At 41.8% G+C, this 71,265-nt stretch overlaps 4 protein-coding genes and 1 long non-coding RNA gene across 7 annotated transcripts in view; 2 read left to right on the plus strand and 3 right to left on the minus strand.

Annotated features, from left to right (window-relative positions):
* Window positions 1–2,870, plus strand: part of acp2 (acid phosphatase 2, lysosomal) — an 11,900-nt gene extending 9,030 nt beyond the window's left edge. The window contains exons 10-13 of the mRNA XM_084921189.1: window positions 420–508; window positions 684–790; window positions 900–1,075; window positions 1,185–2,870. Coding sequence (XP_084777315.1) covers window positions 420–508; window positions 684–790; window positions 900–1,075; window positions 1,185–1,330 — 518 coding nt within the window. The 3' untranslated portion in view covers window positions 1,331–2,870. The remainder of the gene's footprint in view (window positions 1–419; window positions 509–683; window positions 791–899; window positions 1,076–1,184) is intronic.
* Window positions 2,871–4,840: 1,970 nt separating this feature from the next.
* gpr137c (G protein-coupled receptor 137c) lies at window positions 4,841–19,646 on the minus strand. Its single transcript, XM_084921188.1, has 8 exons — window positions 18,922–19,646; window positions 12,122–12,171; window positions 11,709–11,816; window positions 11,418–11,556; window positions 10,596–10,745; window positions 9,003–9,128; window positions 8,787–8,911; window positions 4,841–8,698 (listed from the first exon to the last, which is right to left on the minus strand). Exons 1-8 carry the CDS (start codon window positions 19,294–19,296, stop codon window positions 8,416–8,418), a joined length of 1,356 nt encoding a protein of 451 aa, XP_084777314.1. The 5' UTR covers window positions 19,297–19,646; the 3' UTR covers window positions 4,841–8,415.
* A 1,301-nt stretch (window positions 19,647–20,947) lies between these two features.
* On the plus strand, window positions 20,948–37,865 carry txndc16 (thioredoxin domain containing 16). Of its 2 annotated transcripts, none has more exons than XM_084921722.1 (20): window positions 20,948–21,391; window positions 21,652–21,822; window positions 23,015–23,097; window positions 23,180–23,253; window positions 24,268–24,342; window positions 24,564–24,685; window positions 25,177–25,267; window positions 27,394–27,562; window positions 29,216–29,385; window positions 29,469–29,529; window positions 29,620–29,767; window positions 29,856–30,002; window positions 30,342–30,401; window positions 30,766–30,964; window positions 31,197–31,333; window positions 32,355–32,433; window positions 32,877–33,018; window positions 34,924–35,111; window positions 35,237–35,427; window positions 37,240–37,865. In XM_084921722.1, exons 2-20 carry the CDS (start codon window positions 21,666–21,668, stop codon window positions 37,434–37,436), a joined length of 2,490 nt encoding a protein of 829 aa, XP_084777848.1. In that variant the 5' UTR covers window positions 20,948–21,391; window positions 21,652–21,665; the 3' UTR covers window positions 37,437–37,865. The 2 variants fall into 2 exon arrangements, with proteins under 2 accessions (XP_084777848.1, XP_084777849.1); XM_084921723.1 differs by having other exon boundaries at window positions 29,620–29,734.
* A 14,006-nt stretch (window positions 37,866–51,871) lies between these two features.
* Window positions 51,872–58,106, minus strand: LOC146361000 (uncharacterized). The gene is made up of 3 exons (XR_014799484.1): window positions 57,889–58,106; window positions 57,737–57,801; window positions 51,872–57,655 (listed from the first exon to the last, which is right to left on the minus strand). It is a non-coding gene; the product is annotated as an uncharacterized LOC146361000 (long non-coding RNA).
* Window positions 58,107–58,334: 228 nt separating this feature from the next.
* LOC146361001 (F-BAR and double SH3 domains protein 2-like) lies at window positions 58,335–63,967 on the minus strand. 2 transcript variants are annotated; one of them, XM_084922279.1, is made up of 3 exons: window positions 63,273–63,967; window positions 61,743–61,838; window positions 58,335–58,820 (listed from the first exon to the last, which is right to left on the minus strand). In XM_084922279.1, the coding sequence occupies exons 2-3, from the start codon at window positions 61,794–61,796 to the stop codon at window positions 58,599–58,601; spliced, it is 276 nt and encodes a 91-aa protein (XP_084778405.1). In that variant the 5' UTR covers window positions 61,797–61,838; window positions 63,273–63,967; the 3' UTR covers window positions 58,335–58,598. The 2 variants fall into 2 exon arrangements, with proteins under 2 accessions (XP_084778405.1, XP_084778404.1); XM_084922278.1 differs by lacking the exon at window positions 63,273–63,967 and having other exon boundaries at window positions 61,743–62,408.
* Window positions 63,968–71,265: the final 7,298 nt, after the last annotated feature.

Consider the following 71,265-nt stretch of genomic DNA (forward strand, 5'->3'; position numbering starts at 1 on the left):
AATAATACATACAAAGAAAACCCAACAATCATATGACCCGTGAGCAAGTGATTTGGCCACAGTGGGAAGGAAAAACTCCCTTTTAACAGGAAGAAACCTCCGGCAGAACCAGGCTCAGGGAGGGGCGGGGCCATCTGCTGCGACCGGTTGGGGTGAGAGAAGGAAGACAGGATAAAGATATGCTGTGGAAGAGAGACAGATTAATAAAAGATATGATTCAATGCAGAGAGTCTATTATCACATAGTGAGTGAGAGAGGTGACTGAAGAAGAAATGCACACAGCACTCACTAGAAGGAGCAATAATTGCAAATGCTGGTTTGTTTTTTCAGGAGATTTATTAACAGTATTAAAATGATTCGAGCTGTCATTCATGGCTACAGGATTAAAGGGATAATAGTATCTGCTGTCTGTCTTTCAGGGATGCTGCTGGGTGAAATTGTGAAGAATCTTTCCAAGATGGCCGTTCCAGACCCAAAACAGCAGCTGAAAATGATGATGCTCTCAGCGGTGAGCTAGTTTGAAGACTTATTAGTAACTTTTTGAATTGTTGGTAAAAGATTGTTTTGTTTTTTGACTGAGCCATGTTAGCAGTCTCCCTGTTTCTGGTTTTTGCTAAGCTAAGTAAGCTAGCTTAAGCTGTCCTATACTATTCTTTATATGTGTGTGTCTGTGTGCCTCACAGCATGACACCACTGTAGCCGCTCTGCTGGCCAGCTTGAGCGTATTTAATGGAATACAGCCGCCATATGCCTCCTGTCTCATGATTGAGCTCTACAGGGAAGACAACGGGTAAACACACACGCAAGCATCACAGTAAAACAGACTCCATTGAGTTGATAACAGTATATTTAAGTGGGATGATGGGAATTGTAAAAGTCTTTGTCTCGTGTCCACGCAGCTCTGCTTCAGTGTCCATGTTTTACCGAAACAACACCAAGGTGCACCCGTACCCGCTTCAGTTACCGGGCTGCTCCCTTGACTGCCCCCTGGATGAGTTTGTAACAATTACAAAGGTCTTCATCTCAGACGACAGAGACAAAGAGTGTCAGCTCCCTTCAAAACACACAGATAAACGTGAGCACTTCACACATAATAAAACATGACACACTTGACTGTAAACATTAAAAAAAATATAGACTAAAACAGTTTTGCACCATTTTTGCATTCTTCTTCATATTTGCAGTGGTCATCACCAGCCTGGCTGTGACCGGATGTGTGCTCCTCGTCCTCATTGTCATCCTCCTCGGCGTTCTTTGTCAGCACAAGGATCCAATAAACAGCCGGGGATACCAGCATGTGATCAACCAGGAAGGCGGAGAGGATTCCTGACAGAAGCACAAACTCCTTCCTCGGAGATCTCCAAATCTTGCATCTTGGGAGACCAGCGATGACGATGAACTTTGAACTCTAACCCACCCGCTCGCAGAAAATTTCAAACTGAGAACAACTCGGCAAGACTTTAGATCCCGAGATGAAAGCGGAGAACATCCTTGGTTTTAACATTCCTTGAAAAAACATTTTTTTTAATTTACATCTTTATTGCTAAAGACTGAAAATATAGATTTTTTTAATTGAACGTAAATGAGTAGATTTTAATGAAACGTGTGGAGGATGGGGTTGGGTGTTGCATTTTAAGAATCCAGATTTTTATAATAGCAGTTAAAAAGACAACAGCTGTGCTGTGCTGTGAAAAATGCTTTTTTCCTTAATAGGTCAATCAGTGCGCGGCCTCATTCTGGGCATTTGCAAAATGAGTCATTTACAGATGCTGCTGCTCACTCACTTAATAACCCCGCGGTGACGTGGCATTACATGGTTAATGGTAAGGACCCATCACACCTACCATAGTTGCCCTCACAAACAGCAGTGCACACCCATCTAGTATACACAGTGACAGGGCTGTGGTCGTGCCACAGTTTGCGCATAATGCTACCAATACAGCAACCATAATGGGCAGTTTATGCACTGTAGCATCATGACTAACTGCTAGGTAAGCTAACCATGTCTTGTCAGCTCCTCTCCAGCACATCACATGTTACATAACCCCACTTGCTTGTTTAGAGTACGTTCAGATTCACCAAGTGCCACACTGGGAAAATATATGCCTTACACAGTCATTTCATGTAGCCATACATTTGGTCTCCATTAGCCCTTCAGCCAGTTCACAAAGAGTTTATTAGCCTTTGTTAAACTTAGTCAAGCAACATGCTGCATAATGATTACAGTTCTCAAAGGTGGCAGCAATACAGCCCATTCACAGCATCATGCTTCACAAGTGTGAATCTGAGCAGTACTGCAAGTATGTGCCGCTGAATAAATCCAAAATATATCCTGATGGGAAGTAATTAATCTTGCACAATATTAGTGCAAGTCTTACTTAACAACCTGTTTCTCTGTGTTAAACGTGACAACTTGATGACTGTTGAGGTGTGAAGGTGCACTTATCTGTTTGCTTTGGCATTTCCATGGTGCTTTGCAGATCTGTTAACACTGGATGGGGTAAAAGCTGCAGCATTTGGTTCTATTAATTTACTAAAGAGGTTTAATCCAGCATATGTCTTCTTGTAATTATATCATTGCATTCTCCTGGATATTTCTAACTGCAAACCTGTGTGTTTGTACCAATGCTTTCATACATCTGCCTCTCAGTGTGTGTATGTGTTGCTTTTGCACACTGGGGGTAATGTTGATTCATTTCAGCTTTGGATCTGTTTTGACTCCAGCACCTAATGATCAAGATGCCTTGTATGTTTTTAATAATATGGTGTTTTTTATGCTATTTGTAATTTCAAATCTTCCATCTGTGTTTGATTTAATAAAGGGAGGTCTGTCACTGAATGCTGCCAAGCACATTGGCAGCTTGGCTTAAGCCCAATGTTTAATCTCTTTGCAGCAAGAAACCAAAATAGTATTCTTGGAATTACCAAGAAGAATCATTAGGGTTTTGGGGGTTTTTTTATGTTTTTTTTTTTTTTTTTTGTTAAAGGTGTAATCTGAGTGGGGTTTTTTGCCCCCCCAGCTTCGTTTTTAATCGATCCATTTATGAAAATCTGGGAACTTGGGAACACTGGAAATGCATCTTTGACTCTCTGCCTTATTTTTTTTAAATACTTTAAGTCATTAAAACCCATTAATGGTATCTCACAATGTTTTACAAAAAGAAAACACCCAATTTTGGATGAGATTTTCAGACTGCATATAAAAGATGGCCAGAGCTTCCACCCCACCCACCTTTGTTATAGCATTCATGTTACGTATTAATTACATTATGGACACCCAGACACATTTCTACAACAACAAGCATGCACACTGGGTTGTAATGGAAAATCAGTTGGGTCGTGGCAAGTCCATCGGAGTAGGTACTAATGGAAAAGTGCCTTTAGAAATACAGTGTGTAAAATCTCACCACTAGATGTCAGTAGACAGCAGTCAACTAAATTCTGTTTTCTTGCCCCTCCCAGTTCAGTTGCATAATCCTAGTTTTGAACTGGTTGCTGGCATAATCTTAGTTTATAATTCAATTCAATTTTAATATTATACAGCGACAAATCACAACAACAGTCGCCTCAAGGTGCTTTATATTGTAAGGTAGACCCTACAATTTGTGATCTTTAAATTAATAACTTACAAGGTGCACTACATATATGGCTGTTCTCCAGTGACATACTTAAAACGCAGTCAGGTGGAACGGCGATGTCCATGTTGGTTCCTTTATTCCAGATGGTGGGGCAGCATGGCAACTTTGATAAATCTGTGCTCACTCCTGTGTCTTTTTAATTGATTAATCCTAAGTTTATGAGAATGCATTAGTTTGTTGGGAGACATAATTACACACTAATCAACGAGTAAAAAAGTTTTTCTGTTAAATGGGCTAAAATAGGTTAAATTGTTTTTTTCAGGTAGAAAACCAAGTGGTATAAAAGTCTACTGAAAAACAAGCTTAAGTTCATTTAAAAAACGTTATTCATAGTAAAGTATTTGAAAAAAACAGTTTTAACCTCCTAGGACCTGGCGTCCACATATGTGGACATCACATTTTAGGTTATTTAGACCAAAATACTCAATTTTGCTCTACAAGGGCCTGATATCCACTTACGAGGACATTATACTGCTACTGTTCTATCAAAATTTTAAACGAATATCCTCATATGTGGCTCTTATTTTTCTTAAAAAAAAATCTGGTAATTCTTTGTTTTTACATTCATTGGGCCCCAATATGCCCAAATATCAAAGAGAAATTAAAAATGCATACTGTGGAAGAGTTTGGGTCTTAGGAGGTTAAGGCAGCTGAGTGAAAATACACTGGGTTAAACAACGAGACTTCAGTAACCAATAGGTGATGTAACACTGGCTATGTCCATGTTATATTGCAGTCTGTTTTGCATAAGTAAATTCAGGAGCCAAATGTGTACTTTGAACTTGCATTTTGCAATTATCGCAAATCAGTTTAAAAATAAATAAATAAAAGAATGGACATTTGCTAAATGAGCCAAAATGTGCTGTTATTTTTTGTGTGCACAACATGAAAAGAAATTACATATTCCAGGGAAAATGAGACTTAGATCTAATCAGAAATCAAAGCTGTTTTGGAAGATTTCCCCTTTGTTTTTGTTTTTAAATTAACACTTTTTCAACTGCTGAATAAATATGTTTTCTGGTGCTACATCTTGCAGCTCTCTGAGGAATAGCTAACATCTCACCTTCAGTTCGGATCATTTCCATAATCTTGTTAGCTGGTCAATTCTGCTGTGTGTACTCGTAGGCGAAGTCAGAACTGGTCAGATCCATGTTAGCAAACATAATGAGGACCTTCTATACATGAACGATTTCCATCTTAAAAACAGTGCAGTAGGCCTTTATTCAAACATGGTAGTGTTTTTCTTGCATACATCATTAGTGATCTCTTGCACAGTAGGTTACATTCATTATGGCCACAGATGAAACAATTCATAACATGAAACAGTTATCACTGCTTTTTTGTAGCAGGAAGAGCAAACACCATTTTTACACAAGTATTACTAGCTTCAAACGAAAATAGGAAACTGAGTTGTTGTGCACCGTTTCAGAAACATGCATTCTCCACTGCAGATGAACAGCTGGGCCAAAAAGAAAAATGAGAACTTAATTTCTTTCACTGTGTTTCAGAATATCCAGTATAACCTGCTGAAGAAGTGATGGAAAGCATGAAATGCAATTGAAACGATTTTATTGCTAATTTGTTCCACAAAAGTGAACCAAACAGACACTTTCTTGCTTCCATCCCCCTTTTGGTGGTATGAAGTTTGCATGGTCATTTACAAGTCTGTTGAAGTGTTCCAAAACCATGTGGAAACATTTTTTCTTTCAGTCAGAAGAGATTGAGGGATTCTGATTTGTGACCCGGGTCATAAAGCAAAAAGGTTCCATTAAAAGTGAAGCTTACAGGCTGCAGTCTGTTATGAGATTTGGAACATTTGAAACATTATGAAGAACAATGGGGCAAAAAAATTAACTGCATAATCTGTTAGACAGTAAAAATTAATGTAGAATAAACAGTAATGTAGAAAAGCATAACACACAGACTCAAATTACTTCACACACGAATTAGAAATTACATAGCCAGACACAATTAACAACATCATTCAACCTTTTCTTTTGTGCAAAAATATTTTCCTTAAGGAATGAAACTACTAGATATGACGACATGTGATGGCACACTGATGTTTTCCTTTCCAAAAGGATAAATGGTAAAATACAGAATAAAGATGATTACTGAAGAAAATACAAGGTTTGAGACGAAAAACCTACATTCAGGCCCTGAAAAGCTTTTTTTTTTTTTTTTTTTAAATTGATGGTGAACTTCTTTTCTAAGTGCAAATCGTCGCCTCACAGCTCGCAAAGAATTAGGTACCATAAAAGTTTTTGGTCACGTTTCACCGAACCTTTCCCTTCCAAACGAACAGTAAGGGCCAAGTTATAGTCCAATATTGGATGTAGGCCACATATTGATGATATAATCTCCTATGTATGATGTGAGATTGTGATTGAGATGAAGCTATGATATATTTTAATTCTTCTTCTCACATAAGAATATGTGATAGAATTTTTGCTCCAGTCTTACATTTTCACAAATTTTCATTGTATGATTTTGTCCAAGGTTGCCTGGATGTAGCTGTTAAATATTTGTATCCAACATCAGCAGTTTCATCAACATCGGCATTCTCTAGAAGCCAAGCAGATTTTGTTGAAGTCTGGCTCGGGCAATAATCTGTTAAACAGTCTTCCTCAACCGGGCTGATTCTGTTGAGGTTGAGGTTGATACCCATGCAGCTGCTACATATAAATCTGACTGTTTTGGGGGGGTTTTTCCTGGACATATAACTCTTTAAAAAAAAAAAAAAAGTGCCTATTACCAGTTAAAGAATCAATCTATGACTTCATGTCCACAACATATGTGACTTGTGTTGAAGTAATATCAGCCAAGTTGAACTAGCCCATATTCTGCAATACCAATGTCAAACACAAGAGGGCGCTCTGAGTCAATCAGGCAAGTCATTAAGTATGCATTCGTTTTAATGGCAATCTAGATGCCTCTTGAGGACACAAGGGTGTGGCTAAACAGAAATGTGAACCTAATTCAGTACACCTGTTGTTAAAATGCTGCCTCCTGGTGGTGAAAGTGCTGATTTAACTTTTCAGAGGGTAATGACAAAAAGTACCTTTAAATGTAACAGTATTTTGCAAGTTTTGAAAACTAAACTTATTTGACCCAACCAACATTACGTGCCAGTAAAGAAGTGGTTCAGCAACTTAAAGTAGCAAGGTTTTTGTACACCTTTCTGTTTGTGTGGTACAATTTAACGGAAACATTTTAACAAAAGTAATAAATTTGCCTTTAAAAACAGATTCCTGCCAATCTGTTTGGTGAAGGACTTGGTTATGAAAACACATGGAGCTAAGGAATCATTAGCTTCCTGAATTTTCTTGGTCTCTGCTAATTTTCTTGCTAAACAGATTAACAAAAGTGTCAGCACTCGGTATGACCTAGCACTCGCTGAATCAACAGTCACTGGCAAATTAGCAAACGCTAATTCCTGTCAAAACTAGATCTTAAGAGTGATAAACATCTTGAAATGTCTTTTGCAAAAGTACATAATTTAGTTTTCATAGTGAAGAGATACTCCTATGTTTAAAGGGTTAGATTTTAATGGCCTAGCTTATAATGGTATTATGACAAAGGTTTGAACTTTCCCAAGAACATTCTCTATAGCATAAGAGGATTGTGAAAAACCATTCCCAGATCTCAATTGTGGGAACAAATCTCTGTAAAAAAAAAAAAAAAGAAAAAGAAAAAAAAAAAAGTATGCATATGCATATATAGGAATGTGTAGGCTTACAAGATTTCTGGTTTCTGTTCATAGTCCATTAGCCAAATAGCACTGGCCAGTTTAATTTGATTAGGCTGTTTTTGCATTCAGGTGAACCATCTGTGTGGCATATAAAACAAGGAATGATAATTAAACTTTTTATTAGCTTCATCTTTTTTTTTTTTTTTTTTTTTTTTAAATGTAACTACATCAGTACACAGTGGCAGGCACACAAAATAATTTTTTCCTTGTTAGCTGCTAGCCATACCGTTCTCTCCTGCAGCTAGCTTGTCAAAAGGTTTTAGCTATGGCTACAGCTGATGACTCTTGTTGTGTTTGCGTAGCCATTTATTTAATAACGCTTAAGAAATATTTCACTTTCAGAAAAGTGCAGAGGTGTTAATGTGCGATAACTGAATACTGAATTGGTTCTTCTTTTGAAAAAGCCCACCTGCAGTGCTGTGCCCTTTCCCAACTTAGCCTACTGCCAATTAAAATAATTGCATTTTTACGATTCTATTGCAAAAACCGTCACATTATCCAAACAATTTGACAAGACGTCCCGAATTCGTCACTGTCATACTGTTGCAGATTCATGATTAGCCACTTCAGCTTACATACCTGCTTGATTATCGTACATATGCCAAAATGAGTAGTGTCTGAGTGGAATTTACCAGGAAAGGGTGATGATTTTTCCCAGTCGATGATTGGTTCCAATCTCAAAAAGTTATTGACCAAAATATTAAACAGCAAAAAAGCATCTTCATTTGTAGGCATATTAGCCACTAGTGCTGCAAATTGTTCCATGGTTCCTGTTTAAAGATGGCTTTCAAAAAGCTAGTCATGGTGTGCCAACCTTATACCCCCACATTTCTCCAAAATTATTTGGCAAACCAATTATGATGCACAATTTGGTCCAGAGAAAAAATTTTGTACAAGTACAAGCTATGACGCTGTTTGTTAAGCAGAATGCAGACAAGGAAAAAAAAACAACAACATTTTAAGTAATTAGTCCCTCTTCTTTCTTTTTTCCCCCCTTTTCTTTTTTTCATCTTTATGACCACCAGTTTAATTCTGTGGGGTGGTGAAATATGTCTGTGATCCGCAGTGATAATTCTGTGGCGTAGAATAATAGTTACTGTGATGGTGATGGTGGTAGTTGTTCTGGGGGGTGGAGTAGTAGTTGTGATGGTGGTGATGGTGACTCTGGATGTTTCCATAGGCAAAAAGGAGCGGCGCAGTGGAAGATGGTGGCTGCTGGGCAGATGACACCCCTGCTGCTAAAGGTGCATTACATTGGATGGAGCCATACCAACTAGATGCTCCTGGTTGGGGTGTGGTGGACAGGAGACTGAGGATGGGAGAGAACACATTTTTTAAACGACGAGCTTAACATGATTTAAAAATGGTGTCTTTTAACTTCAAATGTTCATGCCCACCTGGCCCGATCAGTCCTGTTATTGATGCTTCTGGACAGGTCGTCATCGCTGTCGTACCGCCGGGGATTGTCAAAGAAATAAGCCCTGGAGCTGAAACTATGGCTGTTGATCATGCCTCCTGGAGCCTGAGAGATGCAGACATATTTAAGTTTTGTCTCAAATTTACAACTTTTGAAAAAGTTCACATGAGACAGTATTTTTAACTTCTTAGTTTACCAGGTTTTGGTTGGGTCTCTGGACTCTAAAGAAAACCACCACTAAGCTGGTAGGCAGCAACTCCCAGAAGAACAGAATGATCCCAAACACAATGTAGGCTTCACCGCTGATCTCCTGTACGTCAGCCTTTAACAAGAACACACTGTATTACAGATATTTTCTTTGACCTATAACATATTGAAGGCAGTAACTGAAAAAAAAATTAAAAATAATAATAATAATTAAAAAAAAAAAAAAAAATTTAAATATCGAAATAATAAAGAAGGCTGAGAAGTGATGGATACCACTCTGATATCAAAGTTACAGTTTGTAGCTAGCGCCATGTAGCAATTATCGCAGCTTAGCCTAAATACTGGGAGCACAGAGAAACTGCTAGCCTTTATATATTTAAAAATATGGCTTCCAACTACCTACAAATTTACACATGTACCTTTTTTGTAGACAAAAAAACAAAACAAAAGAAACAGTTAAAAATATTTACCAAATTACCAAACCTCAAGTTTCTATTCCTTTCAGTTTGTATGCTAAGCTAAGCTAATCAATTCCTAGCTCAAGCTAAAATAATAGGTTTTAATTTTATTAATTATCTCATAAACATACGTTTAAAAAAATTATTTTCCTTGTTTACGTAATATTAGAACAGATGGGTGGGGTCTCATGGAACTTAAAGAGAGAGGTTAAAACAGCATATTTCTATCAGACAAATATCACTCATGAATCATGCAAAGCCTCTAGCACCCAATATGGGATGATATTGTCGGCCAAGATTAGGTGCATGCTAATCTATCATTATCAGCATTTACAATATAAAAAAAAAAAAAAGAAAAAGAAAAAAAAGGAGGTGAACCACCACCACCCCACAAAAAACCCCAAACCAAACCAAAACCCTTCAACCATGTTTTGACTGTTGATGTTCCATGCTGTATCCACCAGAGGGCAACCTTGATCATCATTGACAGCAATGCACATGTTTAAAACTAATGAGAAAACAATAGCTGAAACAAGTACTGGTTTGGTTTATATCAGGTGGGCTATACTTAGTACACACTTATCGAATAGTTTGGCTAGTAATTTAGTGGCAAATAATCTTCATAGACAGAAATACCAAAATAAATAATACATATTATTATCATTATCATTAATAATAACAATAACAATAATAACAATAATAATAATAATAATATTCACACAATTGTTGTCTGTTATGTGTATGCGTATATCTTCTTGTGATGTAAACTGAAAGTGCTCAGACGCTACACAAAGGGATAGAAGAATATCGGACTGCCAGATTAAAGAAATAATATCAGATTACACTCCTGTTAGAGATCTGTTACTTTTTGTCGTGTGCAGTACCTGCCCACAAAATACACAATGGAATGATTTAAAAAGCTCTGTCCATCTCAAAGCCTGAACTCAGATGTAGGTCAGTTCACACAGACACATAGTTATTTATAGCAAACAAAGCCCTTTACCCCATTAAGTATCATCTTCCCAAATCTCCTTAGATGGACTGTCTGCGTACACACACACACACACACACACACACACACACACACACGATATATCTATAACTTAACACACATGATACAGTACCTGATCAGAAACACTGTACCAGCCATAATTAAAGGGACTGAATCGGTCCTGTGGGGTCAGGGCCACCACCACCAGATTATAACAGGCTCTGGACATGAAGAGGAGAATCACCATGGCACCGATGGCTGTCGCTTGGCACACGGATGTACCCTAAAGGAAGAATTTCTGTGCTTATTACAAGCTCACGCATCAGCCGGCCAGCTTTCCTGTAATGTATTGTCAGATGTGGGCCACCGATGTGATCCACCAGTACAACAGATGCTTTAGCGTGACAGAAATGTCTGACTACAGCCAAAGATTGAACTATAGGAGAGATATGATATTTTCTCATTGGATTTCTAAGGTTGTGTTCAGAGAAGCACCTTGTTCATTCATTCACTATTCCCTGTGTAAAGGTTACTTTATAGTTTTTATACTTTGGTAGTGTAAAATCATTTCAAATTTTGGGACTTTTGGGAAAGGAGGATAAAATATCTCAATCGCCCCCATGTGGCTGGTTGCAGAATAGCTGATCATATTTTTTTTTCCCTGAAATTGTTTTTTACGTTATAAAGACAGTTTATATCATAAAAACAATGGCAGACTCCTGCAGATGGGACGAAAATATGCAGGTTACAGTCTTCTTCACTTCCCAAACAGTGCTGTTGGAAAGTGGATGATCTGAAGACACTGAATGATCAGCATCAAAATTATTAATTCCTAATATCTCACATTGTTGAGTATTAACTGTATTTATTGATTAGAAGAAAGTAATATCAGTGTATCTAAAGAAAAAGCAGCTGAACAATTCATGCTTTTTTCTTTTCTTTTTTTTCCTTCTACCTTGGACTCGAGATAAACGTTGGCAGATGACATCTTGGCGATCTTGAAGATGCACACAGCCAGAGATATGGCACACAGCACAAACAGACTGTCGTTGATCAGGACCCGGGCCAAGACTGCATGTCTGACACTCCCATCACTGGAAACACAGAGGTTATGCTAATGTATTTAAATACTGGGATAAAATTCAGAATTAAAACTGTGCCATGAATGAATGTTTTCTCCGTTATTTTCAAGTAAGTAGAAAACATTCAATTGACTGTTTTGTTTTGATTAAAGGTTTTTGTGTACCTCGGGGATTCAGAGTGTTCAAGAGCTCCTTGCACTAACAGTGCACAAGTCAAATTCACCACCAGGAAAAATATACTGAGACACAGGAAGAACAAACGTAGGGGAACCCTGGAGAGGGAAACAGACAAATACAGACAGGCAGTAAAAGGACGGCCAAAAATGTGACGTTATTCACACACAACAACTTATTAATATTCATAGTGTTGAAGCTGCAATCCATCTGCGCGCACGTGTGTGTGTGTGTGTATATAAAGAATAAGAAAGACAAAAGCGAGACTCTAGCCATAAGCAGAAGAAGGATCTTATGACTTATTCTGAATTCTGTCTTAAATAATCAAGGTTAAAGGGAATACTGCATAACTAAATGCAGTTTACTTAAAAACAGAAATATTACAGATTAAAAAGAGACTTACTTGTACTTTGTGAGCTCTGGTGAATACTTGGCTTTAGCTTTAAACATCACCTGAGAAAGAGACAATGATATCACTTTTATTACAATTATAGGGCAGATACTGTACATTAACAGTGTACTTCCAGTCCATACTGTTATCATTGACATTTAGTATAATAGCTTTGCATGCTGTAGCCCCCTCAGTTCAGCCAATGTCTCAGTTTAGCCCCTCAAGCTGACTTTCTTCTCATTGGCTGCCCCAATGATCGCAAATAAATGATTTAAACAACAGGTAGGTGGGGCTTCGGTGTTCACAGCTAGACATCTATGCCTGACCCAGCCATATTAGGGATACCCACTGTCAATTATATTATATAGAGCCAAGAAAAAAGTAATCTGTCTAAAACAGAGTTTAGAGCAGTTATAGTGACACCTTTTGGCTGAGCCAAAGATAAAGAAAAACATCATAGGGGCAAAGATGTTACTTCCACAGAAACCACTAACAGATATATGGACATATGGCAAGTCTTTTAATCCATGCACTGTTAGCTTTTCTAGTAAGACATAATTTGGACTTTCTAGCTGAAGGTTAGACAGGATCACATTGTGTGCTTTTCTTTTATATATTGTTGACTTTAGAAATTACATTTCTGTATGTTTGGGCATTTTATGACTCACTGATTATCACAGACTGTCCCTATGGAGCAATAAAACTGTTCTCTGACACAAGCAGAGCCATTACAGCTGCATTTGCAAAACCTCTACTGGTTGGCAAGACTGCCATGTTGCTTTAAATATTATCAAATTGCAACATTCACATTGTAAAGGCGAACTAGATGTTAGCCAGAAACTAAATGCTAATAACAACAACTAACTGCTCTGCTGTACGCAGATGAGTAAATGAAAAATATGTCTATAGCTATCTTTTTTTTTTTTTTTTTTTCCATTGACACAACAGAACACACTGATCATATAATTTAGAGAGTAGCAACACAAAACATAGACAAGTTCTTCAGGTTGGTCTTTAAAGGCATTTTTTTCAGTTACCGTGTGCACTGGTTAATAACATTTTCACCACTAAGGGTGATGTGTGCTGTTTTTCTTCTAACTTTTGATATTTCTTTGTTCTCTACCTACATTTATGTACCACCAGTGCACATAATGTGCTCCCAATTATTAGCCTGTTTAACTCTTATGGTTCAAATTGGTACTGCATGACAGTATGACCCAGCCCCAGCTTAACTTTAGTCGATTACTCTCTACAACAACAGAAAGTTAAAGAGCCCCCCACCCCTACATGTCTTTGACTTTTACAGCTCTGGCTAATTTTATAAGCTAATTTTAAATTATTTTTAAACATAGGAACTCACAAAAGGTACCCGTTAAAATACTTCATCACCTGTGACAATCATATTTTTGTAACATCATAAAAATTTGGAATATTCTTTAAACAGTAAAACAGCTAAAAATGAAATAAAATAATGTTAGCTGCTATGCTATGCTAACTGCCGCACACAGCACAAAAACAAGCTAATAAACTGCTGAGACCTGCACTACACAAGCTATTGACTCTCAGCCGCCTTGTTGCCAACATCTTATCAGTAGCTGCCTAAAAAACATTAACCTGTGCCCAAGTCCAGCTTAAAGGTACAAAAGCTGGAACACCGACATCCACTGATCAAGTTCACTCGCTCCTTGGAATGAGTCCCTTTTCATAGATATTTAGCAAAACAGTCTTTATTCAGCGATTATGAGGTACAAACAGGGAAACGCCAACATTTGCTTTTGAGCAACGTTAAATGAAATCATAATCCATTTCTGACATTACTATATGTTACATTTGCACTGGACACACAGGACACTGACCCAGTCAACGCTGAGTTTAAACACACACATGGACACGTACACACATTATCAGTGAGCCTTTTGTGTGAGAATGTAGGCCAGGAGGAGGTAATTTGTAACCTAGAAATGAAGCATCAAGGCAACAGATGACTACCAGGGTGTGTACTTTATGTGCACTATGTTTCTGCATGTATGTTATGGAATTAAAAAAATAAAAGACTATCTATATAAAATGTCCACTTATCAATACTTTGTCTTTATTAATAAGTAGACAATGAGATTAGTTCAATTTGTTTCTGTGTTTTCTCTCAGCATAGGAAACTCATCACTACATTACACTTTTTGTAGGAAGCAGAAAAAAATATGTATAATAATGGGAAGTACATCACATGCCAGGAGTCACAGCTAACTCATCAGAAAGACACTATTTCCACACATGCATGTCACACAGCAGTTGCATGATAATATATCAGACCTCAGCTAAAGAGGCAAGTGAACATTAAACAGTGAGGTGGAAAAAAAAAAAAAAATCATTGAATACTGTTTGAAAGAATCAGTCATGTGTTTCAATAGTAAAGCCCTGCAGATCTAAAGGTCTGTGATGATACTATGAAGCTCTTTTTAATGCATTTTCAGAAACGAAGTCAAGTTAAGTCAGAGTATTTGCTGAGAAATGAATGCCAGTCTATCGGCATAGAAAATACTGGGTACAATTTTTAGGCTCGCGTGCAGCTCTGTGCTCTCATACAGGAGTTCTAACATGAAAAGCGAAACAACACACATTTTTAAATACTGCTTTATGTTTAAGAACTGCTTTGCAAGATGGAGAAGTAGTATTTAGACTCTTAAATAAAAGCAATGACTCTGCAAAAGTAGAAATACACAAGTATTAGCATCAAAACATAATTAAAATACCTAAAGTTAAAATATTCACTATGCTGGGATATAAACATTATATCACTGGATCAGAATTCTCAATTTGGACCTTATTTTAATGGTGAGATGATCTGAATTCCTCCTATTATGCTACATAATTTCATAAGAATATTATATATTAGCAGGTTTAAGTTTTAAAATCTATAAAATGCTAAATATTTCAATTACAAATGTTACAGTACCCCTGGGGCATTTGTCACGACCCTAAGAGGTCCATACCTGGACTCAAAGAATAATAATTTCATTATTTTTGACAAGACATTTATCAGTTTGGTCATTTTTCAATAACAATAAGATTTTGTTTCATGTTTTTAAGTGTGGAGTTTTCTTAACAGTTTTTACAGTAAACGATATAGTTTTGTGGGTTTTGATAGTCAGCAAAATGACCCTTTATGAGTCACTATCACATGGTTAGTGAAGACACTTCCAGTTAACCCTGAGTAAGTGTCAGTAAGTGTCTGCCATTGATTTCCAGTATTTTTGGCTTTTGTCCCATTTACACAAGACAATATTTGTCTGGGAGTTAATATTAACCAAAGCCATATTTCTGATATCCATTCATGCAAATTGTCACAAGGTAGTTTAATGCAGAAAACAAGCAATAAGCAATCGCAACCCACAAATTCCAATTCTTACCAGCTAACTCTGTCACTTTGCTTGTTACAAAAAATAAAATAAATAAAGCTGAAAGTTCGTAAAATTCTTCAATTCTTTACAAAGCACAGTTGAGTTCTTTGATGCTTCATTGCTGTGAGTAACTTTGCTTACATGCAGGCCAGCTGAGCCACCGCTGGCGTAGAGATATTGGTTATAGCAGCTTTAACAATGATGGTCAAACAGAAGAAGTGAGCAAAAAGTGTTTTCTGCTATTACTGAGCCTGCAATAGTTTACTGCAGAGAGAGCTTTCAGTTTGAGCTGTATACACTATAAGAACATATGATTCAGATATATTACTCAAATCTGGCCAGACCTGGAAATGTTCATTCACTGGGCTGGCCTGTCACATGATATTCCAACATGGGTATATTTAAATTTAGATTTAAATCTATAGTAACAACAAAGCAAAACAAAACTATATGTGACATGATTCATTTTTGTTATTTCAACACAAGGAAATGTAAAGCTAATTTTATTCATATTAAAAAGGAGCATAGTTTGTGTGCATTTACATATAAGCAACAATGACTAATCAGCAGTCATAGGACACCATTGGTTTCATTACCAAACCTCCACTTAGCCAGCTGGATGGGCTTCCTTTTTACTCTCCCTGTATGTAAATGAGACATTAGTGAACCAGCCGAGAGTGTGGAGGTGCTTCTGACCAGACGTCAAACCACAAGCTGGAAATGTTTGTTCACTGGGCTGGCCAGTCATGTGACGATCCCAACATGCGTAGATGCATTTGGCACGGGCAGGTGTTAAACAACTGCGTCCGTGACAGCAAACAGGGACATTTTCTTGAGTCCAATCCACTTACTGCACAGGAAACACTAATGGAGGTTAGAAGCAAATGCAATCCACCTTCTCTCACCCCAGGACATGAACCGAGTCTATTTGCAAAGCTTTCAAAACCAACCCAAACTGCTTCAAACCAGTCCGCCCAGAACATGTAGGCCAATGGTGATAACACTGGCCATATTTATTTAGCTGCGCATACATTTTTAGAGGGAACCCCTGCTATTTTAGACACCACGTAATGAAAAACTGGCTATATCAAAGTGATAGCTTTGATACTGTCACTTTATGACAAATATTTCAATAATAAGATTGAAGACACTTTTATATCCATCCATTAAGTATTGATGGAATACCACTATTACTATTTTTAGTAGTAGCAGTAATAGTATTGGCCAAGTATGACATTACAATTAGCAGCTGATTAGCTTAGCTCAGCATAAAGTGTGTTTAGGCTTATTAGCATAACAACTAAAACTGCAAGCCTTAGTTTCTCCAAAAGTAACAAAAACAATTTAGAAAGCTTAATAAACCAAATATACAAGAACATGTATTTTCCGCATGTAAGGTTTCTGCAATCAGAAATGTTCTTACATCTGAGAATGACCACTTACACTAATTAGCCACTTTAATAAGAATACCTGCTCTCATCCGCCAGTCACATGGCAACAACTCACTGCATACAGGCATGCATGACGATCGAGACGACCTACTAAAGCAGGGGTGTCCAACTCCAGGCCTCAAGGGCCGGTGTCCTGCAGGTTTTAGATGTGTGCTTGATCCAACACAGCTGATCTAAATAGCGAAACGACCTCCTGAACATGTCTTGAAGTTCTCCAGAGACCTGGTAATGAACTGGTTGTTTGATTCAGGTGTGTTGATCCAGGGTGATATCTAAAACCTGCAGGACACCGGCCCTTGAGGTCTATTGTTCCCCACCCTTGTACTAAAGTGTAAACGTGAGGATGTATCTAAGAATGGGAAAGAAAGTGACTTTAAATGCTGCATGATTCTTGGTTTCCATATAGGCTGGTCTGAATATTTCAGAAGCTGCTGATCTGCTGGGACTTTCCAGCACAAACATCGAGTGCCACTCCAGTCTTTACCCCAACTTTAAGATAACAGGGTCTGAATTTGATGTAGACAACATGAAAACATGGCTCAATCCTACCTTCTATCAACCATTCATGCTGGTGATGGGGTTTTAATGATGTGGGGATATTTTCTTGGCACTCTTTAGTCCCCATAGTACCAATGGAGCATTGTTAAAAATGCTACAACCAACTTGGGTATTGTTGCTGACCATGTCCATTCCTTTATGACCACACCGTCCGCATCTTCTGATGTCTGCTTCCACCAGAATAACAACGATTTAAGCTTTGTAATAGGACAACTATGTGACAAAGCCGAATTACTCTTAAACTTGTGTCTTCGTCACCAGATCTCAGTGCAATGGAGCACCATTCACCATTCCGCTAAAAAGTATTCATAATGTACAAGTATGTCTATGTGAGACACGTGATACTTGTTTATTGAAATACAAAGCAAACACTGAGCTACTGAATCTGATAAACTATCATGCAGCTCTGAATTCATGACACACAGAAGATGTATTATCTGTAAAACCTTTGACATACCGTTAACCTCGTGCCTGTCCTCTCTATGTAGCTCTTACTTTCTACAGGTGTCTTGTGATCTGTGCTTTCTGGTTCACCTGGTAAGTCTTTCTGTCTTTAGGCAAACCCAATATCTTTCTAGGCTGTCCAATCACCCTATTAAACCTGCAGCACAGTTATACCTCTTTCCCCCCCATAGAGACAACATTTGACGACCTCCACTGTACTCTCAATGACCAGTTTCGACACTTCAGAATATATCAATAAAGACTTGTTTTGATGACCATTTGAATGGTTTCTGGGTTTTTCCAAGCGTAGAGACCACCCTCACTAATTTCTGGTGCAAACAGTCATTTTGTTCTATATGCAGGCCTAAAATATAACAGCAACCGCTCAGTTAAGAAAAGAACTTCAAGCTACTCCTAATAGGCTTTTCTGGATGAGTTTGCGGTGTTAATATCTAGTTTAGAAAATCCAACATGATGCTCATTTTATGTATTTTGCTCCCCTTTAGAGTCCAGAAGGCTCTCTTTAGGTTGGGCCTACCTACCGTTTGACTGTCCAGTTCCTCTCAGTGTCTCGGTCATATACACCCAGTGTTTGTAACATGTGGTTTAAAAAGTTAGCATGCCAATGTCCTTCAGCTCAAGCCTTCAAAGACAGGATTTAGTGACATCATAGTGGCAACATCCATATAGTCTGTTATTAAAACTTTTCAAACTGGCAGCACAAGACCTTAAGAGCACTGGATCCTTCACTGATGATGTGTTTTTCCAGTCCCCTGTGACTGACATTTGCACTAGACAGGTGGATAAAGGCATCCCTGACCAACTGTAAGTGCTTATGCTTGCATTTAGGGCCGAAAGAAGGGAAAACTGCAGTGTCAGCAGTTTTATGAAATCTGGTATCTCATACAAACCCTGTACATCTCTCTCTCTCTCACACACACACACACACACACAGCCTTACCTGTGTGAAGTAGAGGTTGAGCAGGCAGAGGGTGAAGAACTGCAGGCAGACGGGGCAGCAGTAGAGCAGCCAGTAGGCCAGAGGCTGCAGCTGGTTGGCCTGCACCACATTTTTAAAGTAGAAAGAGAAGAGCGTCGTCCGCAGCGCTGCCCACAGCAGGCACAGAAACAGAAACACGCTCTGATAGCTGAAACGCTTGTGTCCGTAGTGCAAAATGAGCCAGAGCTGCAGGTAGACGAAAACAAACAGGAGGGAGTAGAGGACGGTGTAGACGGCAGTTAGACTGAGCTCCAGTGCTGGGGAGACTGCAGCTCCGGAGGACTCCTTTAGTGAGGTAAACAACTGGGAATGAACCTCCTCTCCTGCCGAAAACATCTCCGCCGGCGGCTCGCACTAACACATGAGGTGCAGTGAAGGCGAACACACTTCAAAGTGGGTCAGACCTGGGCTAAATTCACTGTGGGTGACAAAAAAGACGAGGGGGTGCGGGTGAAAAATTGCGAGAAAAGCAGTTTATTCTGAAAAGAAGTGGCATTGTGGAACTGCGCTGTGCTTTAAATTCGCTACGGGTCTGAAAACGAAAAAAAAGGCTGGATTTAGTTTTTTTTAAAGCGCCAGGTTAAAATAACAAGACAGAGGAGAAAGAAAACAAGAGAGAGGTCCCCTTGTGATTCTCTGCAAAGCTGCTCTCTGCAAAAAAACAACTTGAGGGGGGGGAAACCTCCAGATCAGCTGTGATGCAGTTATACAGACCCGCCCCCTCGGTCCCAATTAACAGGGAAACTGGCTCTTCGCAGGCCGCCATCTTGGCTCCTCACCAGCCTTTTTTTATTGGAAAACATCTGACTCCTGAGCCGGAGGTTGTAGCTAGTTTCCGAACACCCATAAGTGAACGTCAGTGACACGCCCACCTTATCAGAACGCCGCTTCATTGGCTCATCAGGCCGCCCTACCTCCAGAACTTCCTTTCTTCATTGGGTGACGATGATGTCAGCTGCGGAAGTTTCCGCCCCCTGCGCGCGTGTGATTGGTGATTTGCTCAAGTCAAAACCCTTCCACAATGTGTTTGGTTCAGGGATGCCAGTGGGTGTCTCTCGCAAGCAGATAGATAGATAACAGATAGATACTGTTGGCTGAAAGTTGGGTAAAGGAAAAAGTCAGAGGCACCAAAACGTCTTTGGTTTCAATATAAACGCACATGCTAGCTTTACGTTAACTAAAAAAAAAAGAGAGAGTAGCCTGTAATTGTTTTTCTATTTTGTTTTCAAGAAGTCACAGCTCCTTTTCTTTTCTTTATAAAGTGCATTCAGGCGACTGTGTTGTGATTTAGCGCTTTATAAATAAATTGAATTATCATTTATTTTCACTCCTGTCCTTGTCCCTGACCATTTCCAGAGGAATATTAATCAATATCACCAATCTGTACAGAGGTCATTAGAAGAGAGGTACAACAGCCAAGGTTTAGGGGTGCATTTCAACCAGTGGTGTTGGGTATCTTATCAAAATTGATTGAATTATAAACGCAGAAAAGTACCGTTAGATTCTGATCCGCCATGCAATACAAACAGGAACGCATCTGATTGGCAGCAGCTTAATTTTCCATCATCACACTGAGCCCAAGCACACTGCCAAGGCAATGAAAGTATACCTGGATAGAAAACCTAATCAGTCATTGATTTTTTTCGTCTCCAGAGTCTGAGCCTCGATATTATTGAAGCAGTGCTGGATAATATTGACAGAAAGCAGAACAAAAGACAGCCAACATCCCAAGAAAGAGTCATTATGCACAGCCAGAATGTCATTCGAGAAGCTTGGGGAACCTGAGGACTGCTTAAAAAATGAGAAGAAATAGAGGCTGTGATGAAGAATATAGCTGGTGATACATGATATTGACTTTCAAGCTCTTTATAACTGTACAGTCCTTGTTTTTGGCTTATATGCTATATTTTCATGTTTGCTTGCACGTATAAATAAATTAAAATATATATATATTATTGTGGTTTTATTTTGAAACGCTTCCCGGAAGTGCCCTCGTAACTCTGAGCATTTAACAGTGTTTTGCTAAGATTGGAGAGTCACATTTTGAACTATTTTCTTAGATTTCATTGTGTATCAAGGCGAAAAATAACCTTGGAAACAGTTTTGGTTTGGGCCTACATTCCCCGCGGACATATAGCGACATACATATTCTAAATTTAAAACTAATATCAGCTAATTGTTAGCTATTTAAAGCCCTTAGCACGAATATCCATCAATAGGCAGCTAACAAGCCTAGCTAAAGAATTAGCTTTTAAGAAAATCTTAAAGCGGTGTTTTTGGACTTTTTGGACGTTTTATATTTGTAAGATAGTTTTTTGCTCATAATTATCGTTGTAATGTTTCTCCCTCCAACAATGCTTTAGCTGTGGTTTTTACCTCTTGGAAAGAAACAAGTTAAGCCTTAAGGTTTTCCTGCAGTCTGCTTCTTCAGGTAACCGATAGCATGCTTATTTTTGTCACTTCTTGCGTGCTGCTGTTCATTTGATTGAGCCGAACAAGAAATATTAACCAGTTAAGCAGATGGTATGGGTCACATAAAACAATAACGAGCCTTAATCGTCCCCTTTTCTTGTATAGGACTCAAATATGACAGCTCCCCTGCGCAGTTTGGAAATTTCAGAAGCTGAGATTATTACAAACTCTCTCTATATATAAAACTGTGCTCCTTTAACAGTATTGTTTCTTCCAAAGAACACACCTCAGCCATGATGTGGATGTGTGTTACTGTCTTCCTGCTGTGGATGAGGTCGGGACGGTGCACAGACAAGGCCAACACTTCAGACCTGATTGAATACACAGCTGCGGACTTTTATGAGAAATTGTATTCTGGGAAGATGATGTTCATCTATTTTGAGCATCAAGGTAGGCCGCTCACTGCTCATGCTATCTCAGCTGTGCTGCTGTATATTTGTCATAGGTCCCACACTCCTCATTATCAGGCTTGTGATGTGAAACATTCAAGCGTGCTGAACAAGTGTATTTTGATGAGTTCAACATGCTAATGAAATTAGCAGCCATGCTGACGTGACGTCAGTTTACTGAAATAAGGAGCTATGCAGCATTTTTGCAGGAGAGCCATCTCTTCTACATGAAGAGATGAAGAAGAGCTTTTCAGAGATTCTAGATGATGCTGGAGGGTTAAAAAGACCAAAATGACTACCAGAACATCAATGTGTTGTTTCTGGCTGTGCATAAATAGTGAGTGACATTCTGTCTGCTAGGGCCCTATTCCAGGAAGCAGGATTAGCTAACATCTCTGGGTTTGCTTTCACCATAAATAAGGGAAACTCTCGCTTTCTGTTCCAGAAAGACGGTTAAATTAAAATCTGAGTCAGTTGCCAGGGTAACAGCTTTGATTCAATTCCAAGCTAATAAAGTTGCTGTCAAAGCTCATGTTATGTTTTTACAGACACGGAAATACCAGTTTTACGGGAGTTTGCTGTTTTGTGTACTTAATAACTGGGAAAGTGTTCATGTTGAGTCATCAATATATAAGGACAGAGACAGCGATCACGTTTATTCATAACCAGCTCACAATCAATTCTGTAGAGTCCACAACTCTAACTCTGTGTGTGGGCAGTACTGCAAACATTTACTGTATGTTACACACTGATCAATGATCAATTATTAGTCGTGCTGTAATCGGTCACACTAATGGAAAACTGTCTGTCACAGCTGGATCTTGCAAATGATGTGTACATTTGAGTGAAGCTGAAATGACTTTAAGACTCTAAACTGAATCAAATGTATTTAGAGTGACGTTTTCAAAGCAGCTACAGACAGTCTGATTGTAATCCAAACACATTTAATGTTGAAATGTGTTCACAGATTGAGATTCAGTCATTAAATGATGTCAAACAACATTTTTTTTAAGGTTTAGTTTTTTAAAAGTTCAGTTTAATAAAAAAAAAAATTAAATCTTTAATACATGTGAATGTGTAGCATAAGATGAGTAAGAGAAAATTCATCATACATTAAAACGTGTGGATTCAGATAAATGGAAAGCAGCCTGTGTCTGAAAGGCGTTTCTCTTTGTCGCCTCCTCTGTTTCCAGTCTCTCCGACCATCTCTCTGTTCCTGGTGGAGTTGGAGAAGTCTGCTGAAGCTCTTCAGGATTATGGAGTACTAGTTGGTAAGGTAAGTGTAGACCCCTGTGAGCACTGCGCTTCATCAGTCATTGAAGTTGATGTTGAATCACTTTTTTGTCGTTGCTTTTTAGGTGAACTGTAACAAAGAGCTCGTTTACACGTACTGCGCAGAGGAACAGCTGCTGCACACTGCTTTTTTGTTCAGGTGGGTTGTAAAGTCTCAGTATGTGTTCATTCTAAAATGACCAGAACATGGAGGGGCAGCCAATCAGAAGAAAGATGTTTTAAAGGATGGGCAAAGTGAACTAAAATAGCTTGTTTCTGAGCGTAGGTGAAGTGGGACATACAGCAGCCAAAACACAATAAGTGACGGTTATTTTAAAGTGTGAATCATGCTAAGCTACAGTAACAGAATGGAAGAATAACAATTCAAGTCTGTAAATAAGGATAATAAATCTGCTGATTGTCTCTTTCTCTGTGATTTCCAACTTAATTCACTGGCATTTGTTCACAATGGGAAGTGATGTTCACATTTAATGTATGTAAAGAGGTGTAAAATTGGTGTAATTTAGCTCTGTGTTTGAATTTGATCTCTGACTCATCAAGAAAGAAAAGACGTAGCTTCCCTTCAACCCGATTCCTGACTCCATGAGCAATCAGATCCCGACTGTGTTGGCCGTGTTAAACAGGCAAAGTTATTCCACCAAACTATATCTAACTGGTCTCTCCCCCACTTCAATTTCTGTTGCTCCTCAGTATGAAAATATCTGCTGCCACCTGTTGGCATCCACCCTAAATGCTCTGCATCAGAGTCCAGAGGAAGTTCTAACTACCTGTTGGAAGGGCTACTGCTCATATTAATGAAAACTTTACTCTCATTGTATTTCTAACAGTCAACACAAAAGGTATTATCCCGGCTATCATCACTGAGATACACTATTAATGCTACTGTATCAACCTTTTTACCTACTCCCCTAATATATAGTAATGAAGTGGACAAAGTATTATGGAAACTGAAATGTAATGCAGTAAACTTCTTAACAGCTTCCCTTTAAAACTAGAATTTGTAACTGTAAAAAAACATTCAGTGTCCATAAAGTTTCATCAATGACTTTCAACAGCAGTGAGAATAAAAACTGAACATTATAACCTTCATGAGGGTTTTTGTGTCTGCATGGTTGCAGTGTCGTTGAATCTGCCCTTGTCTTTCTGTTGCTAGAGGCGGTAAGGAGTTCTTGAGTTTTGATTTGGACACTATCTTTGACGTCAACTCGATAGTCTCCGAAGTCTTGTTGTAAGTAAGCCTTATACTCTGTGTTGTAGAGACCTTTGTGAAACTTTAACTTTTGAACCCTTTAGGATCACATACATTCAGATGATCCACTGAGATTGAACCAGAACCAAAGTCACTCATTATTTTTTGTCTTTTGGTGAGCTTTGTTGGGGAAAAAAATGAAAGAAGGGAGCCAAACGTGTACTTCTGGCATTTAACTGAAGACGGCTTTTCTCTTCCAGCGCCATTCTACGTGATGAGATAAAGTATGTCCACACAGACGCTGACCTCCTCGCAATGGAAAAGGCAGCCAGAGGGAACAAAGACATTGTGCTTGGTTATGTTTGCAGTCTGGGAACACAAGGTATGGGAAGAAGGACAGGAAGGATAGTAATTAATGTAAGCCTGGGCAGTTAATTCAAAAGGAATCAAAACTGACAATCACAATCTTGCCCGTGTCTGTTATTTTTGTTTCTTTGTTTTTCATTTCTGTTAATACTTATATAAACTATAAAACATACCGTTTGTGTTGTCACATGACTCAGAGCGTAATTCGAACACTGAGCCGACTGTAAAACTCCAGCAGATGGTGATTCTACATTGCCCACAGGTGCGAGTGTTGTCCGTCTCTCTGTGTTAGCCCTGCGACAGGTCACCAGCCTGTGTATGTGTATGCATAATCATTCATCGATCAAAATTCAAAATCATGATGTTAATTTGAGGTCATATCACCAAGTCCTAAATTAAAGATGGTAAACTTTTTAGTAGCTACTCATAGGTTTGATCGTACTTTGTAAGACACACATTGTCCCATTGATTGATTAAATGTATCATCTTTGTTTGTTTTTTCTTAAGAGCACAGATCGATTATGGAGACGGCCTATGTGTATGGATCCAAATATCAGTTTATTCTCATAACAGGAGGACCCGTGTTGAAGCACCTAGGGTATGTTCTTTTTGGCCTTTCTTTGTGTACAGAGCAGGCGTCAATGACAACACTTGTACCTGGGAAGTATTCACAGCGCTTCACTTGTTCAGCATCTTGTCATGATACAGCCTTCTTTCAAGTTAGATTAAATTCAGTTTTCAACTAAAACATTCTACACACAATACCCCATAATGACAAAGTGACATTAGTTCGCTTGAATTTCTTGTAAATGTATTAAAAAAAAACACACAAATATAACATGTACATAAGTATTTTTACAACTTGATTGGAGTCCACCTGTAGTAAATTCATTTGGATGTCATTTAGAAGACACACCAAGCACAAACCAAGCTGCAAAGTTCAAGGAACCGTCTGTAGACCTCTGGTGCAGGATTGTATAAAGGCACAGATCTGGGGAAAGTCCCAATGAGCACAGAGGGTTCAGGGTAGAAGGGCCTTAGGCTATGTCCACACTAATGCGCTTTGAAAACGCATCTTTAATTCTCACTCGCTTTTGCAACTTTGTACTTTTGTGTTACTCACAGCAACAACTCCACCTCATTGTTAGTCCATTTAAAAAACTCAGTGCTTTTCCTCAACATTTTGCTGCGACGTTTCAAAGAGCTGGAAAGTAAATAAACGGCAGACAAAAATGAGGCAGGTCAAATCGTCTTGCTTTTCCCGCATGCACAGGACTGGAACATGAGCGTTTTCGGACGTTTCAATGTGGACGCAGAACTCTGTGAAAACGACTGAAAACACTAGTGTGGACGCGGAGCGTTTTTCAGACGAAAACACCGTTTTCAAATCTATCCGGGCTAGTGTGGACGTAGCCTTAGTCAGGGACATAACAAAGAACACAATAGTTGCTCTGACAGAGCTCCAGGAGAACCTTCCAGAAGGACAACCACTTATGCAGCACTTCAGTAATCAGGCCCGTGTGGTAAAGTGGCAAGATGTAAGCCACTGCTCAGTAAGAGACACATGACAGCCTATGTTTAGTTTGCCAAAAGGCACCTGAAACAAAATTCTCTGGTCTGATGAAACAAGGACTAAACTTTGGTTTGGCCTGAATGTTGTGGGCCGTGTCTGAAGGAAACCAGGCACCACTCATCACCAGGCCAATACCATCCCTGCAGTGAAGCATGGTGGTGGCAGTATCATGCTGTGGGAATGGTTTTTTGGAGCACGAACTGGGGGACCAGCTATGTACAGAGACATCCTTAATGATAACCTGCTGAGTTATCATCCAACAGGACAACAACCTAAACACACAGCCAAGATAACAAAGAACTGGCTTCAGGACCTCTCTGTTAATACCTTTGAGGGGCCGGCCAGAGCTCAGACTTAACCCGATTAACCCGATGGCTGTGCACCAATGCTCCCCATCCTGCCTGAGAGGAGAAACTCCCCCCAAAAAGTGTTTCTTGTTGCATCATACTCAAAAATACTTGAGGCTGTAATTTTGCTTCAGCAAAGTATTGAGCAAAGGCTGTGAAAAATTGTGTACATTTAGTTTTGCTTTTAATTTTTAATGCATTTGCAAAAATATAAATCAAATGTTTTTCACCTTGTCATTATCGGGTATTGTGAGTAGAATTTTTCAGGTGATAAATGAATTGAATCCAGCTGGGGATAAGGCTGTAACATGACAAAATGTGGAACAAGTGAAGCGCTTTGAATATTACGTAAGACGCAACATAGAAAAGAAGAAGCTGAGATTGAGGCTCTTTGCAAAGTGTCCTACAGCTGTGCCGCAAATGTAGTTCCAGCTACAGCAGCTCATGTGATATTTACTGAAAGTTTAAGATGACAGCTGATGTGTCTGCTGTGGTCTTGTGACCTCAGAGATACATGCTCAAAACCTTAAACTCACATGGCTGTGAAAACCAAAGGGACTGTCATTCGAAACAGGCTTTTAACATACCCAGGATAATTTTTGCTTTTCTGGTCTGACTCCAAATACTTAGGAGAAAATATGAAAAGTCTGACATCCTGCTGGAAATGCATAGACAAACACACAAGTGTGGATACAAAGAAAAGGATTCATGTAATTTCTCATGTTATAAACTAAAGACCCGACAGTATGAATGTGTTTGATGTTAGTCTGTGTTTTCAGGAAGTTGTCTCTGTGTGTCTTTCAGTGTAAACGAATCGTCTCCTTCGTCTCGAGTGTGGTTCCTCCACTGCAGAGTTCACAGTGGGTTCATGACCCCAATGACCTCTGAGCGCTGCCCTTTGACCCGCATGAGGAAACCCCTATCCACCTTAAGCCTCCACTCCTTCCTGCAGTTCATGGAGGCTCCACTAGTTGTAAGCTGGTACAGGATTACTTTGTAAAAAAATTTATCAGGTTATTTGGCGTATAAAATGTCATCGAGCTGTTGGCGTTGTGCGAACAGAGTGAAGTTCATGGTTCAGTTTTCTTTGCGTTAGCTGACTTGACAAAACCCCAGTGAGAGATAAGGGTTGTTATCAGTGTTCTTTCTGCTTTAGGCTCAGTGTCTGTGCTCATTTGGTAATACAGATCTATGCAAATAAGACAAGACAGCGGTGCTGCAGTTGGTTGTTAAGCTTCTCAATTTCTGATCTTCACAAACATGCCAAAAAAACCAGAATACTGTCTTGAGTTGTATAAGTGTTTTATTTCTCAGTGCCCTCTCATTCCTGCTGTTTGTTACTAATGTGACAGCTGCACATCAGCGCTCTGACACCTCAGATACATTAAAATATTTAGTCAGTGTGTTCACTCTCCCACAAGCTCATAGAGGAAAAATTGAGAACGCTTTATTTTGTTGCCAGGTCAAAGTGAAATTTATTTTAATAAATGAAGATTATTGGCAAGAAGTGGCCAACAGATGTAACTGATCACTTTTCTAATCTGATCTCTGTTAGGTGCAATTCCAGCTGCTGTAACTCTTTGGCTGGGCTTCAATCAGTGGGATTAGTAAGGTACGGCTTAACAACTTTCATGTATAAAGTGTATTTCTTCAGCACTGAATCTTTATAGCTCTAAAGCAGGGATGTCCCCACCGTAGTACATTTTCCAGTTGACCGGATTGGACACTTTGGCAGGTCATTTCTAGCCCCCGGGCCTCACAGTAGGCATCCCTGCTCTAAAATATATTTTAAGTGAAAGATTCGGTGAGAAGCTGGGCTTCAGCATAAGTTACCACAGTGATTTAGCAAGGGTAAAATAGACCAACCTTCATGACACTGACAACTAAACTTTGACCTTATTTTAGCTTCTTAACCTGTTAAACTCAGCGGTCCAAAACAAAAGAGCAAGATCAAAAAGAAATTCAGGAGTGCAGTCATTAAGAAGCAACAAGAGTGTATGAAATAATGCAAGAGACAAAACTACTGATGTGTCTCTAAGTGGAGATGTTGCTGATGGGGCTAGCGAACATAAGAAAAAGGAGAACACAGCCTCCTGTTCTCTTTGTGTATAGTAGTCACATATCGTGACGTTTCTTTCAGTTACCTGTAGGCTAACGTTTCTGAGGTGTGAATAAAAGTTGGACTTACTCGATGCTTCCTGTAAAAGCAGCTTTAATAACAATATAAGACTCACTACGCAAGCTTCTTCACAGTTCACAAGTCAAGTCAATTTAGTTTTATTTAGTTTTATAGTGTCAAATCATAACAAATGCTTTATATTGTAAGCTAAAGATCCTCCAGTAATACTGAGAAAACCCCAACGATCAGATCACCACCTATTTGCTCATAGGTGGTGATCTGTCAGCGGGAAGAAAAAACACCCTTTTAACAGGAACACAGCATATTAGATCATGTGGTTATTGTGCTGTCATTGCAGCTGTGTTTTGTAAGTAGACCTTTAGAAAAAAGCAACGTACAACTTACCAAATTTACAAAAAAAAGTAACCATGAGCATGTTGTGCACAAAAGAGCCACCCTACCACCAGGAGTAGAATCTCTTAACACTTTGTGTCTCTTCCTTACCAGACCGAGGTGTACGACGACCCCTCCTCAGTCCAGCCCCCCCAGTTCCCCTACCAGCAGACTCCCCAGGTCTTCCTCTTCTCTCATCCCGCAACCGAGCACCTGGACCTCGATACGGCCACCACGCTGGCCTGGAGGCTGCGAGGCCTCGCCCTGCTGCTGCTTGTACACAGGTGTGCAACAGCTCCAGCTACGTGTACGAGCATGGATATGAAGACATTAAGATCATTTCTTTTATGGGTTTGTGTGTTTCCAGGCAGAGCCCTGCAGTGAAAACCCCTGATGAGTACAATGCTGCTTACAGGCTGCCTGAGAAGGTGTGACACTAACATGGCACGAGATAATACACAGAATGAGAGTACTTGTTATTCTTACCCACGTTTTTGTTTGTGTGTGTGCACCTCCAGAGTTTAGAAGTAAAGTATTTGACCTTAAACAGCCTCGATGAGGTGTTGGTGCTGTTCGCAGATCAAGAAAAAGATGAAGAGGAGGAGGAGGATGATGATGAAGAAGACAATGAAGGTGTGGATGACGATGAGGAAGATTCACATTTTGGTAAAGGGACTCAAGAGTGAAAGAAGCGTGAAGAAAAGGAAGAATGAGAACAGGACTTTAACTTTTTTGTGTCTGCATCTGTCTCCAGGCAAGCTGGATGATGAAATCGCAGCGGCAGTTTTTGAAAACAGAGGCACCTTATTGGACATGGATTCAGTTACCCAACTGACGTCTGACAACTTTCACAGTGCAGTAGCACAGAGTGGCCTCACAGTGGTGCTCTTCTACCTCAAATGTAAGACAGAGTTGCTGCTTTAGAGGCGTCTTGGCACTTTAGGCAGTTAATACAACAAATTCAGTATTTACCAGGAAAGAGAAACTACTTGTATAGAATCATCAGACAAATCTGATATAAAACTCTAACAATGTTGCTCATTTACTTCTAACAGTCTTTATGAAGCCTTTTTCCTCCCCATGGAAGTTATACTTCTACCACCATGTTTACTGTTTTGGAATTCATCTCTTTCATATAATGTCTCTTATATGAACCAGGCATACTTTATGTTTAAAAAAAAAAGTTTTCCTCTTGAACATGAAATGCAAATAAATTGCAGTTTCTGTTTTCTCCCACCAGGGGATGCTGTTTCAATGGCTTTTCTCAGCTCTTTCATTGAAGTTGCAGAGAGACTTGCAGGTAAACAAGCAGTTTTTTTGGGGGGGGGGCCTATGTTTCCACTGTTTATTTTAGCAGACGTCAAAACAGAGATCTGTATTTGAACAGAAGAGTGTTTGGATGGCAGTACCACGTCAGTTATGACCTATTATTGTGCTTTACAGTTTGTCTAAATTTACAAAAGATGAAACCCCCTTGTGAACCAACATACAGTCGTCTAAATCCATGTACTGAATGAATTGCCCTTTTGCCTTAACCACAAAGGATTGTTATCTAGGCAGATGTAATATTCAGGCCTCATTTGCACATTTCAAAACTTGATTAATAGCAACAATGGATAGAAAATTCACTCATCAACACATGATTTGCTCTCACTGACCTTAAGACTCAGAGGTCAACGAAGTTCAGATGAGTGTGGTCGACTGCAGCGAATGGACCGACCTCTGCGCCGCTCAGCCAGGCAGTGCTGTCCCCTTCCAGCCAATCACTGCCTTTCCCAGTGTCTTGCTTCTTCACCCCCAGCATCCGGCCCAGCACTTCAGAGGAATGCTGGGTAGTGAGTCACTACATCGCTTCATCATGATGTGAGAAAACATGAATATAACTTTGAAGTCATATATAAGCCTTTAACATCAATCGGGTCCAAATCAAGGACTGATGAAGTTATTGAAATAGCAGTTAGTGTACTTGTACAGTCCTTTCCCTTTAACCTGAAATAGAAATGGAGGTGTGTTTAGTTTTGTAGCGCTGTCTTTTTAATGTCAATCTACTTACATGTACGCGTGTGTTTGTGTGGACTTGATTTTTTTTAACCAGAAGCCGTGTAGCTTCTCCTGTTCGTCTGTCCACTCTAGAGGAAGCGCAATCATTCCTTCTGGAAGTGCCTCATCCTGAGCTAGCAGGGTACCAGCTTGACAGAGTTGTGGGATTGTTTGAGGCCCAGACACAAACAGGTAAGATGTTGTTATTGTGCATTGTTGTTGCAAGGGAAGCCTCGGTGCAAGTGCTAAACTTCTATTAGTTATGGTTATACTACTAAGGAAGATCTCCCAGTAGCTGCAATCAAAACAAGAACTTTTAAGGGAGTGGAGGAGAAATACTTGGAGGTGTTTTGTAGCTGTGAATTAACACTGTTGTCTGTACTCATTCACATTCAAAGCTATCTCAATGTTAGCATTGTGTTTACAGTAACAGAGTAGGTGTAATCAGCTAATACTTACTCTGGCTAATATATAAAAGATACATTTAGCTACTGTGACCTCTGTTGGTTTGTGAACTCCTGTTTTAAAGTGATGAGATGAGTGTTTTTACTATTGCTATCTTGGTGTTTGGAAAGTGGGGGTGATAAATAAGGGGCAGATCACTACACATGATCACTATATGAATGGGAGTGGTAAACAGTCGAATGGGAAAGTAGCTGTCTGTCTGCTTTGTCACAATAAATTCAATTTCAGTTTTATTTATATAGCACCAAATCACAACAACAGTCATCTCAAGGTGCTCTATATTGCAAGGTAGACCCTACAATAATAGATACAGAGAAAATATACTAGATACTGGAACCAATGAAGGGAAGCTCTCTTTTTCATAGGAGCTACAGTATTGAGAGTCGTACATAATGAGGAGGTAAAATTATTAACAAGATAATCTTCCAGAAGGAAGTCACCCAGGATTTTCACATTGATATCACTGAGGCTGCTTGCTTGGTGCATCCACTGCGACAGTTGAGCGATCGGTCAAAATAAATTGCAGTGTGAGTGTTCATGGTAATGTGGAAATATATCACCTGATCTAACAATGCAGCTCGTTGTTGTGCTTTCATTCAGTTCTGGACAACACAGACGAATGAGTTCAGATTCTGCTCATTGTTGATTTTAGTCTTTTTCTCTTTGTTATTTTAATTAGACGGTGTGTTTCCAGTATCCCGTATTACTTACTCTTTCTTTCCAAATTTTTCTTTATTGCCATGTTTAGCAGCGTTTACCGAAGCAGCAAAGTCCCTGAGAGGAGAAGCACTGACTGGACTGCTGACAGATGAACTGGCAGAGAAATGGTACGAGCTCTACCATTTCAAGGTTGAGGCAATTTGGCAAACTGCTTCTTCGAGTTTAAAGTCCTAAATTACTGGAAGTTTTGAAAAACACACTGTAGCTGAAGTTTGAAAAGCACAAAATATAGTTCCATGAGTTGTCTGTTTTTCTTAACTTTGAAATGTAGGATTTCCAATTGCTTTTAAAGGCTTTAGGAGATGGACAGTTAAGCAGTTTGTTTTTGAGGGGTGGAAATCCTACACGTACCTACTATAATCCAACCTGGCTTTGGAAAGACACTTTAATCAATGTTGTAGTTACATTTTGTAAAGGTTTAGACATACCTGTCATTAAAAACTTAGCTGTGTTTCCAATGTTTAATATTTGAACTTTAACCATTTAAAATATTGTTTATTAGTTTTACTTATATTGTGCGTGCATGCGTGCGTGCATGGTGACTATGCAGGGCTGCAGACCACACTGTAGACCTTCCCGCAGTGTTAGTGTTTCCATCTTGGAGGACACACACTCATCCTTTCACACTGCCTGCCTCCTCGTCTGCTGAAGAGCTGCTCACACACATTAACACTGCGCTGCTCCACCCAATGGTAAACCATAGTGTGTGTGTGTGTGTGTGTGTGTGTGTGTATACACTTGTCTTTATCATTTTTTGCAAAATTAGTCACAAATTCAAGTTGGATGACTTGTTTCAATGCAATCATCCAGTCAGGAATAGTGAGTGAATAACTAAGTCCAGCTTGATTTTAATCACTATAATCCGTCCGTCTTCTTCCTCTTATCTGGGGCCGGGTCGTGGGGGCAGCAACTTAAGCAGAGAAGCCCAGACCTCCCTCTCCACGGCTACCTCTTCCAGCTTGGCCTGGGGAACGCCAAGGCGTTCCCAGGCCTTCCGAGAGATATAATCTCTCCAGTGTGTCCTGGGTCTGCCCCGGGGCCTCGTCCCAATGGGAGATGCCCAAAACACCTCACCCAGGAAGCGCTCATGTTGCTCATGGAGGAGCAGCGGCTCTACTCTGGGGCCCTTCTGGGTGGCTGAACGTCTCACCCTATCTCTAAGGGAGAAGCCAGCCACCCTTTGGAGGAAGCTCATTTCCACTGCTTCTATCCGCGATCTCGTTCTTTCGATCACTACCCACAGCTCGTGACCATAGGTGAGGGTAGGGACATCGATCGACCAGTAAAGTGAGAGCTTTGCTTTTACACTTAGCTCTCTCTTCACCACGACGGACCAGTACAGTGTCCGCATCACTGCAGCCGCACCAATCCGTCTGTCGATCTCCCGCTCCCTTCTCCCATCACTCGTGAGCAAGTACCCGAGATGCTTAAACTCCTCCACTTGGGGCAGGAACTCGTCCCTGACCCAGAGTGAGCACTCCACCATTTTCTTGGCCTTTGAGGACCTCCTTAATCCCACTTGAAAATACATTACAATACAATATACAATTCTTGGATGTTTATAAAAGCCACTATGGCGTGTTCATAGTATCATAGTCTCAGGTAATGGGCTTCACATGTGGTTTAGTTACAGCTTTCCAAATACAGAGGTCATGCCAGGTCAGAGTAATGCTTCGGTAATCCTTGATGGATGATAAGATGGGTTAAGGGTCTGATTCCTGCTGTGGAAATGCTTCCATGGAGCTTGGGATCTAAAGTCCAGTCAATGACACATTCTTCCCTCTGGCTGTGCTGATGACCTCACACCAATCAATCACAGAATATGACTCGATAAAACGAGTTAAATGGAGACATTAACACTTGCTTCTGTGTTATTTATGATGGTGAGAGAGTGACCTGGACTGAAATGTGTCATATATAATTCAAGGAGAATTGCACCATCAGAAAAATCCCTGCTAGTGTTATAAACTGCTGACGGGACTGATGAGGCACTTTGTTTTATATCTCTTTGTTTCCTTTTTACTGTACAGAATTTGGAGAGTATTTAAATAGAAATGTGACAGTAATTTGTGTCAGTTATAGTAGATTGTACAGGTCAGCATTAAATCAGATTTGTGCATTGTCAGCAGATTACTCGCAGTACCGTCCACTCTCATGGATACGTTTATTTTGCAGTCACAGCCTTGTACTCGTGCTCTGCTTAGTAAATCTTTATCACTTAATATTGGCTCAGCCATCTCACTATTTAATTGACAGACCCTCTTAAAATTCCACCTGCAGTTTTCTTCACAGGAAGTAAACAGCTGCTTCTAACATGCTTGGTGCTGACCTTTGTAAGCAGGTTTTCTGCAGGATGTTGCAGGTGCAGCAAAAATCAGTGATGCATAAACTTTGGATAATTAGCTGAAACTCAAGATTTGTGCTGATTGTGTCAAAGTCAAACCTTCTCTTTTTCATTTGGGTTGTTGTTCATTTCACTGGCCTGTGTTTTATCTGGTTTGTAGTGTGATGACTGTGAGTTTGTGAAAATGCAGATATTTGAAGTCTTTGTGTTATTTGGCACTTCTTCGTCCTCTTTTCATGATTTCTATCCCCAGCCTGAGCTGACTGTAGAAAATCTGCCATCCTTCCTCTTGCTGGGCAAAGCCCTACTCCTTCTGTTTGTGGGAGAGGAGGAGGACAAGATTGGGCGGAGGCAGAACCAGGCGCTGGTGAAGGAGATGAGAACAGTAGTAGAGTCGGGAGGGGAAACGATGGAGCGATATTTGGCCTGCTGGATCCATCTGTACGTTTCTGTTTCTGCTTATTTGCTGCTCTATTTTTCCATCATGTACACAATCCAAAATCCCCACTTTTTTTTTGTTAATGCTGTCCATGTTATCTTGACAATTATTATATATTTTGTTTCAGTGGACGCACTCCAGCTGGTATGTCCGTCCTGGGGTCATACGTAGGCTCTATGCCCCCTCTTCCTGCACTAGTCCTCACACACTTGCCCTCTGGAGACCAAATATACCAGTACCCACCCAACACCCCCATAGTGGCCTCCTCAGTCCTTCACTGGCTGCAAAGGGTCGAGGATGGTACTGAGTCACCAACAGGTAAGGAGGAGAGAACAGAAAGCTTAAAGCTGAGTTTACAGTCCCATAAATTCCAAGACAGCTATGCTATACAGCTATAATTCTGCCTTATTACAGACAGTTAATGAACCGGTCACTCTTAAAAGCAGAATTGAGAGTAGAAATGTGCAAGATTACCTTAAAGATTGAAATCTTTAAGGCAATGTTCAGGTCACCTTAGTCTGGATGGAATTTCCAGTCAATAAAAAATCAATAATAAACAATTCAACTATGCCTCAGATTTACCTTTAGCAGTTTGTAGATTCTAGTCACCTGGAATTTATTTGAGTTACAAGCACATTTTGAAAATCTCGCACAAAGTCATCAAATGAGACTGGATGCAACGACAAAAGCAGACATTGTGTGTGATTGTTGACTGACCTTTGCGATCAAGAGGCTGTCCTTCTGTCTATTTACATTTGCCTTTCTACATACAACAGTTAGTCTGAGAAATTGCTTGTACTGGTGATATTTCTAAATGGAAATAATACCTGTGGTCAGCACATTCCCACCATAAAGACTGACTACACATTCAGCAGTCTTCTCTATCAGTGAGAGAACTGTTAATATAACTGTTGAACGTAGTTCAGATATGAAACCTGAACTATCTGGAGTCCTCTTTTAGCTCTGGAGTGTATAAAGGCAAGAGCCGAGATAAGATGCTGGTCTCCATCACTGAAATGCACAACGTTTAATTGATTCTCTGCACACAAACTGCAGACTAACAACCTTTTTACTAATGCAGCAGGACTTAAGGTTCTATTTTTGACTTGCTGTAATCTTGTTTTAACCAAAAGTCTTCTGCTGGATTGCAATGTATTCATTTTTACTATTCATCGATTTGGAAATGCTGTTAAACCTGTATTATGTTTGCAGACTCGCATTTAGTTTACAGGTAGAGATGGTTGTCATATATGAGTGAGTCCTAAAATTATTATTTGAAGTCATTTTATAAAAGTGAAAAAAGTTGTTGTGACAATTATAAATTGAACTTCAGGAACAAAAATGGTCTCTAAATAAATAAAATTTTATTTAATTTATTTATAGAAATAAAGTTTTATTTATTTATAAATAAATAAATAGAAGCAAAACTAAACATACTGAACATGGAACGCAAGACTATCAAAATAAACCAGGAAACACTAAGACACAGACTAACTCATAGCATGACACGGGAATGGAGAGGAAAGGACACACAAGGAAACAAGATGGATTAGGGAGATAACGGAGGAGATAACGAGGGGGACGCAGGAACAGTTAATGGAGACGAGACACAGAGAGTGAGAGAGCGAGAGGAGAGACATGACGGTCTGGGGAAACATGGGATAAAAATGACAGGCAGGGGAGGGATGAAATGAGACATAAGGAGGAGAACATGGGAAGAGAAAAGGGAAAGAAGACACAAGGACACACACATAAACAGAGACACACAGAGAGGGACACAGAGGACAAAGACACAAGGGAAACCTAATAACCAAGGAGCTAAAACAGGACAACCTGGGCTATATAGAATAAACTCAAGAAGACTGGAGAAGATAAGCCCGACTGATATATCGGCCAATATTAGCTATTTGCTGATATATTGTTATTGGCATTTAAAATGACTGATGAGTAAAGAAGACACAAAAGAAATTGATGTTACAGCACTCTGACACCAGGTATCAACATTCCTGTGAAAATTCCTGTGTTTTACTTTCTAATCTTAAGAGAAATATGCTTTTAACAATATGATTCATCTTACATTTTAATTCTGTATGAAACTTCACATTATAATTAAATATTTTTGTTCTGTAGGTTTGCTGGATGAGGATAGCTGGCCACCTGCTTTTGAGTTCTATGACTTCTTGAAAATTATGGACATGCAGGAACCTGACTCTGCCCAGCAGCAAACTCCTAAGGAGGAGGAGGAGGAGGAAGAGGTTAATGTGAAAGAACATGTAGTGGTAGAGGACATGACAGGTGACAATCGTCACACTCACTCTGAACTCTGAACATCAGATGGAAAGAACACTGCTGATCTGATTTGTCTGTTTCTTTGTTTAAGTTTTCTTTTCTATTAATAATATACAGCTTAAATGTTGGGTTACTGAGTATTTAATGAGAAATTATTATAATAATGTAATAATAGTAATAATAATATTTTTGCCATTGTGTTTTAATGTGACATGCTGGCTATTAAACCTTTCAGTTGTTCCTGGATGTTATTTTTGGATTTTTTTTATTGAGACTGTTTCATTGTCTGATTTCTTACTGCTGTGATTTTGTGACTCTTTTAACTTTGTAGATGCATCTGATTGGCTGTTTTTGTTTGGTTTTGTTTTTAAAGCTGCTCATGTGCCAGTTAACTGAACTAATTATGTGTCAGTCAGTAAACTGTCCCTTAATTTCGTTGTAACTCATAAACCTTTGGAAAACAAAAAGTGTGTTTAACTATTTTTATGAACGCATTCATAAAAATGTGTTCATTCCATTCATTAACTCAAAAACCAGTCTTATATGTTATCATCGTGTCATATCGTCTACTTGGTGAAACAAATATCTGTACTTTCGACAACATACGTTTTCAAAACAGACTCGTTACATTAGGTTCAGCAGTTTCATTTGTAGTGTTTATACTGAGGAGTTAAAGTGGGCTGGAAGGAGTGCAGGTGTCAGAATCTAGCTCGAGCAGCAGCAGAAGAGGAGGAAGCATGTAGACAGTGATGTTTATTTAGTTGCAGCTCATTTCAAATTCAGCGTTTCTATCAGCTCAACAAACACCAGCAAACACACAAACTCTGTGTGCAGTTTGTCACACTGTTTCTACTAGCTAAAGCTTCAGCTGCTGTATTTCCCAGGGACAAAACAGAGTGTGAGAACTTCACTCAGAGATGTAAGAAAAGACAGAACAGGAGAGGAACAAGAGAGGTTAGATTTAAAGGATTACTCAGTGATGCCTGATAAACGGCAGATTTAAAGCTTACATATTGGTTAGGTATTTAATGGTTTCAGCTTAGTTTATTTTATCTAGAACTTCAGTGCATGGTCCTAGTGATCAGCTGACACAGAACCTGGAACAGGCTGGTTAGGCATTTAATAGTTTCGGCTTAGTTTATTTTATCTACGATTTCAGTGCACAGTCGCAGGGATCAGCTGACACAGATCCCTGGAAAGGGCTGGTTGGGTATTTAATGGTTTGGCTTTGTTTATTTGATGTAAACTTCAGTGTACGGTCGCAGGGATCAGCTGTCACAGATCCCTGGCACAGGCTGGTTAGGCATTTAATGGTTTCGGCTTTGTTTATTTGATCTAAAACTTCAGTGCATGGTCCTAGTGATCAGCTGTCACAGATCCCTGGAACAGGCTTGTTAGGCATTTAATGGTTTCGGCTTAGTTTATTTTTATCTACGATTTCAGTGCATGGTCCCAGGGATCAGCTGACACAGATCCCTAGCACTGGCTGGTTAGGTATTTAATGGTTTCGGCTTAGTTTATTTTATTTAAAACTTCAGTTCATGGTCCCAGGGATCGGCTGACACAGATCCCTGGCACTGGCTGGTTAGGTATTTAATGGTTTTGGCTTAGTTTATTTTATCTAAAACTTCAGTGCACGGTCCCTGGGATTGGCTCATACAGATCCCAGAGCACTCCAATGAAGTAATCAGTGAAGCTGATTACAGCTTAACAACCAGTGCTGGGCAAGTTACCTTGAAAAAGTAATTAATTATATTTACTAGTTACTTCTTCAAAAAAGTAACTAAGTTAGTAACTGAGTTACAAGATTCTAAAAGTAATTAATTACTTGAAAAATAACTGTTGCATTACTTTAAAAAAAACGTTTAACCCTCTGGTTATGTTATCTACAGTTATGTTTTCATTTTGACACACTGTATTGATCTAAAATCAGACAAAAAACATAAAATCCGATTAGAAAATGTTATATTTTTTACTGTTACAACCACAAACATGTTTAATGAATCATATTTCATAACTTTAAATGCAAGTATAAATGGTCAATTTTAAAATCATATGCACAAGTTTTGCAAACCACAAAGTTTTTTGCAGCCATTTACCTTTCACCCCTTTTTCAATAAGATGCCACACAAATTATTTGTGCCACTCCAAAAATTTCTGTCCAGTATAAAGGAGAACATCACAGCCTGATACCTGCAGGTCTGACAGCAGCAGGTGCATCACTCCTGTTTCTACCTGGAGACAACAGTCACCTTATTTTTCTGACACACAACACAAAACTATCCACAACACTACACACTAACTACATAAGACAACACATTAACTACAAACTACAAACACGCTAAACGTCACAAATCTCTCAAATCTCAAAACTCGCTCTCTCTCTTTTTCTGCTGTCTTTCTTTCTTTCTCTCTCGCTCTCTCGCTGTCACTCCTAAAACTTCCCCCTCTTCCTAAACAACCAAATGTCATGTTGCCATATCATTTTTGATTGGTCGACATGGTGCATTCTTCCACCAACACCAACGGGCTGTTTTTTGTTTTGTTTGTTTTTTAATTTTTTTTTCATAAGCAGAAAGTGCTTGCTAGCGCTGTCATTACAGGGAGTGCAGAATTATTAGGCAAGTTGTATTTTTGAGGAATAATTTTATTATTGAACAACAACCATGTTCTCAATGAACCCACAAAACTCATTAATATCAAAGCTGAATGTTTTTGGAAGTAGTTTTTAGTTTGTTTTTAGTTTTAGCTATTTTAGGGGGATATCTGTGTGTGCAGGTGACTATTACTGTGCATAATTATTAGGCAACTTAACAAAAAACAAATATATACCCATTTCAATTATTTATTTTTACCAGTGAAACCAATATAACATCTCCACATTCACAAATATACATTTCTGACATTCAAAAACAAAACAAAAACAAATCAGCGACCAATATAGCCACCTTTCTTTGCAAGGACACTCAAAAGCCTGCCATCCATGGATTCTGTCAGTGTTTTGATCTGTTCACCATCAACATTGCGTGCAGCAGCAACCACAGCCTCCCAGACACTGTTCAGAGAGGTGTACTGTTTTCCCTCCTTGTAAATCTCACATTTGATGATGGACCACAGGTTCTCAATGGGGTTCAGATCAGGTGAACAAGGAGGCCATGTCATTAGTTTTTCTTCTTTTATACCCTTTCTTGCCAGCCACGCTGTGGAGTACTTGGACGCGTGTGATGGAGCATTGTCCTGCATGAAAATCATGTTTTTCTTGAAGGATGCAGACTTCTTCCTGTACCACTGCTTGAAGGTGTCTTCCAGAAACTGGCAGTAGGACTGGGAGTTGAGCTTGACTCCATCCTCAACCCGAAAAGGCCCCACAAGCTCATCTTTGATGATACCAGCCCAAACCAGTACTCCACCTCCACCTTGCTGGCGTCTGAGTCGGACTGGAGCTCTCTGCCCTTTACCAATCCAGCCACGGGCCCATCCATCTGGCCCATCAAGACTCACTCTCATTTCATCAGTCCATAAAACCTTAGAAAAATCAGTCTTGAGATATTTCTTGGCCCAGTCTTGACGTTTCAGCTTGTGTGTCTTGTTCAGTGGTGGTCGTCTTTCAGCCTTTCTTACCTTGGCCATGTCTCTGAGTATTGCACACCTTGTGCTTTTGGGCACTCCAGTGATGTTGCAGCTCTGAAATATGGCCAAACTGGTGGCAAGTGGCATCTTGGCAGCTGCACGCTTGACTTTTCTCAGTTCATGGGCAGTTATTTTGCACCTTGGTTTTTCCACACGCTTCTTGCGACCCTGTTGACTATTTTGAATGAAACGCTTGATTGTTCGATGATCACGCTTCAGAAGCTTTGCAATTTTGAGACTGCTGCATCCCTCTGCAAGATATCTCACTATTTTTGACTTTTCTGAGCCCGTCAAGTCCTTCTTTTGACCCATTTTGCCAAAGGAAAGGAAGTTGCCTAATAATTATGCACACCTGATATAGGGTGTTGATGTCATTAGACCACACCCCTTCTCATTACAGAGATGCACATCACCTAATATGCTTAATTGGTAGTAGGCTTTCGAGCCTATACAGCTTGGAGTAAGACAACATGCATGAAGAGGATGATGTGGACAAAATACTCATTTGCCTAATAATTCTGCACTCCCTGTAGACAGTAAACGTGAAGAAACTATTGAGGAAAAAACACTCGGATATATTGTTTATCATGACTCTGGTTTTACGTGGCCTATCAACACAATTTAAAAACTGGTATATATCACCTTGTTGCTTTGTCATTTTGAAATGGTCATGTGATTGGCTTACCACGACTACTTTATTGTTCCTCTGCCAAACAGCAGCACTCATGCCATTGTTTTGCCCCCCCTAGCTCCAGGTGTGTGCCAAAAAGTGATCGTCCGGCAGAAATTGATTGCTGCCCGCGGGAGCGCGCGCAGCTGCTTAAAGCTGTAGCGCCCAGATTACTTACAGCTACTTCTGTGCAACTGATATAAGATGCGTTAAGCTGAACACAGCTTCAACCGTCTGTTTGTTGAAAAATAGTAACACGACCGCACCACATTTTCTTCTTAATAACGGTAACGGCGGTGTAACAATAGGAATAGTAATTAGTTAGATTACTCATTACTGAAAAAAGTAACGGCGTCAGTAATGCCGTTACTTGTAACGCCGTTATTCCCATCACTCTTAACAACTGACTGCAAATCAAGTCAAAACTAGTATTAAAACAAACCATGAGAGGAAAACCAATAGGTCAGCAGGTAAGAAGGGAACCACCTTCTAACATAATACAGTATGTGTGTTTTAGTAATAGCATTTTTACTTCAGCATAGCTGTGTACAGTTACCAGTTTTCATTCAGTCTTTTATTTATAGCATCTTTTAAGTGATGATATTGTCTGGGAATATATGTGCAAAGCTTGCTGTACTCATCAGTGAATGAAGAGCAAACAGTGTAGTCCTATTGTCATGGGAACATGAATGTATTAATTTAGTGATTTATTAAATGTATAAATGTTATTATACTTGATTCTAATCAGATGCTGAGTCTTTTATGCTGATGGAAATGCAGATAACACCGATTTGATCTGTGACAAACTGAATGATTCGTCTCTTGTGCTCTTTATAACAATGTTGCCTTTGACTGGTATATTTTTATGCTCGCTATACTGCAGATTTTTACGTCTCTCGAATAGTTAGTGCTAATAAGGATCATTTTCTATAGAAGAACACGGATATGATCAGTGAATTAGATTCATAGATGACCGCTAGATCAATTTGATGCTCAGTTACCCAACTGACGTCTGACAACTTTCACGGTGCAGTAGCACAGAGCAGCCTTACAGTGGTGCTCTTCTGCTTCTGCTCGAAAGGTTTGCTTAGCAATTGTGAAAAACTTGAGGGACATAAAGTAGGGGATGCTGTGTTTATTGCTTAAGATAGCTCTTCCTTTTATTTTAGCAAATTGTTAAAATTTAAATTGAGACATGTTAATTAAAGCAACAGATGAGCACAGAAAACTACTGCATGTGTCATTCCGACAAATTTATTTTTCAGAAAGAAAGCAAAGAACTGACCAGCTGAGTCAAAGTGTAACGTATATGTTACAGCGTAATCAAGTGTTACTTATCATCAGATGATTTGCTCTCACTGACCTTAAGAGTCAGACTTCACCGAAGTTGAGATGAGTGTGGTTGACTGCGGCGAATGGATCGATCTCTGTGCCATTCAACCGGGCAATGCCATCCCCTTCCAGCCAATCATTGCCTTTCCCAGTGTCTTGCTTCTCCACCCCCAGAATTTGACCCAGCACTTCAGAGGTGGTCTATCCTTCAAGCTCGGGTCCTCTACCAGAGGCCTGGGAGCTTGAGGGTCCTGTGTAGCATCTTAGCTGTTCCTAGGAGTGCGCTCTTCTGCACAAAGATCTCAGATGTTGTTCCTGGGATCTGCTGGAGCCCCTGGAGCTCTTCTCCGAGCCCTTGGTATTTCTCGAGCTTCTCGTGTTCCTTCTTCCTGATGTTCAAGCCATTCGGTATCGCTACGTCTATCACTATGGCCATCTTCTTCCGCTTGTCTACCACATCTATGTCCGGTTGGTTAGCCAGCACCATTTTGTCCGTCTGTATCTGAAAGTCCCACAGGATCTTAGCTCGGTTATTCTCAACCACCCTAGAGGGTGTCTCCCATTTTGACCTCGGGATTTCCAGGCCACATATGTTTCTGTATACTCTGTTGGCCACTTGGTTATGGCCTTCCATGTATGCCCTGCCTGCTAGCATCTTACACCGTGCTGTTATGTGCTGGATCAGGGACATATTTACACAGCCTGCACCTGGGGTCTTGCCTGCTGTGTTAGACCCCAGCCTCTATGGAGCTTGTTCCTGTGCTGCTGTGATTAGTGCCGTCTTTCAGTCCAGCTTTGTCCAGTCACTGGTAGGATGTCTGGATCTGTCTGTCTGTCTTTTTGTCTGTCCGTCTGTATGTATGTATACATATATATGTATACATACATACATATATATGTATCTATCTTTATGTATGTATATATGTGTGTGTGTGTGTATATGTATGTGTGTGTGTGTGTGTGTGTATATGTCTTAAACCTGGCCTTGGCCCTTGGTGCATCTCTTTGCCTTTCCTTTGAATCAGTTTTCCTCTGATTGGCTGATTTGGACAGCGGATGACTATTTGGAAGTTTGCTTATGAATGTCATAGAAAAATCTAATAGCTACAGAAAAATAGTATGACAGTGCAGCCGTTAAAGGGGCATTCATCCAGTGTAGTTCACTCACCACGAGAAGCATTATTCACCATGTGAAAACAGAGTGACCCTTGAGGGAGAAAAGTGATGTCACAGCAGTGACACAGATGTTGTTCCTGCTTGGCCCTGGACTTTCCAAACTGAACGTTCAATTTAATTTGGGGCGTTAGCGAAGAAATTAGCATGTTAGTTTATTTATTTATTTATACGATGGATTGGAAATGGAAATGACCTAATGTTTTTGGAGAACTTTTGAGTTTTGTGTTACTGAGGTGATTTTCCACAGGCAGACGTAGATTTCTTTAATCTCAATAGGGTCCAAGGAACTGTCCGGCCGAACACTCAGAGAAAAACTGGTTCATCCCAAAGACAAAACTCCCAAACACAGTGATGATGATCATAGTGATGCTGTACAGTGCAACGAGGAATGCTCTGACCTCTACATTGGAGAGATCTGAGTGATTCAAGTTAGATCACTTAATTGTTTCATTGCAGTCATCCAATCAGGAATAATGACTGAATAATTAAGTCCAGCTTGATTTTAATCCCTTGAAAATAAATCGCTATAAATTATTGGATGTTTATAAAAGCCAATATAGCGTGTTTATAGTATGTCTCTGGTAATGGGCTTCACATGTTGCTCCATAGCTCAAGTGCGACTCTCCCTTTGAGTGTTTGTGGAATGTTGAAATGTGGGCGCCTGTCTTTTTTAGTGGTACTGTGAGGGAAAAGATGATGTATGATAAGATGGGTTAAGGGTCTGATTCCTGCTGTGGAAATGCTTCCATGGAAATTGGGATCAAAAGTCTGATCAATGACACATTCTCCCCTCTGACTCGAGTTAAACGGAAACATTAACACTTGCTTACGTGTTATTTATGATGGTGAGAGAGTGACCTGGACCGAAATGTGTCATATATAATTCAAGGAGAATTGCACCATCAGAAAAATCCCTGCTAGTGTTAAAAGCTGCTGACGGGACTGATGAGGCGCTTTGTTTTATATCTCTTTGTTTCCTTTTTACTGTACAGAATTTGGAGAGTATTTAAACAGAAACGTGACAGTACAAATATGCAATGCATATCGTGCAAATGATAGAGAAAACAAATTTGTGACAGTTTCCAGTGTTCTGTGGTTTTAGATTTTTTTCTATGCTTTTGCTATTGTCGCTGAATGTAATCCAGGAAAATGCTTGTTGTTCAAAAGTGAGTTAATTCTTTCCTTTCCTTTGAGTTTTTTTTTTTCCATCCTTGCATATGGATCCAGTTCCACATATTTGTATGAGTGATCGTGTGCTTGTTCAACTTTGGCATGATAAACAAATGAACACAGCCGAATTGTTAGTTGAAAAGACAATATTAGTATTGGCCAAGATACTTAAAATCAGTACAATTTGGATTTGTTGTTATTTTATTCAGCCTTCAGTTTCACAGTTCACAAATGTACTAGAAAGACATCAGACTGATTCTTATATAGCACTTTTCTACTCTCCTGGAGCACTCAAAGTGCTTTGTACAACATGCCACATTCACCCATTGACACAAGCACTTTTTTCTATGCGCGGTGCTTCCTAGCTAACATTCACACTCCTTTGGGAAGGTTACTGAGTTAGTAAGACAGCTATGCTAAGGATACTTGGGATGCAGACTGGGGGAGCCAGGCATCTACTAACCTTCGGCTCAGTAGATGACCTACTCTACCTCCTGAGCTACAGCCGCCCATTCAACAAGTACAAAAAAGAAATTAAAGATCAATCAGTGAGAGAAAAAAGTTATTTAGATTTGACCTTCTTTGGCCTTCAGCATTGCCTTAATTCTTCATGGCATTGATTCAACAGATTCAACATCAGATTTTGGTCCATACTGACACGAAAGCATCACGTAGTTAATGATTTGTTGGCTACACATCTATGATGCAAATTTCTTGTTCCATCACATCCCAAAGATGCTTTATTTGATTATGATCTGGTGATTGTGGAGGTCATTTGAGCACATTAACCTGCTGGAGGCAGCCATCAGAATATGTGTACACTGCGGTGATAAAGGGATGGACATGGTTAGCAACAATATTTAGCTAGGCTGTGGTGTTTAAACGGCTCACCAGATATTTTCTCTTTTTTGGACAATTCCCTGTAAAACCTTGAGATGTTTTTGCAGGAAAATCCCAGGAGATCTGTCATTTCTGAAATACCGAGAGCAGCCCATGTGACACCAACAACTATGCCATGTTCACTTAAATCACTTAAATCACCTAAATCACTTTTCTTCCCCATGCTGATGTTGTATTTAAAGCATCAGCAGGTCATTTTATCTAAAGGTGCCTGTTCTTTTCTAAGAACATTAAAAAAATAAATGAACTGTTAATCATTCAAGATTATGATTTCTTGGAAAACGACCAAAGAGAAATACTTTTAAAATAAAAACAAAACAACATCTCACAGTGAAAAACGTCGACCTACTAGATCTACTAGATCTCCTCCCTTTTTTTCCCCCTTTTAGTTCTTCCAAATCATTAGTTGTGCGCTCATACTTAAGATTCATACTTTGTGAATATATAGAGGCCGCATGCTGAAGAAACAAAGAAAGAAAGAAACAACAGACACACACATGCCTGGATAATGTTAGTTTTAGAACATTTAAAAAAAAATCCTCTGCCTCTTTCATATTTAATCAGGAGGGACATGTATGAGAGTTTTAACCCTTGTGCGCCCTGGACCAAAAAAAAAAAAAGAAGGGGGGGGGGGATCACACAGACCCCGGCAGCGCGGACCCAGGTCTCGTCGCGAAACAGGGCGCCGGTTCGTGGTGGGGGCAGATGGGGGTCAGGCGGACCCCCGGCTATAGCGGGTCTCGTCACAGCGTCGGACAAAGGCACCTAATTGGTTGTAACCCTCCATCGATCGCGTAAGTTACGATGGCAAACACTGGGGTCTGGAGGGACCCCGAACCGCCGGAGCAAACAACTCTCAACTTCACCTCATCATCATCATCATCAATGTCTCCTTCTTGGCAGTGTTCGCGTAAACCGGCCTAAGTGAGGACTTCGGAGTCTCCCTACCTCCCCGTCCTGCGACCTCCTTCTGCTCCGTTCTCCTGCTCCTCGCAGGTGAGCGCTTTGCCGGATGGGCCTTGGGTTACGCATAAATGGGCCTAAGTGAGGACCATGGGCTCTCCGTTGCTCCTCGTCTTCCTTGCTCCTTCTCCATCGTTCTCCTGCGCCTTGCTAGTGAAAGAGCAGCTGCTTAGCCTGCCTATTACGCGAACACCGCCCTCCAGTTGGACCTCAGGCTCTCCGAGCCTCCTCGTCCTCCTTGCTCCCTCTACATCCTTGTCACGCTCCTCGCTAGAGTACGCTTAGGTTTGCAGAGGGTGGGTTTTGCGAAAACCGCCGTCGGTGAGGACATCGAGCTCTCCGTTGCTCCTCGTCCTCCTTGCTCCATCGTTCTCCTGCGCCTCGCTAGTGAAAGAGCAGCTGCTTGGCCTGCCTATTACGCGAACACCACTCTCTGTTTGGACTTCAGACACTCCTTGCCTCCTCCTCATCTATGCTCCCTTTACATCGTTCTGATGCTCCTCGCTAGCGTACACATAGGTCTCCGGAGGGCCGGTTTCGCGAACACCCCCGTCGGTGAGGACCTCGGGCTTTCCGTGCCTCCGTGTTCTCCTTGCTCTCTCTCCATCATTCTCAAGTGCCTCGCTAGTGAAAGCGCAGCTGTTTGGCCTGCCTATTACGCGAACACCGCCCTCCGTTTATGCTCCTCGCTAGTGTATGCTTAGGTCTGTGGAGGGCCGGTTTCGCGAACATCCCCTTCGGTGAGGACCTCGGGCTCTCCATTGCTCCTTGTCCTCCTTGCTCCTTCTCTACCATTGTCATGCGCCTCGCTAGTGAAAGAGAAGCTGTTTGGCCTTCCTATTACGCGAACACCGCCCTCCAGTTTGACTTCGGGCTCTGCGTTGCTCCTCGTACTCCTTGCTCCCTCTACATCGTTCTCAAGGGCCTCGCTAGTGAAAGCGCAGCTGTTTGGCCTGCCTATTACGCGAACACCGTCCTCCATTTATGCTCCTCGCTAGTGTATGCTTAGGTCTGTGGAGGGCCGGTTTCGCGAACACCCCCTTCGGTGAGGACCTCAGGCTCTCCATTGCTCCTCGTCCTCCTTGCTCCTTCTCCACCGTTGTCATGTGCCTCGCTAGTGAAAGAGAAGCTGTTTGACCTTCCTATTACGCGAACACCGCCCTCCAGTTGGACCTCGGGCTCTGCGTTGCTCCTCGTACTCCTTGCTCCCTCTACATCGTTCTCAATGGCCTCGCTAGTGAAAGAGAAGCTGTTTGGCCTGCCCATTAGGCGAACACCGCCCTCCGTTTATGCTCCTCGCTAGCGTACGCTTAGGTCTGCGGAGGGCCGGTTTCGCGAACACCCACTTCGGTGAGGACCTCGGGCTCTCCATTGCTCCTCGTCCTCCTTGCTCCTTCTCCACCGTTGTCATGCGCCTCGCTAGTGAAAGAGAAGCTGTTTGGCCTTCCTATTACGCGAACACCGCCCTCCAGTTGGACCTCGGGCTCTGCGTTGCTTCTCGTACTCCTTGCTCCCTCTCCATCATTCTCAAGTGCCTCGCTAGTGAAAGAGCAGCCATTTTCCCTGCCCATTACGCGAACACCGCCCTCCGTTTATGCTCCTCGCTAGCGTACGCTTAGGTCTGCAGAGGGCCGGTTTCGTGAACACCCCCTTCGGTGAGGACCTCGGGATCTCTGTTGCTCCTCGTCCTCCTTGCTCCTTCTCCTTCGTTTTCATGCGCCTCGCTAGTGAAAAAGCAGCTGTGTGGCCTGCCTATTACGCGAACACCGCCCTCCAGTTGGACCTCGGGCTCTCCATGCCTCCTCGTCCTCCTTGCTCCCTCTTCATCACTCTCATGCTCCTCGCTAGTGAAAGAGAAGCTGTTTGGCCTACCTATTACGCAAACACCACCCTCCAGTTGGACCTCGGGCTCTCCGTTGCTCCTCATCCTCCTTGCTCCCTCTTCATCGCTCTCATGCTCCTCGCTAGTGAAAGAGAAGCTGTTTGGCCTACCTATTACACGAACACCACCCTCCAGTTGGACCTCGGGGTCTGCGTTGCTCCTCATCCTCCTTGCTCCCTCTTGTCATTCTCAAGTGCCTTGCTAGTGAAAGAGCAGCCGTTTGGCCTGCCCATTATGTGAACACGGCCCTCCGTTTAGACCTCGGACCCTCAGTGTCTCCTCATCCTCCTTTCCCTTTTTTAAAACATTTTCCTCGCTCTCACGCGCCTCGCTGGCGAGCCCTTAGCTTTGGGGAGGGTGGGTTTTGCGAACACCACCGTCTGTGAGGAACCCAGTACCTCCCACACACACACACACACACACACACACACATACAGGAGGCAGTGAGGAGTAGAAGGAGGTTGTTGCTACACCTGCGTCGCGAAACCAGGGCTCATTGTGTGTGCGCCCGGAGAAGCTACGGGGGAAACACATGGGACAACCGACCAGTTTGGGGCCATGGTTTATTCAACGTGTATTTTCAGTGTGGTTTAACTTGCTAATCTGATCTGAAATACTTTCCTTGAATGTCCCTTAATTTCACCTCTTTTTTATTTCTTCTTTTCTTAGCTTACTGAAAATGTTGGCGACCAAAGGCCGGATCCAGGGATGTGTGCTGCTTGTGCTACTGGCGTTATGTGGGCAAACTGCTCGCTGTCAACATCGATACAAAGGTAAAGTGCAATCCCAGGGTTGTGTGCTGCTTGTGGTACTCGCTTTATGTGGACAAACTGCTTGCTGTCAACATCAATACAAAGATAACAAAAGAATAGCCTAGTGTAACGTAGTGTTTTATGTTTTTTTTTTTCTAGAATGATTCAAATGTTACTATCATTTCCCCAACCCCGCAGGCTCTGCGACCTGTGAAGAACTGAGACTCCTTCTGGTCGGTAAAACAGGATCGGGAAAGAGTGCATCCGGAAACACCATCCTGGGGGATGCGAACGCTTTCAAAGAAGACGTTTCGCCTGAGTCTGTCACCGACGGCTGTCTCAGAAAAGAGGCAGAGGGCGAAGACGGAAGAAATATCGCTGTGATCAACACTCTGGGGCTGTCTTTTGGATGAAATAGATGAAATGGTGGATTTCAATGGAGGAAACCACTACACCAACGAGATGTATAAGGCGGCCCAGAAGAAACTCGAAGGAGAAAGGCTGAAGAGGAGAAAGGAGGAAGAACAAAGAAAAAGGGAAGAAGAGGAGAGGATCGAATTGAAGGAGCGGTGTAAATTCTTCCGCCTCGCTTCCCTGGGATTATTTGGCACAGGAGCGTACTTTACATCCTATATTCTCATGGGGCTCGGTAGAGCCCTTGGATATTCTCAGTTAAAGACGCCGAGCTTGACGGTTGGGCGTCTTCTTTACTCGTCGATACCGTGAAAACTGCGTAGGTGTATCACCTACTCGACCTAGTGATCAACGAGTACCGCACCGAAGCATGCAACGGGTGCAAGACCAATCACCCCAGCCAGAGACAACACGAGTGTCTGCGAGTCTTGGTGTCAGGGTCCCTGTGCCTACCCGGTCGGCTCAGTATGGGTACATATGTTTTTCATTTTGTTCCTGCTCTCTCCCTTCCTCTCTTTCCCTCCTCCCTCTGCCAGGGCGGAGCTCACCTGTGGGCTTCTGCCCTTGGTCCACGCACCTGGTCGCCATCACGCACCTGTGGCTCGTTACGAGAGTGTTCCAGCTCCTTTATAAGACGGCAGCTCTGTGTTTCTCGTCGCTGGACCGTTGCCGACCCGCATTCCCTGGACCAACCCCTGTGTTTCCTGAGTGATTGAGTGTGCGAGGAGTGGAGTACGTCATCGTGTTTTCTGTGGAGTGTGGAGAGGAGCGTGAGGAGTGGACGGAGTGCGCGTGGACTTTCAGCGTCTTTTCCCTTTGTGTGTGGACCCCCGGAGCCCGGCTTCCCCCTCACCTCTGTAAATAGATCACCTGGTGTGCTGTAATAAAGATTCTTGTGTTTCCCAACTCAGAGCCTGCGCATGTGTCCGTTCCATCCTGCTGTGACACTTGGAGGATGACTTTTACGCTGAACATTATTACAGCATCAGGAAAAGACTCCTCACGCCGCGTTTCATTCCTTCCATTCAGCGTCTCCTGATCATGTATTCACAGCCACCGAAGGCGCTGTACAGCACTGAGCACCTGAAACACGGACAGTTTGTTGATATTGTAATCAAAAATACAGCCCCGGGGGTGAGGGGGGGCATTTTAAAAACGCACCCTCCCTATTGCGCATGTCCCTAAAAGGTATGGCCTTCCAGATTGCCTCAGTTGTATCGTGAGTGTAATTTCAAATAAAATAAAATAAAACTCAGAAGCGTCTGTGTTCTGTATTCTTCTTCTTTTTCTTCTTCTTCTTATTATCATTATCATTATTATTATTGTGATTATGCTTCATTTTTATGTACTGGGGTATCAATGACCCCCACGCTGCCGCAGCAGCTTCTGTGCGTGGCCCCCAAGTGCTACGTTTTTCTTTCCCGATCCCCTGACGAACCCATTAGAATCGCTCTGGGGCACTCTTCGACCCCAAATGACCGTTCTGTTTTTTTCATTTTCATTCACCTGTCTCTACTGAGGGTGGGGTACTTTGGGACCCCCGGGTTCTGGGGCTGCCCCGAAGGGGAGCACAAGGGTTAATGTGAAACCGGAGCCAGGAGGCAGTTTATCTTAAACATAATCGACTAATGAAGCCAAAAAAGAAGTGAAAACATGTGCAATACCCGTGTGGAGCACGGGCAGCCTAAAGATCGCTCAGGTGAAAACAGAAAATTGATTTATGGTTTGCTGATGATGTAATTAGCGATTATCAGACTATTTTTGCCCATTACTGCTCACAATTTCTTTGTATTTTGACTTCAAACAACATTTTTTTTTGCGATTAAGTGTCAACAGAGATACAGAAAAGTGGTTACACCTAAAAAGCAAGGTCACTGAAGGCAGCGGTGTGGTTGTACAATGGTGCTGTAACCTTGTCCTGTCACCAGGGGGCGACGTCAAAATATCTGCTGTTGTCTTGTTGGCCCTTGGCTTACGGTGCATTCCAGATTGAGTCGGAAGTCGGAATTCCTGAGCTCCCAGTAGTAATTTTCATCTGGAACTCCCCCTCAACTAGTATTTCCTTCTTGGAAAGTCAGAGCAGCCTCAACAATCCAAGATTCAATTCAATTCAATTCAATTCAATTTTATTTATATAGCGCCAAATCACAACAAAAGTCGCCTCAAGGCGCTTCATAGATACAGAGAAAAACCCAACAATCATATGACCCCCTATGAGCAAGCACTTTGGCGACAGTGGGAAGGAAAAACTCCCTTTTAACAGGAAGAAACCTCCGGCAGAACCAGGCTCAGGGAGGGGCGGCCATCTGCTGCGACCGGTTGGGGTGAGAGAAGGAAGACAGGATAAAAGACATGCTGTGGAAGAGAGACAGAGGTTAATAACAGATATGATTCAATGCAGAGAGGTCTATTAATACATAGTGAGTGAGAAAGGTGACTGGAAAGGAAAAACTCAATGCATCTTGGGAATCCCCCGGCAGCCTACGTCTATTGCAGCATAACTAAGGGAGGATTCAGGGTCACCTGGTCCAGCCCTAACTATATGCTTTAGCAAAAAGGAAAGTTTTAAGCCTAATCTTAAAAGTAGAGATAGTTTCTGTCTCCCGAATCCAAACTGGAAGCTGGTTCCACAGAAGAGGGGCCTGAAAACTGAAGGCTCTGCCTCCCATTCTACTTTTAAATACTCTAGGAACAACAAGTAGGCCTGCAGAGCGAGAGCGAAGTGCTCTAATAGGGTGATATGGTACTACAAGGTCATTAAGATAAGATGGGGCCTGATTATTTAAGACCTTGTATGTGAGGAGCAGGATTTTGAATTCAATTCTGGATTTAACAGGAAGCCAATGAAGGGAAGCCAAAACAGGAGAAATATGCTCTCTCCTTCTAGTCCCTGTCAGTACTCTTGCTGCAGCATTTTGGATTAGCTGAAGGCTTTTCAGTGAGTTTTTTGGACATCCTAATAATAATGAATTACAGTAGTCCAGCCTGGAAGTAATAAATGCATGAACTAGTTTTTCAGCGTCACTCTGAGACAGGATATTTCTAATTTTAGAGATGTTGCGCAAATGGAAGAAAGCAGTCTTACATATTTGTTTAATATGTGCGTTGAAGGACATGTCCTGGTCAAAAATGACTCCAAGGTTCCTCACAGCGTTACTGGAGGCCAAGGTAATGCCATCCAGAGTATGAATCTGGTTAGATACCATATTTCTAAGATTTTCAGGGCCGAGTACAATAACCTCAGTTTTATCTGAATTAAGAAGCAGAAAGTTAGCGGCCATCCAGGTCTTTATGTCTTTAAGACATTCCTGCAGTTTAACTAATTGGTGTGTGTTATCTGGCTTCATGGACAGATAGAGCTGGGTGTCATCTGCATAGCAGTGAAAATGTATGCTATGTCTTCTAATGATGCTGCCTAAGGGAAGCATGTATAATGTAAACAGAATTGGTCCTAGCACTGAACCCTGTGGAACTCCATAATTAACCTCAGTGTGTGAAGAGGACTCTCCATTTACATGCACAAATTGGAGTCTATTAGATAGATATGATACAAACCACTGCAGTGCAGTACCTGTAATACCTACAGCATGTTCTAATCGCTCTAATAGGATATTATGGTCGACAGTATCGAACGCTGCACTGAGGTCTAGCAGGACAAGCACAGAGATGAGTCCACTGTCAGAGGCCATAAGAAGATCATTTGTAACCTTCACTAAAGCTGTTTCTGTGCTGTGATGAGCTCTGAAACCTGACTGAAACTCTTCAAATAAACCATTCCTCTGCAGATGATCTGTTAGCTGTTTGACAACTACTCTTTCAAGGATTTTTGATATGAAAGGAAGGTTGGAGATTGGCCTATAATTAGCTAAGACTGCTGGGTCTAGAGATGGCTTTTTGAGTAAAGGTTTAACCACAGCCAGCTTGAAGGCCTGTGGTACATAGCCGACCATTAGAGATAGGTTGATCATATTTAAGATCGAAGAATTAATCATTGGCAGGACTTCTTTGAGCAGTTTTGTAGGAATGGGGTCTAAAAGACACGTTGATGGTTTGGAGGAAGTAATTATTGAAGTTAACTCAGAAAGATCAATTGGAGAAAAAGAGTCTGACTTAACATCAATGGTACTAAGAGTAGCTGTAGATAATATTACATCTGTGGGATGATTACTGGTAATTTTTTCTCTAATGATAAAAATTTTATTTGTGAAGAAGTTCATGAAGTCATTACTAGTTAACGTTAAAGGGATGGTTGGCTCAACAGAGCTCTGACTCTTTGTCAGCCTGGCTACAGTGCTGAAGAGAAACCTGGGGTTGTTCTTATTTTCTTCAATCAGTGATGAATAGTAAGATGTTCTGGCTTTGCGGAGGGCTTTCTTATAAAGCAGCAAACTATTTCTCCAGGCTAAATGATGATCCTCTAAATTTGTGACACGCCATTTCCTCTCCAGATTACGAGTCATCTGCTTTAGGGTACGTGTTTGAGAATTATACCACGGAGTCAGGTACTTCTGATTAGAGACCTTAGTTTTCACTGGAGCTACAGTATCCAGAGTCGTACGTAGTGAGGAGGTGAAATTATTAACAAGATAATCAACCTCTGTTGGGGTAGCGTTCAGATAGCTGCTCTGCTCTGTGTTGGTACAGGGCATTGAAGATGATAACAGTGGGTGGATTATATTCTTAAACTTAGTTACAGCGCTTTCAGAAAGACATCTACTTTGATAAAATCTACTCTCCACCGCTGTGTAATCAATTATTGTAAATGTAAATGTTATCAGGAAATGATCAGACAGGAGAGGGTTTTCAGGAAACACTGTTAAATGTTCAGTTTCTATGCCATATGTTAAAACAAGATCTAGAGTGTGATTAAAGTGGTGGGTGGGTTCTTTTACATTTTGAGAGAAGCCAATTGAGTCTAATAACAGACTAAATGCCATGTTGAGGCTGTCATTTTTAGCATCTACATGGATGTTAAAATCACCCACAATAATTATTTTATTTGAGCTCAGAACTAAATTAGATATAAAGTCTGAGAAATCAGACAGAAACTCTGTGTAAGGCCCAGGTGGACGATAGATGATAACAAGTAAGACTGGTTTCTGAGTTTCACAGCTGGGGTGGACAATGTTAAGCATCAGGCTTTCAAATGAATTAAAAGTCTGTCTTGGTCTTTCATTAATTAATAGGCTGGTGTGAAAAATTGCTGCCACACCGCCCCCTCGGCCTGTGCTTCGAGGTTTCTGGTAGTTAGAATGACTCGGGGGTGTTGATTCATTTAAACTAACATAATCATCCTGCTGCAACCAGGTTTCTGTAAGGCAGAGTAAATCAATTTGTTGATCAATTATTAAGTCATGTACTAACAGAGACTTGGAGGAGAGAGACCTAATATTTAATAATCCACATTTCACTGTTTTACTCTTTGGTTCAGATGTGGATACTGTATTGTTCTTTCTTTTTGATTGTTTATGTTTAAGTTGTTTGTTGCTGGTTTTTAGTTTGTTTTTTGTCTTTTTGGAAGCTGACACAGTCTCTATGGAGATGGGTTTTTGGGGGGGGTAGCAGGAGGAGAGAAGCTGCAGAGAGGCGTGTAAGACTGCAACTCTGCTTCCTGGTCCCAACTCTGGATAGTCATATTTTGGGGGGTTTAATAAATTTGTCCATATTTCTAGAAATGAGAGCTGCTCCATCCAAAGTGGGATGGATGCCGTCTCTCCTAACAAGACCAGGTTTCCTCCAGAAGGTTTGCCAATTATCTATGAAGCCCACATCATTTCTGGGACACCACTCAGACAGCCAGCAATTTAAGGAGAACATGCGGCTAAACATGTCACTCCTGGTCTGATTGGGGAGGGGACCAGAGAAAACTACAGAGTCCGACATTGTTTTAGCAAAGTTGCACATCGATTCAATATTGATTTTAGTGACCTCCGATTGGCGTAACCGGGTGTCATTACTGCCGACGTGAATTATGATTTTACTGAATTTACGTTTACCCTTAGCCAGCAGTTTTAAATTTCCTTCAATGTCGCCTGCTCTGGCCCCTGGAAGACAATTGACTATGGTTGCCGGTGTCTCTAGCTTCACATGTCTGAGAACAGAATCACCAATTACCAGAGTTTGACCCCCGGCGGGTGTGTCACCGAGTGGGGAAAAAAAAAAGATGGTGACAGAGAACATAAACATAATCTGCTCTGTCACTCACCTGTATTTGTGACTCATGATATAAGCCACACGCTAAGCACTTACCACATTCTATCAATGAACGTGCTGCAGCTAAAATAAATCCCATCTTACTTTGCTTTTCTGACTTTCCTGCTGGAGTGCACAAACTCGGGAATGACGTCACTGCCAAAAAGGACCACAGACATCAGAACATTGACACAGCTGCCAGGTTGGAAAAGTGAAGCAACAAAAAAAAAAACTGTACTCTATTTACAGGCCACCAGGGGGCGACCCCTGCGTCTGTAAAAGACTTCTGGTCCTATAGAGGTCTCTGGGACCTCTGTGAACAGTTCCCTGATGTGTTCAAGGGTTCAATTTCTCATTTCAGAACACAGCTGAAATTATCAAGACTCACTGAAGGGGTGTGAAATGTGTCTAAATCTAGGGAACAGAGGCCTGATCGACGATATGTTCTGCAGACTCGTGTCTTTGTTCATAAACAGAAAAATGAAGGTAAAACACAAACGCTTCCTTCAGTTTGACCTCTCAAAGGTCAAGGTCAGTCCAGTCTAACATGTTTTACTTTAACATGAAACGCTGCTATGACCAAGTCTCAAACAACAGAAAATCCAGGGTCTGCTCATCAGCTAACGACTCTGTTTTATGCTGTCGGTGCGTTAAATATCATGAAACGCCTCATTCAGTCAGCTGCATGTTCTTTAGAACCAAACTGGCTGCTCGAACTGATGAATGATACCACACTGAGCTCTCTGCAAGGGAACAAATGAGCTCGACTCCCTAAAATATCAGCCAGCGAGTCCAAACACACTGATTTTTACTAACGGATAAAATGATGCTAACTTTTCTATCAACTTCTTTTGCTCGTTATCACCTTATTAACTGTTCGGGGGTGAGAATGAAGCCTTGTAAAAACTCTGGGTAAAGTAGTGTTGAGAAACGAGAACACTGAACGGGAAGTTAAAAGAAAAAGGCGCAGCGGTGTTCCTTCTCCGAGTGGGGGGGCTTCTTCCGTCTCCAGGCGTCTTCAGGAGTTTTTAAGTTTCCTTGGGTTTCCTTTGGGAGTGTTTTTACGAGTCCCTGCTCGAGGGGGTGCCGCCTTCACACCAGTGTGATCTCAACCTCCTCTCGCCGCTTCACCTGCCCACGAGGATGCTGCTTCGGGGGCGGAGGTGCGGCACGTACCTGTAAAAATCCACCGGCTCAGTTAAAATGAAGATAAAAAAGTCTGCTGTCATTTACGTCACCACAGAAGGTTTTACTCACGGGTCGGATGGTGCCACCGCCGCTCTCCGGGTATTTGGGGGGTTGGGGGGAGCTTTGTGCTGGACCTGAAGAGGGCAGAGGAGGCAGATTATTATTCACACCGGCCTTTTTTCTTACAGATAACCACTCACAGACAAACCAGAGATTCTTACTGTGAAAGGGGCTTTTGTGTGGAGCCGGCGGCGGTCTGTGGTGTCCGTTGTGATAGGAGGGTGGTCGGCCAATGGGAGAGGCTGTGGCGCTGCAGGGACTCGACACTGGAGAGGACACGGTGGGGGTCTGAAGGGGGCTGCTGTGGAGAGGTCCCGGCTGGAAGGGACCACGAGGGGAGCGGTCGCACTGAGAGAGTGTGGACGGGGAAGCCTTCAACACAAACAGTGGACAGGTGTGCAAACTTTAATATTTTATATAAAATAAAAAGAAATAAATTATTTAACAACACAGGACTTAGTGTCACAAATAAGTTGCTACAGTAGATTTGTACTGCGCTGATGTAGAGGCAGCTGATCCAGGGGGGGACACAGTGTGTGTGCGTTCAACCAGAAGAACTTTAATTGTGTAGAACATGAAATTTAAGTCAGCGTGAGCCTACCTGTGTGCTGCCGTCTCTTTGCCCATCTCCATTCTCGCTGGTCACGGTGAGATCCTCCACAAGAACTGCGGGGAACACACCAACAACGCCGTTAAACTCGCCCTCCCAGAAGCCATCGTCCTCGTGGGTCTCTCTGCTCAGGATGCGGATGATGGGGCCTTCTGGGAACGACAGCTCATCTTCCGTTTGTCCCGCGTAGTCGTACAAAGCCTTTGCGAATGAAACTGCAACACAGACAGTGGCAACGAGGGTATTAAACAAAGCAGGAAATCAAAACTCCGATATTATCTGGTGGAGGCGGATCTCACCACTGGAGTCTCCGTTGACGGAGCCGGTTGGGAGTTCGGTTTCAGGTTCAGTGGAGTTGCTGGAGGAATGGGATCGGGCGTCCAGCGCGGCCAGCGACTGCAGCATGCTCAGCAGGCTGTTGGAGGAGGGCAGCTGCAGGTATTTCTCTGGGACGTAGCCCACCTGTCCGCTACGGTTTCTGGCCTGGAAACACAGACAATGCACACAGACATCACAGCACTAAAACAGATCTATATAAATGATATTGCTCACATTTTTATGTATGATTATATTCATTAAAATAAATACCCCATTAAAACACTATATCTGTATATGAAAAGATAATCACCTAAGTAAATATACATAAAATATTGCACCTGAATTGCACCCATGTCAGCAATGGGACTCGTAAAGGAGTTTAGGAGTTTAGTCACCTAAAGTACAGCTCCCAGGGCAGATTTTGACCACAGCAGAGGTTTCAGACCTGAACTGGCACTGAAAAACAATCCAGGCAGTCAAGTTGAACTGAGAAATCCATAAAGCTGAGAGCGTAACAGATGCAAAACAGTCGGAGGGAAGCAAAGAAGGAAGGAAGGAAGAATTTAGCAACTCTGGAAAGTTATCTCAGCAGCATCATTTCACCAGCCATATTGTGGCAATCATGAGGTGAACAGCAGCATTTGATTTTCTGTAAACTTCTTACCTAACTTTAAAGGTCTGTTACATGTTACATGACCTGTTGCACAGGGCTATCATGTAGAAAGGGAGGTTCAGACCTGCGGGTGTTTTATAAAATAAAAATCCTGGGTCATTCCACACACACATGACCCCACATGACCCCGTTACAATCAGCTGAATATATATGTGTAATAACTTTAGTACATTTTTATGAATTATAGGTGCAGAAAGTGCATAGTGGTGGGTTGAAATGTAAAACTTTTTCAACTGCGCTTTTGAAGATTCATAATTTTATAAGTACAGGAGATATCTATGTGAAATTAACAGGGCTGGAAAAACACATTAAAGCTCTGGTAAAAAACAAACAAACAAAAAAACTGCAAATAATCAACTTTAACCCACATGCCACAATCTAAAGCCAAAAATCTTGTTTCCTTTAATCAACTTTGAGTTATTTCAAGTAGTTTCAAACAGCAATCCTGCACCAATTTAATCTCTATGATGTGGAGAAACAGAAGCAAACATCGGTGCTGCCGGATGTTTTGTGTGTTTTCTATTAATTCACCGGCGAATGCAGCATTTTGAGTAAAACTCTCAAAGCTCTTAACATGTGTGCTACCAAGTGAGTGCAAATGAAACTTCTCCATATTTATACCAGGATCATCTTCTAGCTGGCATCTGTCAGATATCAGTTAGGTAGATTTTGCCTGATGCTGCCGGATGGATTTTGATGGCCTCTAAAATGACTGAAATAGACCAGGTAATCACAGATAAAGAAGACTGCAGATACTATGTCTCTTTTCATAACCTTATGGCTCAAGATGAATAAACAACACGTGTTTGGACTTCTAAAACGAGGCAAAACTCTTTGATTTAAAGCACAAGACAAAACGAGAGCTTGGAAGCAAAAGTAAATGGAAAACAGTGACAGTCTTTTCCAGATTACTGTGTCTGTATCTTGTCTTATAATCACAGGTCATTTAGCAGTGAGGACAATGAGCTGAGACAATCTTTAAAGCACGCGTTTATCTGTTTACACTTCCTGGAAGTGTGAAGTTCAGAGGAATAAGTGCGTGGTGTGCATTAACAATAAAAATGGAAAATGTCAATATTGTGCAGATATTCCTCTGTGTTTAGGACAGCGACTAGTTAAGATATGCTTTTTAAAAGGTGTGTATATATATATATATGTATACATATATATATATATGTATGTGTGTGTGTGTGTGTGTGTGTGTGTACTGAAGTGCAAATTAAAAGTAGAGGTTGTGCATTTATTTAGGAAGATAAACAGTCTGATAAAGTCGGAACAAACACGAGCTGGAAATAGTGCCACGGTGAGGAAATGAGACGACACATCTGTAAATAAAAACTAAAAATGGGAAATAATCTAAGTTCCTGTGCAGGGCGAGGAGTACAGTACAAAGTCAAGAGTTCACTGTTCTGCCTTCAGGCTCATAGTTCAGACTAACAAAGATAAAGACCAATCACGCAGGACTTATTATGTTTCCTGCTTTGACTTCTTACCCAGACTGTTCCATAATGTGTGTGCAGCACTTTTGTGATTAAAATCTATTTAAATTAGTCGTTTATTTCAGTGCAGACAGATTATTGACACTCAAACAATGGAGCTACTTTGTCTGTTACTTACAAATTTTTAGAAAATTAGAAAAATTCGAACATTTTTTCCTGCTTGTGTATCAATTTAGAGGAAAAGTCATCCCCCAGCTTCTCAAGCTTCATAATCCAGTGATCATGAATGTCTAAAAACAAAAAATCTTTTCTGCATCTGGTATTGTTGAGATGTTTAACTCTGGACCAAAATGGTGGATCTGCTCTGCCTAAAGCCGCTTTGAGCATCAAGGTCCTGAGCCGAGTCCAGTCCGGGCTTTTGTGGCCACGTGGCCCGGCCAGCTCAGCTTTCAGGATGCCCGTGAGCTGCTTGTTCCACTCGTCTGATTTTGTATTGATTGTTGTCTAAACAAATTAATCTGTCATCTGTTGAGCTTTGTTCCACTTCTCAACAATCTCCTCTGATCTGTTTTCATTACAGCATTTTATCTGTGGTTTCCAACCTGTGCAGTTCAAACCTGAAGGATACACATTTTCACTTCACCTTTCTGTAGAAATTGATTTTCCGGTAAACTGATCAACACCTCCTGCCAACTAAATTAGTCAAACACGTACCTTATTTTATGCTACAAAATTTGTATTAAAAGCAACCCAAACACTTTGAGATTTGGATTTTAATAGTTTCAAAAATTATTCTTCAAGTTTTACTTGAACATTTTAGAGAAATCATGTTAAGTTCTAAATTTTTAAGGTTGGGGATTTCATTCCATGCATAATAAATACGAGTTTATTTTCCCCAATAATCACTAAAAGCAATCGCATGTGATATTTTATGCATTTAATAATGAATAAAAAGAGAAAAACATCAGTATTTACCGTGTCTGAGTCGACAGGCTGGAACATGAAGTCTGGTGCTTGCTGGAACGCCATGTTCTTCTGCACAAACAGCTGCTGGTGAAACTCCTGCAGAACCTGCATGTGTTTCAAGGGAACAGACAAAAATATACATATATACTTATTTAAGGTTTATCACAAGCTTACAAATCAGCCCATGTCTAAACCTGCATAATTAACACTTAGTAAAGCCTTTAGGGTTCAGGCTTGCTCCCTATTTAGTTTTAATTTCTTGCCCACATTTATTTCTATTTAAAATTAACTTTAAAAAAAAGACCTCCAGCTGAATGAATTGTGGCCAGTGATCCGTGTAGCTTAGGGCCACATTTATAATTTTTTATTTTCCATTACTCTGTCAGTTTATTTCTGTTGTATTAAGTTATTTGATTTGCTTATGAAATGAACCCAAATCGTCTTTTTATTATTTTACACAAGTCAAATAAAAGAAAACGCCAATAACAATTAAGAGAATGACCATAAAGCCGTTTCTGGTTACTATCAGCTGATCTGAATGCTGATGACCACTCTGGTGTTTGTGGTCACAGCCTGACATTAAAAACGTATCACAGGCTCGAGTTCACCGCCTGCCTATTTTCACACAGACTATTTTTAACAAACGCTCACCCTCCAGCTGCTGAAAGCTTAAAGAGACAGTTAACAAATCACATAACATATCACTGTAAGTAACACAGGTGAAGGTACAAACAGTTTTAATTCTAATTTCAGGTTTTTTCTAAAGCCAGCTAAAATAGGCCGGGGACTGGACCACCACCTGGACCACAAAGCTCTCTGCCCACCCGAGGGAGGACGAAGTACCTGTGTGGATATTTTAAGCTGAACTCATGGGGCACAGCTATCAGCTGTTCTGGAAAAAAAAGAAACCTCCCCAGTACTGGTCCCAGGCTAGTAACTTTGGTCTTTTGAATTGTACTTAAGTTTGGCCCCTCATCAAGAACCAGTTGCCTTGGGGAGACCATACCAGGGGACAGCATAGCTTCTCCTCCTCAACTGTGATCATTCACAGAAAGGAAAGGAGCCAGTGTAGGTGGTTTGACTGGCATCTGAAATAGGAGGCCTCCAGAATGTCTCCTAGACAAGCTGGTAAGGGCAGACCAAACACACACTGGACACATTGGGACACATTATGTATCTCGGCCGGCTCGCCGTGGTATCCCAGTATTCGCTGCCTGTCTGTTGTCAGACGCATTTGTGTGACCATAAATACCACTTAAGTGGGAAAAGGAACTTCTGGACATCTCTGCTTGGACTGCTGACTCAAGTGTCAAAAAATGATTTGATAGAGGAACTTGTATTGGAAAAAAGAGGAGCAGGGTATTGATCCCTGTTGATTTACCCGTCAGTCTACAGTCATACCTTTACCTATGACTAAAATCTGACACAAATGAGCATCTTCTGAAGGATGTCTGAGCTCTGCCTTAGAAACATGATGAAGAGCTGAGTTATTTGGAAAGCTACTCTTTTACACCGAAAGGCACCAGAGTGGCGGCTCACTGTTCTCCAGGAAGAGCAGGAGTAGGTGGCTGGGGAGGGGGACGTCTGGGCATCATGACCGGACTCAGATAAGCAGCAGAAAATAGATGGAAGGAAATCAGGTTTAGTAATATCAGTTTTATATTCTTTAATCTTGTACACCGTATAAATGCCTCACATTTTAATCAGGCTTCCTGTAGAAACAAGATGCTGCTGCATCTCTGCTCACATGGAGAGGCAGAGGTTGAGGTTGTGTGTGAGAAATATATTACTATGAATTACTAGGCTAACAATTACACCAAACTGCCAGGCTTGACACCATCTGAAAAGTAAAATGAGCATAAAATGAGCAGCTTACCCAACCCAACCCAAGTTAAATAGTATCCCACAAGTAGCTCATTTTACTTTTGCTCCCCCAACTTATTTAATCAACCAGCCACAGTGTGGAGCTGACATTCCAATCAAGCTTAATCAAACAATTAAGCTCTCTCTTTCATAGATATAAATAACTGCTGCTAGCTATGATGTTTAAGGAGTGAATAGTGAACTTCTTTTAATGGTGTGTTTAATTAATTTTATTTAATAACTTGTGACCTTTGAGTCCCTTCCTTGCAAGAATTATGGCCAATGACGGAAATGTATGTATTACATTTAAGATTGGAAAACAATGTCAATGCCACAAACGTGAGTTGTCATATACATCTGTGAGTTAATCTGCACAAGCGTGTGCACATGTGCTCTGTGCATGTACACACACAAAGAATTGACCTTCGTTCCTTAAATTTGTAGCATTGCCTCTGTGCTGACTTATGGTGCTCAGTGGCTTTTGCTTCTTGCTTTTAAATCAGATGTCACTCTCAACATAAACACAAGCTACAGCAGCCAAGCAGTCTTAGCTGAGGAAACAAAGATACATTTCCTCATTTAATGTAAAATATTGTGGTGATGTTATGTTATATTATATTAGGCAGGCAGCTGCCCAAATAACACTGTGACAATCAAAAGTATATCTATTTTGAACGCCTTAGCTGGAAAAAATTCAAAATGGTTTATAAAGTTGGCCACAGGTCTGTATGTAAATGGGAGTTAAAACATTGCTTCATATTTGGATATGATGTTAGTGTTTCTAAAATACTAAAAAATGTGTTTATTAACAAAGTAAACTAAAAATAGACATTATTAAATTTTATACTTTTAACTACTGAATTGAACATAATATGAAATAATGTGTTTCCACTGTGGGAATGATGGATCCAATGACAAATAACTTTCAGATTAGTAAAGCTATATTTTTAATTTTTCTAGTTTTCCATTTCTATTTAGATGATTTATATTTATATTTATATTTAAAATGAACAGGATCATAACAAAATAACACCACTGCAAGTGTAACAAAAATATGTTGAAATCAAATGGTATGTTATTTGAAATCAATATGAAACAATGACACATGCATTTTATCCAATTTTTTTTATTTATTAAATTTTTCCCAATTGTCCAAATTAGTCTGTGATTGGCCTTATTGTCCAACAAATCATATTTATATACAAATATATGTGACTCTCAAATACGATTTAAATGGATCATTCCTCACTTGATGACGAATTATCCATTTAAATATTTGCAGAGTCCTAAACTTGATGCCAGTGAACTTATCAGCGGTTGGTTTTAAAAAAAAGCCCAAAAAATCCCCTATGAGCAAGCACTTGGCGACGGTGGGGAGGAAAAACTCCCTTTTAACGGGGAGAAACCTCCGACAGAACCAGGCTCAGGAAGGGGTGGCCATCTGTCGCTGCCGAGTGGGCTTAAAATGTTCACTGTCCATCCTCCTTCTGACAGGAACTTCCTACAGACCAGGTATGAATGATGCCTGAGTGGACATACAAAACTCACAAGTTCCTGGCTCTCACGGCTCCTATGCAGAGGGTTAGTCGAAGAAGGAGGGGCATCACGAGAGTCGTCGGGGGACGGGGGACTGTGCCTCACTGCCCTCCCCTTCTCCAAGAAACCCGTCTTCAACCGAGTCGAGAGAGCCGGGAACTTGTGAGGTGTGCACGTCCTGGTGAGCCTCCACCTTTTATAGGTGGGTGCAGCCTCGACTGTACAGAGACAGACCAGACCAGCTGCACCACACAGACACTTCAAACCTCATCTGAGGACAAAAAACATATACATACATATATATATATATATATCTTACTATTAAAAAAATAATAAAGTTAGGGTTCCTTTACAATGTCAGAAGGAGGGAGGCACTAAGGCACGACCTTCCGCCCCTCGACGCCCTCGCGGTGCCCCCTCCTTCTGACAGGAACTTCCTACAGACCAGGTATGAATGATGCCTGAGTGGACATACAAAACTCACAAGTTCCTGGCTCTCACGGCTCCTATGCAGAGGGTTAGTCGAAGAAGGAGGGGCATCGCGAGGGGCGTCGGGGGATGGGGGACTGTGCCTCACTGCCCTCCCCTTCTCCAAGAAACCCGTCTTTAACAGAGTCAAGAGAGCCGGGAACTTGTGAGGTGTGCATGTCCTGGTGAGCCTCCACCTTTTATAGGTGGGTGCAGCCTCGACTGTACAGGGACAGACCAGACCAGCTGCACCACACAGACACTTCAAACCTCATCTGAGGACAAAAAACATATACATACATACATATATATATCTTACTATTATAAAAATAATAAAGTTAGGGTTGCATTACAATGTCAGAAGGAGGGAGGCACTAAGGCACCGCCTTCCGCCCCTCGACGCCCTCGCGGTGCCCCCTCCTTCTGACAGGAACTTCCTACAGACCAGGTATGAATGATGCCTGAGTGGACATACAAAACTCACAAGTTCTTGGCTCTCACGGCTCCTATGCAGAGGGTTAGTCGAAGAAGGAGGGGCATCGCGAGGGGCGTCGGGGGACGGGGGACTGTGCTTCACTGCCCTCCCCTTCTCCAAGAAACCCGTCTTCAACAGAGTCGAGAGAGCCGGGAACTTGTGAGGTGTGCATGTCCTGGTGAGCCTCCACCTTTTACAGGTGGGTGCAGCCTCGACTGTACAGAGACAGACCAGACCAGCTGCACCACACAGACACTTCAAACCTCATCTGAGGTCAAAAAACATATACATACATACATATATATATCTTACTATTAAAAAAATAATAAAGTTAGGGTTCCTTTACAATGTCAGAAGGAGGGAGGCACTAAGGCACCGCCTTCCGCCCCTCGACGCCCTCGCGGTGCCCCCTCCTTCTGACAGGAACTTCCTACAGACCAGGTATGAATGATGCCTGAGTGGACATACAAAACTCACGAGTTCCTGGCTCTCACGGCTCCTATGCAGAGGGTTAGTCGAAGAAGGAGGGGCATCGCGAGGGGCGTCGGGGGACGGGGGACTGTGCCTCACTGCCCTCCCCTTCTCCAAGAAACCCGTCTTCAACCGAGTCGAGAGAGCCGGGAACTTGTGAGGTGTGCATGTCCTGGTGAGCCTCCACCTTTTATAGGTGGGTGCAGCCTCGACTGTACAGAGACAGACCAGACCAGCTGCACCACACAGACACTTCAAACCTCATCTGAGGACAAAAAACATATACATACATACATACATATATATATATATATCTTACTATTATAAAAATAATAAAGTTAGGGTTACTTTACAATGTCAGAAGGAGGGAGGCACTAAGGCACCGCCTTCCGCCCCTCGACGCCCTCGCGGTGCCCCCTCCTTCTGACAGGAACTTCCTACAGACCAGGTATGAATGATGCCTGAGTGGACATACAAAACTCACAAGTTCCTGGCTCTCACGGCTCCTATGCAGAGGGTTAGTCGAAGAAGGAGGGGCATCACGAGAGTCGTCGGGGGACGGGGGACTGTGCCTCACTGCCCTCCCCTTCTCCAAGAAACCCGTCTTCAACCGAGTCGAGAGAGCCGGGAACTTGTGAGGTGTGCACGTCCTGGTGAGCCTCCACCTTTTATAGGTGGGTGCAGCCTCGACTGTACAGAGACAGACCAGACCAGCTGCACCACACAGACACTTCAAACCTCATCTGAGGACAAAAAACATATACATACATATATATATATATATATCTTACTATTAAAAAAATAATAAAGTTAGGGTTCCTTTACAATGTCAGAAGGAGGGAGGCACTAAGGCACGACCTTCCGCCCCTCGACGCCCTCGCGGTGCCCCCTCCTTCTGACAGGAACTTCCTACAGACCAGGTATGAATGATGCCTGAGTGGACATACAAAACTCACAAGTTCCTGGCTCTCACGGCTCCTATGCAGAGGGTTAGTCGAAGAAGGAGGGGCATCGCGAGGGGCGTCGGGGGATGGGGGACTGTGCCTCACTGCCCTCCCCTTCTCCAAGAAACCCGTCTTTAACAGAGTCAAGAGAGCCGGGAACTTGTGAGGTGTGCATGTCCTGGTGAGCCTCCACCTTTTATAGGTGGGTGCAGCCTCGACTGTACAGGGACAGACCAGACCAGCTGCACCACACAGACACTTCAAACCTCATCTGAGGACAAAAAACATATACATACATACATATATATATCTTACTATTATAAAAATAATAAAGTTAGGGTTGCATTACAATGTCAGAAGGAGGGAGGCACTAAGGCACCGCCTTCCGCCCCTCGACGCCCTCGCGGTGCCCCCTCCTTCTGACAGGAACTTCCTACAGACCAGGTATGAATGATGCCTGAGTGGACATACAAAACTCACAAGTTCTTGGCTCTCACGGCTCCTATGCAGAGGGTTAGTCGAAGAAGGAGGGGCATCGCGAGGGGCGTCGGGGGACGGGGGACTGTGCTTCACTGCCCTCCCCTTCTCCAAGAAACCCGTCTTCAACAGAGTCGAGAGAGCCGGGAACTTGTGAGGTGTGCATGTCCTGGTGAGCCTCCACCTTTTACAGGTGGGTGCAGCCTCGACTGTACAGAGACAGACCAGACCAGCTGCACCACACAGACACTTCAAACCTCATCTGAGGTCAAAAAACATATACATACATACATATATATATCTTACTATTAAAAAAATAATAAAGTTAGGGTTCCTTTACAATGTCAGAAGGAGGGAGGCACTAAGGCACCGCCTTCCGCCCCTCGACGCCCTCGCGGTGCCCCCTCCTTCTGACAGGAACTTCCTACAGACCAGGTATGAATGATGCCTGAGTGGACATACAAAACTCACGAGTTCCTGGCTCTCACGGCTCCTATGCAGAGGGTTAGTCGAAGAAGGAGGGGCATCGCGAGGGGCGTCGGGGGACGGGGGACTGTGCCTCACTGCCCTCCCCTTCTCCAAGAAACCCGTCTTCAACCGAGTCGAGAGAGCCGGGAACTTGTGAGGTGTGCATGTCCTGGTGAGCCTCCACCTTTTATAGGTGGGTGCAGCCTCGACTGTACAGAGACAGACCAGACCAGCTGCACCACACAGACACTTCAAACCTCATCTGAGGACAAAAAACATATACATACATACATACATATATATATATATATCTTACTATTATAAAAATAATAAAGTTAGGGTTACTTTACAATGTCAGAAGGAGGGAGGCACTAAGGCACCGCCTTCCGCCCCTCGACGCCCTCGCGGTGCCCCCTCCTTCTGACAGGAACTTCCTACAGACCAGGTATGAATGATGCCTGAGTGGACATACAAAACTCACAAGTTCCGGGCTCTCACGGCTCCTATGCAGAGGGTTAGTCGAAGAAGGAGGGGCATCGCGAGGGGCGTCGGGGGACGGGGGACTGTGCCTCACTGCCCTCCCCTTCTCCAAGAAACCCGTCTTCAACAGAGTCGAGAGAGCCGGGAACTTGTGAGGTGTGCACGTCCTGGTGAGCCTCCACCTTTTATAGGTGGGTGCAGCCTCGACTGTACAGAGACAGACCAGACCAGCTGCACCACACAGACACTTCAAACCTCATCTGAGGTCAAAAAACATATACATACATACATATATATATCTTACTATTAAAAAAATAATAAAGTTAGGGTTCCTTTACAATGTCAGAAGGAGGGAGGCACTAAGGCACCGCCTTCCGCCCCTCGACGCCCTCGCGGTGCCCCCTCCTTCTGACAGGAACTTCCTACAGACCAGGTATGAATGATGCCTGAGTGGACATACAAAACTCACAAGTTCCTGGCTCTCACGGCTCCTCTGCAGAGGGTTAGTCGAAGAAGGAGGGGCATCGCGAGGGGCGTCGGGGGACGGGGGACTGTGCCTCACTGCCCTCCCCTTCTCCAAGAAACCCGTCTTCAACCGAGTCGAGAGAGTCGGGAACTTGTGAGGTGTGCATGTCCTGGTGAGCCTCCACCTTTTATAGGTGGGTGCAGCCTCGACTGTACAGAGACAGACCAGACCAGCTGCACCACACAGACACTTCAAACCTCATCTGAGGACAAAAAACATATACATACATACATATATATATCTTACTATTAAAAAAATAATAAAGTTAGGGTTCCTTTACAATGTCAGAAGGAGGGAGGCACTAAGGCACCGCCTTCCGCCCCTCGACGCCCTCGCGGTGCCCCCTCCTTCTGACAGGAACTTCCTACAGACCAGGTATGAATGATGCCTGAGTGGACATACAAAACTCACAAGTTCCTGGCTCTCACGGCTCCTCTGCAGAGGGTTAGTCGAAGAAGGAGGGGCATCGCGAGGGGCGTCGGGGGACGGGGGACTGTGCCTCACTGCCCTCCAATTCTCCAAGAAACCCGTCTTCAACCGAGTCGAGAGAGCCGGGAACTTGTGAGGTGTGCATGTCCTGGTGAGCCTCCACCTTTTATAGGTGGGTGCAGCCTCGACTGTACAGAGACAGACCAGACCAGCTGCACCACACAGACACTTCAAACCTCATCTGAGGACAAAAAACATATACATACATACATACATACATATATATATCTTACTATTATAAAAATAATAAAGTTAGGGTTCCTTTACAATGTCAGAAGGAGGAAGGCACTAAGGCACCGCCTTCCGCCCCTCGACGCCCTCGCGGTGCCCCCTCCTTCTGACAGGAACTTCCTACAGACCAGGTATGAATGATGCCTGAGTGGACATAAAAAACTCACAAGTTCCTGGCTCTCACGGCTCCTATGCAGAGGGTTAGTCGAAGAAGGAGGGGCATCGCGAGGGGCGTCGGGGGACGGGGGACTGTGCCTCACTGCCCTCCCCTTCTCCAAGAAACCCGTCTTTAACCGAGTTGAGAGAGCCGGGAACTTGTGAGGTGTGCACGTCCTGGTGAGCCTCCACCTTTTATAGGTGGGTGCAGCCTCGACTGTACAGAGACAGACCAGACCAGCTGCACCACACAGACACTTCAAACCTCATCTGAGGACAAAAAACATATACATACATACATATATATATCTTACTATTAAAAAAATAATAAAGTTAGGGTTCCTTTACAATGTCAGAAGGAGGAAGGCACTAAGGCACCACCTTCCGCCCCTCGACGCCCTCGCGGTGCCCCCTCCTTCTGACAGGAACTTCCTACAGACCAGGTATGAATGATGCCTGAGTGGACATACAAAACTCACAAGTTCCTGGCTCTCACGGCTCCTATGCAGAAGGTTAGTCGAAGAAGGAGGGGCATCGCGAGGGGCGTCGGGGGACGGGGGACTGTGCCTCACTGCCCTCCCCTTCTCCAAGAAACCCGTCTTAAACAGAGTCGAGAGAGCCGGGAACTTGTGAGGTGTGCATGTCCTGGTGAGCCTCCACCTTTTATAGGTTGGTGCAGCCTCGACTGTACAGGGACAGACCAGACCAGCTGCACCACACAGACACTTCAAACCTCATCTGAGGACAAAAAACATATACATACATACATATATATATCTTACTATTAAAAAAATAATAAAGTTAGGACTCCTTTACAATGTCAGAAGGAGGGAGGCACTAAGGCACCGCCTTCCGCCCCTCGACGCCCTCGCGGTGCCCCCTCCTTCTGACAGGAACTTCCTACAGACCAGGTATGAATGATGCCTGAGTGGACATACAAAACTCACA

Source organism: Perissodus microlepis, chromosome 23 (genome assembly GCF_051167445.1).
Source record: "Perissodus microlepis isolate ML-2025 ecotype Zambia chromosome 23, ASM5116744v1, whole genome shotgun sequence".
In the NCBI taxonomy this organism is placed as follows: Eukaryota; Metazoa; Chordata; class Actinopteri; order Cichliformes; family Cichlidae; genus Perissodus; species Perissodus microlepis.

Excerpts from the sequence above, each read along its gene's own strand:
- txndc16 (XM_084921722.1), top strand. The coding sequence starts at position 21,666 with ATGATGTGGATGTGTGTTACTGTCTTCCTGCTGTGGATGAGGTCGGGA. Across the intron at positions 24,686-25,176 it reads TTGCAGTCTGGGAACACAAG|AGCACAGATCGATTATGGAG; the intron begins GTATGGGAAGAA and ends TTTTTTCTTAAG. Across the intron at positions 29,386-29,468 it reads CTGCTGCTGCTTGTACACAG|GCAGAGCCCTGCAGTGAAAA; the intron begins GTGTGCAACAGC and ends GTGTGTTTCCAG.
- gpr137c (XM_084921188.1), bottom strand. The coding sequence starts at position 19,296 with ATGTTTTCGGCAGGAGAGGAGGTTCATTCCCAGTTGTTTACCTCACTA. Across the intron at positions 11,557-11,708 it reads GAACACTCTGAATCCCCGAG|TGATGGGAGTGTCAGACATG; the intron begins GTACACAAAAAC and ends CTGTGTTTCCAG. Across the intron at positions 10,746-11,417 it reads ACGTTTATCTCGAGTCCAAG|GGTACATCCGTGTGCCAAGC; the intron begins GTAGAAGGAAAA and ends TTCTTCCTTTAG.
- LOC146361001 (XM_084922278.1), bottom strand. The coding sequence starts at position 61,844 with ATGCAGGTTCTGCAGGAGTTTCACCAGCAGCTGTTTGTGCAGAAGAAC. Across the intron at positions 58,821-61,742 it reads AGCCTGTCGACTCAGACACG|GCCAGAAACCGTAGCGGACA; the intron begins GTAAATACTGAT and ends CTGTGTTTCCAG.